At 34.4% G+C, this 72,089-nt stretch overlaps 1 protein-coding gene across 1 annotated transcript; it reads right to left on the reverse strand.

Annotated features, from left to right (window-relative positions):
• Positions 1-8,838: 8,838 nt before the first annotated feature.
• LOC145259948 (uncharacterized) lies at positions 8,839-52,313 on the reverse strand. Its single transcript, XM_080117923.1, has 11 exons — positions 52,052-52,313; positions 45,357-45,455; positions 43,271-43,356; positions 41,598-41,686; positions 35,935-36,503; positions 30,003-30,135; positions 22,997-23,093; positions 21,175-21,279; positions 20,916-21,011; positions 15,750-15,930; positions 8,839-9,425 (listed from the first exon to the last, which is right to left on the reverse strand). Exons 1-11 carry the CDS (start codon positions 52,114-52,116, stop codon positions 9,344-9,346), a joined length of 1,602 nt encoding a protein of 533 aa, XP_079974049.1. The 5' UTR covers positions 52,117-52,313; the 3' UTR covers positions 8,839-9,343.
• Between the last annotated feature and the right edge of the window lie 19,776 nt (positions 52,314-72,089).

The raw sequence follows: 72,089 nt of genomic DNA on the forward strand, positions 1-72,089 counted from the left end.
CTCCTTGAAACAAATAACAACAAAAGGAGTTTATTGCAGAAGAAAGACGAGATTGTTTCTTGAACTGAAAAGAAAGAAAGGGCAAAGGAATCTGCCTGGCTGGGTGTCGTCTGCTGATGGTCGGGTAGGTTAGCGACGGATGGTAGTAGCCAGTGAGTAGCGCCGTGGCGGTGTTAGGAGTGCTGCGAGAGAGATCTGTTCTGGTCGCTGGCTAGTGTCTCTCTCTGCCCGAATCAGCTGAGTTTCCAAAGGGGGACAGCTAAAATCAATGCGCTCTGCCAACCAATTGGTTAGTCTTTCCGAATCACGTTGGTAAAGGGCACTGATCTGCATATATAAAATAGTTCGTTAACTGCTACATCGGAGTTATCTTCCATGGCGCCCCCTCCCCCTGTCCGTAGAAATAGCCAAGATGGCGCTGATACGATCGATCTCATTAAAATGTGATTATTCCTCTTAAAAAAAAAAAAATACTTGATGAATTTAAGCGATTTTTTTTTTATATAAAAAATTTATTCCATACTGGTACGTACAATATAGTTCTTTTTCAATATCTTTGTTTTTTGATACAAGCACTAATAATAATTATAGCACTTGAGATGACGATAAATAATAGGTGGGAATTCTGTTGAAACATGCTGGTCCCGAGTGTCTGAATGGAACTATGGACATCATTTTCAGAATTGGTACTGATGGATATTAGGAAGCGGATTTCTATAAATGTTTGCTCAGATTTGCCTGGCACCTGGCATAAATTACTGGAATATGCCAAGCTATGCCGAGCAAATCACAACATTAATCATAAATTGTGATAACTAGGAATGGGGAGTCTTGGAGAGGAAGTAAATAACTCTCCTATCTTTGGATGCCACTAGACTATTTTTCTGTTACCTGAAACCAGGTGCCCGGATTTGTTGCATTATTTAGACACTGTCGTCTCGTCAAATCTCGCTGAACGAGAAGTTGGGTGTATAAGATGTGCGGCACTGTTTCTCTATGGTGGTTTTCTTTTTTTTAGGCAGAAGACACGTGTATTAAATTCGTCTACATTACCGGCTTGTTATTGTTACAAGAAAAGATTGTTTGTAAACAATGACGCCATTTCATTGCATACCTTAAACGTCTCCCTCCCCCCTTACTCGTCAGTAAGGTAATTCCAATACTACTCCTAGACAGAGGAGTGAGCACTGACCAGACCTCCACTGCATAAGTGCGAAGAGAACTGGGACCTTGGGGAGGCTTATTGCCACTCAAATTCTAGTAAAGACCAATGACCACTGCCAACGAGAAATCAATGGCAAGCAGCTATTGCGATAATGCAAATTTGCAAATTTTATCGAAAGAGGTGGAAAGTCTAGGGAGACTTGTTGTCACTCAGCTTCCAGGGAACACCACAGGCTGTATTAAATGAGATCTTTGATGACCTGTGTGAAAGCTCCTTCTGAGCCAATAATAATAATAAAAAATACAGAGGTTTGTATTACTGTACACATCGATTCGAAAAAGTTGTCAAAAAACAAATATATAACAAATAAATGTTATCAAAGGCAAGATAAGTTACTTTTCTACCAAACTGGATATAATTTTCGTGTTTTTATTCAATGTAACATGTTTATTCAGCTCGAAAACCATACAGTGTTTAGCGATGTATTGGAAAATTCAAAATGGCGGCCGATTCTCTCTTTAACACGGTAAGTTTGGAAAAAGGTGTAATAAATAATAAACTAGACAAAATACTGTTAGAAATTCGCTCAATATATGTTACAGTGACATACAAACCCAAAAAAACAATGGAAAAGCAATAAAATATAACAACCTACCGTACAGTTTTATGAATAGTTTTATTTTTTGTGTAAATAAGTAAAATATATATATATTAAGGCTCCTTCAGTCTTTGACAGACTATGAATAGCCACGAAAGAGGTGTCTGCACGTGAATTTTTTGCGGCAGAAGGTGCGTAATCATCCAACCACACCTCTCATGAGTCGACATTGTTAAATACCAGTGGCGAGTAAAGTGTATGTACAAGGCGACTGGAAAACAAATGCCGAGATAAGCGGAGAGCACATACAGCGCCTAGAATTCCCAAATGGTCATCCATCTGGTACTAACCAGGCTCAACATTGCTTAACTTCGGTGATCTGACGAGAACCAGTGTGTCAACGCAATTATGGCATATATATGCCATAAATAAGTAGAAACGTCCTATATACAAAATACATGCCCTATATATAAAATTTCAAGTCTGTAGATAAAAAATTTGAGTATATTGGTTAATTGTCCTCACACACACACAAACACATTCTCACTTTTATAGATATATAGATAGATTTATTAAACTGTTAGGTGAAAGTACATAATGGTCAACATCTCCATCCACTGCATCATGGGCCCTGAAATAACAACTAAAAGACGAGGATAATAGTCTGCAATAAATAAATGAAGGTCAAAGCTATTAGTATTGTTTATCAAATTAAAAGAACAGATAAAATATTTTCTGAAAGAAAAATTCAAGCAAAGTATGTTTTTTTTATTGCAAAGAACAAAATACAATAATAATAAATAATAATTAGCTAGGTAGAAACAAATATCGATATGCAAGATGTATTACTTTTTTAATCTAACTTGTACAATCTGACTAAATCAATTTTATATTTTAGATACTTTATTTACTAGTAACAGCTTATATTTGTTGACAATAAAAAGATGGCATCCACACTAACTCAAATTTCCTGTCAACTATAAAGATATAAAAGACTAAAGAGAAAAGTTTTTCCAAACATAGAAAAAAAGAAAACTGATTCACTGGATGTTATTATCATCCAAAATGGGGATTTTTATCTTCAAAAGAAATTTCAGTTCTTGCAGGAGAAAAAAAAAAAAAAATAGAAATAGCTACTAGTGAATGAAATGTTAATATTTGATTTTATTTACACATATAAACACTAGCTTTTAATTTGAGTATGTTCGTAAAAACATTGTATTTTTAATCAACTTTTTTTAGATTACATATTTAATCATTTAATCTTATCACTATTTTATTTTCGATTAGTGATATTTAAACATAGAAGGGGAATGTTGTTAAAGAAAATTTATGAATAGCACCACTCATTGGAGAAGTTGCAATAAATTTAATAACAGGTTTTTTGCAATTCATTATTAGTTATCAACGGATTTACTGTAAGTTATCATTATCCAAGACGAACTGCCAGTAGTAATAAGAGCAAATCTTGTCAGTAAGATATTCTAATCTTCTAATATATAAAGTAAAGCCAGTCTTCCTCTATTTTCTTTTGTGATTTATAAATTAGCAAATACAGTGTCGATATTTAATTGTTTTGACATAAACATCTGATTTTAATTTAAGTATGTTCTTTAAGAAATATTTTTTATTTTCAGTCAACTTGGAACAAATTTAGTAACAGACATTTTTCATGGTTTACCAGTAGTTATTATTGTTGATTTACCAGAAGTTAATGTCACACAGAAAAAACGACCAATAGTAGTAATATCAAATTCTACCAGAAATATGTCCTAATTTATATATATAAAAGGCAAAACGCGCGCGAGAGTTTTTGTATGTCCAAAAAAGGTTTTTTCCACCGGGGTTCCCGGGGGGGGGGGTCTATCGTTTAGAAGTGTTTATATACACCCTAGATAATAATATCTATGATTTGCGAACGCGTGGCGCATCTAGATTTATTTACATTGAATTTTACACAATTCTTGCTATTTCGGCCGATCTCGTGTTGATTCAGCTTTTTCGTATAAAAGCGGAACTGATGTGAAACTAATGAGCAGTTCTCGGCCGATGGTCAACATCGGTTTTCACCGTCATATCAGACAATTGCTTTAATTTGGACACACTCTCCTAATAAAGGGGGAGCTGGTTTTCCCCAACACGTTGGGGAAACAAAACCAGACAAAGTTGGGTAAAAAAAAACAAAAACAAAAAGAACTATCGCACAGTTAAAATTAAGGCGGAATTAAATTCGGCATTCACCTGCCTCATTCCCTGTGGTGCCATGTTTGACCTCATTAAACATGCACCTGTCACATCACTTTTTAATGATTTTATTTCACACATTCTCACTTCTCTGCCATCGTAGCATGGCAGGAAGTCGTCAGCCTATTAACCTCAAGGGGTTCAGGTTCGAGTCTAACTACCTACCAAAACTTTTTTTTTCTTTTACACCTCCAAACACCTGGGCAACGCTGGGTACCCCCGCTAGTCTATAATATAAATCTCACCCGTCTATTTAAATGTATGCATGTATGTATGTATATCTTGCAAAAAATTTTGACAGAGGCGACGGATCCTGACAAGATCAGTATCATTTTGAAGCTCGATGTCTCAGATGACAAATATTGAAAAATTGGCCAAAAACATTAATTCCTTCACCCTAAACTCGGTCGTTTTGTACAAGGAGAGGATTGTTTTTTTTCGCCGACATTTTAGCAAGTCATCATCACCGATGGATTGACTTTGGTTAATTTCAACGCTTTTAACTTCCGGTCGTGTCATGGAGACATCAGATAAGACGTTAGATTTTCTTTCACTTTCTTTTCCGCCTTGGCGGCATGGGTTTGAGCCTGCCTGCCTGCCTACTACCACTTTTTTTTAACACCTCTCTTAACCCTGGCTGCCTACTGTTGTTTGGATTTCCTCTCCACGCTACTACCATGTTTTTTTTTTAACACCTCTCTCTACATTCATGGGTTCGAGCCTGCCTGCCTACTACCACTTTTTTTCTTTTTTGGGGGGGGGCTCAACACACACCTCCAAACACCCGGGCACCCAGGTTAGTTTAATATAAGAAGAAAAATGAAACTGAATTCCATTTCTTTCAGCAGTTTCATGGCCAAAGATTTCCTCAACTGTTATTTTTTTAACCTGGTTAAGGAACGTAAGAAAATTATTATTATGGATGATTAACTTGTGTGGATGTGAAAAGAATTTTTATGATTATTTATGCATCCCAGAGAAACATGGCAGAGATAACTAGAATGCTGGTGTAATTTATCTTGGTAGAGTTTATCCAAAGAGAAAAAAAAATGGAGAATTGATTTGTTGGAAGTTGTCATTATACAAGATGAACTGCCAGTAGTAAGAATATAAATTCTTGCCAATAAGATATTTCATTCTTCTAATATATAAAGTAAAGCCAGTCTTTGTCTATTTTCTTTTGTGATTTATAAAATAGCAAATACAATGTCAATATTTGTTTTGACAAGTATCTGATTTTAACATGAGTATGTTCTTAAAACATTTTATTTCGTATTGAGTTTATCAGTAACATATTTAATATACTTTTGATTAGAAATATTTAATTGAGGGAGGAGGAGCATTTTTTTTTTCAAAAAAAATGTGCTAATACCACCACTGACTGAAGAACCTGGAACAAATTAATAAGACATTTTTCAAAAGTCACCATAAACATTTGCTTTTAATTCAAGTATGTTCTTAAAAAAAATAATATTTTTAATTGATTATTTTAAATTACATATTTAATCCTATCAGTAGTTTATTTTTTATTAGTAATATTTAAACAAGGAAGGAGGATTCGTATTATTTTGATTCATCGGACTACGGTTCTCATCTTGAGTGTGATTTTCACAACGTTTCGGTTGATATAACCTCCGACCTTCTTCAGGTGTATCTTGTCGAACTCGGGAATGTTTTCTGTCGAACTATGACTAAGAACTGTGTATATGAAATCCCATGTAAACGTGGAAAACTATACAGAGGTGAAACGTATCGTCTGTTGAAAGTATGGTTAGAAGAATATTGAAAGCCGTAGTACGTGGAGAAACTGAAAAGTCAGGTATAGCTAACCATATCTGGAAAGAAAAGGGAAACCATCTACCATTATGGGACGAAGTAAAAATTATAGACAGAGAGGAACGGTGGAGAGTAAGACGATTGAAAGAAGCAGCACATATGCTGAGGAATAACCAATTGCTAAGCAGACCTAGTATAGAATTCAATGAGAGCCAGTAATTATAAACAATACATAATATATACAAGTAATAAGTAAAAACATTAATATATACAAGTAATAAGTATAGAGATAGATATGCATTAATATATAGTAATAATTAATAATAAATGGTGATATTTACAACTAGAAATAAAAAGTAGGTTTAAAGCTCCTAAAATTCATACTAGAATTGTCTGCAAGCATCCGTGGCGCAGTGGTTAGAGTAGTGAGAAAAATCAATTGTAAAAGTGATATTTTTTGAAGGTTGAAGGTTCAATCCTCATTGTGGGCGACCGAAACCTACATTTGCGAATTACTTTACGTGAAGTAAATAAAGGGTTCTGCTCGAAATTCCGTCAAAATTCCCGAGTTCAACAGAAACATTCCAGAGTTCGACAAGATACACCTGAAGAAGGTCGGAGGTTATATCGACCGAAACATGAAAATCACTCAAGATGAGTGTAGTCCAATGAATTAAAATAATATGAATAACCAATCCTCATCTCAAAAATTCAGAAACGTCAAGGAAGGAGAAGAAAATTTACATATTGGAGGAGCTGGAACAAATTTAGTTAAGATACATTTTTCACGATTCACCATTAGTTATTAGCACAGATTCAAAATGGAAGACAGTTCCACAGGTGTACTCTTCTAAGAAAGAAGCTTTGTTCATGGAATCTATGTTTAGGTTTAGGAACAGATAAAGAATGGGGGAAATTATTGATAGTGTTTTCAGCTAGACGAGTGTTTCTTGTGAAAGTTTGGCTAGGGGGGGGGGGGGCATAGATTGGAGCTCAGTCAAGCACCTGCCATGAAAATAACGATAAATCAGAGACAAACTCGCAATATATCTTTTGTGAGGTAAAATATTGATAGTGGTTTCAGCTAGACGAGTGTTTTTCATGAAAGTTTGGCGAGGTTGGAGCTCAGATGAGCACTTGCCATGAAAATAACAATAAAACGGACACAGGTTTGCAACATCTCTTCCGTGGGAAAGAGGTTGCAGGGAAGAGAAAAGGGCATCCCGTATTAGGCTACAAAGTCTATTTTGAACTCTATCAAGGCAGGACAAGTCCTTTCTAGCAGCTCCTGCTCAGATGTGCAAACAGTACTCCATCCTTGGACGTACCTGGCTTTTATATAGATAGAGAATTGCATCAAAAAACGAGTCGTTCTCCATTTTCTTTTGTGATTTATAAACTAGCAAATACAATGTTAATATTTGTGAAGGGAGTTGCGTTTGAATTCATCAGAAACACAGTGGACACAAGTTAGCATATAAAAGAATAATGACAATATTAGGAGTTTTAAATAATTTTTAATTATATTACGTTTATTTACCAACATAATGTATCGTACAAGATGGTAAGTGTTGATGTTTCTAATTTTCAAGAGTAGTATCTCAACTTCAGGGGAGAAAAGAAAAAAGAAACATATACAACTTTTCGACAAGATTTTCCTTTGTCTGTTTTATTCTATTTATTTCCGGAAGTTATTTGGCTGTCAAATCAATTTCTAGGATACGAAGTGTGATGGATATTAGTATTGTTAGGAATTATTGTAGCTTTTTTTTTTAATGTATACAAATGATTAATTTTTGTATGTTACGCTTAAAGTGTGTACTTAGGAATGTTAATGACTGCTGTATTACTGTCTTGAGTAATAAGAATTGCCTAAGGGAGGGAACTCTACCTGTGCTTAGATTGGTTCCCCTGCTAAAGTGTACACGTCAATATGTATATGCATACGTACACGTGCATGCACAGATGTACATACACACACGCACATATATATATATATATTTGTTCTATTTTAATAATTTAATCTATTTTATTACATTTTTAATTATTTGTTTATTTTCGATATATCAATTTCTTTATTAATATGTATATATGCATGTGCATTGGCCTAACTGTGCTACCAATGTAGAACTCTCCGTATACCATACATTGTATTTAATATACTGAATGTGTGCGTTTACATAATTCTATATTATTGATGGGGCAATTTCATTGAGTGTAGGGATCATTGTCTCTTAGTTTTCTATTTCTTGATAAGTATTGTTTCAGTGTTGGCCTGGAGTGTGTTAATTGGATGTCTAATTTTTCCCTGTGAATGATTTTGTGGATGGCTGGCTGATATTATTTTGTCACTGAAATGTGATAGTTCTAAGAAGCAGGTGTTGGAGAGTGTGTATTGTTGTTTTCTAGGTGTTTTGGGCTGGTATTTGGTGTGTGCAGGGTATTCGCTCTGTCTGAGTTTTTGCTGAAAACGCCTAATGGAGGTGGCCTTGTCTATATCATTAGTGCATTTACTAAGGATGCGGTCAGCTTTGTTCATAACATATTCTATTTTAGCTTTGGTGCGGAGGGCAGATTTGTAATTTATGAAGACGTCCCTCCAGACGCTATTCCTATAGAATTTTGTATGCATGTGTCAATATTTAATTGTTTTGGACATAAACATCTGTTTTTAATTTATGTTCTTAAAAACATTTTTTTTCTATTTCCCATTGGTTTTATACATAACATATTTAGTATTTTATTTTATTAAGTAATATTTTATTGAGGGAGGAGGAAGAAAATGTATTAATACCACTACTGATTGAAGAACCAAGAACAAATTTACATACAAGATGGACAGCCAATAATAATTGTAATTTCAACTTCTGCCAGAAAGATATTCTGATTTGATGCAAGAAGAAAAACAAACTGAATTCCATTTCTTTCCGCGGTTTCACTACCAACAATTTCCTCAAGTCAAGAATCAATTAAAGTTGGAAAGTTTTTCACTGGTTACCTAAAACATTCGCTTTTAATTTGAATATCTCCTTAAAACTATTGTAATTTTAATTGATTTTTTTTTTAGTTACATATTTAATCTTATCACTATTTTATTTTTTATTAATCTTACTTAAACATGGAAAGAGGATTTTTTTCTTGAAGAAAATTCACGAAGATCACCACTCATTGGAGAAGTTGCAACAAATTTAGTAACATACGTTTTTCGCACTTCACCATTAGTTATTATCACGGATTTACTGGAAGTTATCCTCATACAAGATGAACTGCCAGTAGCAGTAATAATACCAATTCTTGCCTTTTAATCTTCTAAAAAAGGACTTTCTCCCCAAAGAAAACATTCTAATACACTTGGAACCAAATGTACTAATGACACCTGAAACAAATTTAGTAACAGACACTTTTCACAAGTCACCAGAAGTTATTATCATACAAGACGGACAGCCAATAATAATTGTAATTTCAACTTCTGACAGAAAGATATTCTGATTCGATGTAAGAAGAAAAACAAACTGAATTCCATTTCTTTCCGCAGTTTCACAACCAAAGATTTCCTCAACTCAAGAATCGATTAAAGTTGGAAAGTTTTTGCCATTGTGATGAAGAAATCCTACAAGAGTTCGGTAAATGATAAGCCTCTCTCTGAAACAAAAAGAGGGGGAAAAATTGTTTTTAATTTTTTATTCAAATTTAAAAAAAAAATGTTGTACTCAATCAAAACTAATAAAATAACTAAAAAAAAAAAAATAGCTACAGAAAGAAATTGAAACAATTAGGATTAACTACTTTACTAATTAGAAGAAAAAAATTATTTAATTGAAACCTTTAAAAATAATTAAAGATATTTTTAACTGAGGTGAAGATTTAAAAAAAAAATATTTGGATGTGGGGATTTATTATAAATGCAAATTTAAAAAATTATATCTATTAACCAATTTATTTTTTTTTCTAAGATTAATATGTTTTCAGAACAGGCTGTCAGATTAGAATGAGAACAGCAACAGCGTACATTTTAAGATAATTTATTATTTTCAAAAGTTATCGCAACTAAGCATAATAATAGTGAACCTTTCTTTTTATATTTTTCATTGATTTTAGATTTTGAAAACTAGCTCTATTTACTAATTATGTTTTTTGTTTTTTTTTGTAATAGACTAAAATTTTTTTGAAACCCATAACCAAATCAGATTACGAGCAACAATATCATAGATTATTTTAAGATGGAATTATTTTTTTTATTTGGAATTATAAATAATTGAAACTTTCAAAAATAATGCCATTTTAAATTTGATGAACATCTTAAATATTTCTACCGAAATTTATTATCAAAGCAAATTTATTATCAAATTTATTATCAAAGCAGATTTCAAAAACGAAAATAATTCACCAAATTGAATTTTTTTTGCTAATAGAGTAATATATTTTATAAAATAATATATATGAGGATTATTCCAAAACTAAGGCCTCTTGTATTTTAACATAAAAATTAAAGCATTGAAGAGCTACAAAAACGAGGTGTTACAATTAAAACGAGCAACCTTCTATGCTCCAGAATTTTTTTTCTTTTCATAATCGCCACCATCCTCAATGTACTTTTGCCGGCGATGAACGATGACTTGGTCCAAAGCGCATTCTGTAATCACATCTGTTGCCACTTTGAAATTAACAATCCTGTCTCCTAACTGTGGTGACATCAACTGCATATTTTAAGATGGAATTATTTTTTTTAAATAGTTGATTTTCAAATGCTAATATTACAAACATGCTTCTTCTCTGCATATAGAAGAGTACCTAAACTAATATGATACTATTCAGCACCATGCCCAAATAAAGTGTTAGGAATTTTTCAAAGGAAAGGGGAAAAAATAATAACAAGAAAAGAAATAAGTTTATCAGTAGAAGAAAATTATACAAAGTTGTTCACCAAGACACACAAAGGTATCTTAAATAGGATTATTCATCAAGGTGTGTTTATATTTTGCATTGATCTGAGAATTTATTTTCAAGGTAGATCTTAAAAAACTAGATCTATTCACCAATTATGTTTTTGTTTTTTTTTGCTAATAGACTAAAATATTTTTTGAAACTAATAACCAAATCAGATTAAGAACAACAAAAACATAGAATATTTTAAGATGGAATTATTTTTTTATGGAATTATATTTAATTGAAAGTTTCAAAAATAATTAATGGCATTTTAAATTTGATGAACATTTTCTTAAATATTATAAATAATTTGGATATTTATTACCAAGGCAGATTTAAAAAATGACATTAATTAGTCAATTGATATATTTTGCTAATCTATATATATAAAAGCGAAAATGTGTGTTAGTGTGTGTGTGCATTTGTGTATGTCTGCCAAAGGCTTTTTTCGCCAGGCTTCTCGGTCGGCTCACTCCTTAAAACTTTTTATATGCTGTCTAAATCATAATATCTACAACTTAAGAACAGGAGTCATGGCTATGTTTAATTTGCCTGACTTTTACGCATTATGTTCGAGATATTTTTCGTTCGCCGTGTCTGCGTTATGCTTTTCAGTATAAAAAAAGCGAATGATGGGGCGGGGGAAACAGAAACTGGCTTGCAGCGCAAAACTAGGTCAAACATCACGCGACTTGACTTTCTTTCACCTGTCAATTTCACTTTATAAACGTTAACTTAACACACTTATCATTTCCTCTCCCCTCATGGCGGAGATGGTTAAATCTCAGGGTTTTTTCATTTCGTTTCCACCTTTGCGGCGTCAAGGCTTTGGGGTCCAAGCCTACCTTCCTACTAAAACTTTTTTTTTTTTTTTTTACACCTCCAAACACCCAGCCAACATTGTTTTTTTAAACAGGGTTGTTTTGATCTACCCCCACCCCCCAACACACACACACATGTTTGAATTCACAATACCTGCTTTTTACGTCATACAACAGGGCATCACTACCATACATTTCTTTCATTTCATCAAAAATCTGTGGTGTGCGTCCTTTCAAATACAAAAATTGTATCACTGTGTGATACTCAACAGGCTCTATTTCATACCTGATTCAGTTCAAACACCTGTGAATTACAAACCTCAATTAGTTTAAAGTTGTAAATTGCCACATAGATATAAATCACTGCAAAAATTTCAGCTAGATCAGACAAGTGGAAATGGGTTAAGGGCATTACTTATTGAACAACCCTCATATATCATCTTATGTTTCTTGCATACAAACTGGCTTCCATCGTTATTATGACATATAATATCCAGATGCAAAAGGCATTAAATACTCCAGCAATCATAAAGAATAATCCATCAGCTGGTTCAACAGTACAGAATCAAACTCACTTACCCTGGTCTCAATTATACAGAATCAAATATTACAACTGCTAGAAGATTTCTTTCTGAAATATTATGATAACATACAGTGTGGAACAATAAAATTGTTGCCCTACATGATTCCATTTCCATTTGATGAAAAGTAGTTGGCCAGTTATGTACAAATCCCAAGAGCAATAAGAGCCTTCTATCATGCCTGAAAGTGACATAATGTTCAACAAGTGAGATCGGAGATGTGACGCTGTACTAATCTAAGTTATGGTCTTTAGTATGGCTTCAAGTGAGAGCCACATCATACAACCTTACATCTTCAAAGTTGGCTTGAAAGTCAACACCAAATGGTACCTGGATGTAATGAAGAATGTGGTGATCTCCTGATGCAATCAGGTGGCTGCTGGCAGACTCCAGGTGTGGTAGCAGAACTCGGCACTGGCCCACAAATCCAAAGAGACGCAGGCTTGGCTTCAGAAGGAGTGCTACAACTTTGTACCCTTCTTTGATTGCCCCCTCACTTGACCTGAAACTGCTGGACTACTTCGTTTGGTCATACGTCAAAAACATCAACATGACCTCTCACAACACCAAAGCCAGCCTAATCGCCGCCATCCACCGAATATTCGTCAAGCACCTGCCAGCGCTTGTGTAAAAGGCATGCTCCCAGTTCCAGACCTATACCAAGGCAGTGATTGAGGTTAAAGTCGGCTCCATTGAATAGGTATCAGCTCTATTACATAATCAAGTTACCTGAATTGATTTTTTTCAATAAAAATTTTAAACTAAAGCTGTAGTGTTGTTTTCTTTAGGGCCACAACTTTATCGTTCCACCCTGTATAATATGAATATGCAACAATTATTAAATATGCTAGTAATTATGCTATGTATTTGAGACCCTAGACCAGTCAGTAGCGATAAGCTTTACTAGTATGAATTTTGGCTAGGAGCAAATTAGTATATGTCAGAATAACCTGCCGGCAAGCAGAGTGTACCCAGAGGCAGGAGATGTGATTTGAAACAGATTAAAAGGTCAAACTCCTTAGACAAAACATTGTCAAAAATATTATGTTAGCATTACATCTGTCTATTAGAGATTTGACTATTTAATCCACTGAATCTAATTCCGTCAGATGAATTGCGTAATAGCAAAAACACAAAAAAGACTACATTCTCTTCCAGAGCATCTCTTTCTCATCAGGGCTTATAACTGACCATTGCACTCTAATTAGAAGTGAAAAGTACAAGTCCCATATAAAAGTTCCTGACCAATAAAAATTTACTGCAAGTCAACCAAAAGAAAATATATAGCGGCAAGAGAAAACCTTATTTGTCAGCAAAATTACTGAAGTTAGGGTTCCTGAAAAGATCACCGAAATAATATACTTGATAGCAAGAATACTCGTGGATGTCGATGACATACACCGATTTAGCAACAGTACTTGTGGAGGATTCCTGAACGGGGAATAAACTCTAAATAAATGTACCCTGGTCACTCTTTAAAAATGATTTTATCAAACGCTACTTCTATCTGCCTAAAATTGAATTCCTTTATATTTACTATATTCTATTCATGAGGATATGACATGAGTCACGCTTTTGAGTGATGGAAACAATAGCTTTTCAAATCAGTCTCTTTTGGGAAGTGATACGGATGAGATGATCCAATAATGTAATGATCTAAGCTGATGAGATAATGCAACATTATCTGTATTATTCAGACTATTTTGCAAGGACCCATGGCACAATGGATAAAAGTGCTAAGTTATAATCAGTTTTAATTGACAGTCTTCTGAAGGTTAAAGGTTTAATCCTCAATATGGGTGATACTAAAAATATAATTACAAATTTCTTCAGACTTCTATCCGGTTATGACTGACTGAATGAGAGTAAATAAACCCCATAGAAGAAAAAAGGGTTCTGTTATAAATTCTGGACAAATGTTCTAATTCATGTTGCCTGCAAATGTTAGATCGAGTAGTTGAATGATGAACTCTCAGGTAGTTTTTTTTTATTTTTTAAAGTCATGTTCACCCCCTAACAAAGCATATCACCACTTAGACGTAGGGGCTAATATTTGGGACTATGCTTAGGAAAGATTAACAAGATGTTTGTTTATATTATATTTAAACTTCTGCATATCAGTACAGTCTGGGAAGAAGGTAGCAGGAAGGGAATTCCAAAATCTAGCTGTTTGAGGGAAGATACTATTAGAGTAGAAAGCTTTCTGGCATTTAGAGACCTCAACAGTGAAGGGGGTGAGATTTTGTTGCTAAGTAGGTTTGTCGAGGATACGTATGTTGAGGGGGCACAAGTGCAACGAGTTCGTCAGAGCAAATGCCACTAAAATGTCTGTAAAACAGGCAGAGATGCAACACTGCAGCAGTGAGACAGGAACTGGAGCTTAGTTGACAAAGTGAGACCTATTAGATTGAAAACTCTTTTTTGAACCATATCCAAAAGGGAGAAGCAATTAACCTAGTTAGTTCTAGAGAACAGAATTGAACTCACCTACCCTGGTCTCAATTATGCAGAATCAAATATTACAACTGCTAGATGATTTCTTTGTGGATCATTTTGATAACACATGATATAAATATGCAGAAAATATTAGATATGACAGTAATTAGAAAGACAGAATGTCTAAGTAATGCCTATGCATCTTTTAATTCCCAAATTGGAAAAATGAAGTTAAGGAATACATTTTAGCTGGGTAGTCTTTCTTCATAAGTAAATTCTCTCTCCAGAAAACTCTGCAAAGTCTCCTTGTGTTTTCATGCATGAATAGTTTCTTTTGCTTAAGTTAAAAACACAAGATAATCAACATTTTTTAATCAATAGTTTTTCTTTTTTTTTTAATTATTGAAAGCACTTTTTTCATAAGTAAATTCTCTCTCCAACATCATGACGTGTTTCCAATTGTTCTTTTTTTTTATTTATTTAATAATCACTGAAAAGTTTTTCTGGTCTTATTTTAATTAAGAATTATTGAAATTAGTTTTTTTTTTTTAAATTATTGACAGCACTTTTTGCGCGCTTTCTTTTTATTTTTTTTAATTATTGAATACAATTTTTGCGCTCTTTCTTTTTTATTTTAAATTATTGAAAACACTTTAGAAAAATCATTTTAAACTATTTTGAGAATATACATTGTATACGTTTTTTTTTATGATGTTTGAAATTTTGTTTCTTTGATTTCAATAATTTCATTTGTTATTTTGATTTTATTTTCATAAACATATATTTATTATATAAATTAAAATAAAAAAAACTTATTTTCAAATTTAAAAAAGAAAACATTTTTATAATTTCATAAGCATAATTCTTATAAAATTTCAAATAAAATAAAAACATTTTTTAATTTTGTTATTAAAAGTGCAAATAAAGATTAATTGTGTTATTTTTATCTTTTTATAATTTTGTTAATTTTTATTGTATATTTTTCAATAGTCCCCTTTTGTTTCACAATAGAAATACGAGAGAATAATAAAAGTGAAGGAACTGATTTGTCTTGTTACTGCTTTTGGTAGCAACCACACCGGACGTTAGGAAGTACATTAGCTGACTATAACCCAATCTTTCGTTAATGAAAATATGACAATTAAAATTAGACGGAAAATGAAAGTAATTCTATCAAAAGGTAGAATAAGCAAAAAACTTACCTTTGTTGTAAATTTTTTGATTTTAAAAGCGGCAAAAGACATTCAAAAATAATTTTTAATAAATGCTGAGAAAGAAGAGATTCTTGGAGTTTGTGTTGCTCGTTCCAAAAGTCATTTACTTCTTCAAGACTGGAATAATGAAGTCTCGCAGAAGATTCTTTTAAATCATGATGACAACGGCCTAAAAAGACAAAAAGAAAATCTTTAATTTTTTTTTCTTTCTGTTTTTATGGACAATGACCATGACCTCAATAAAAGATTGCATGAAAGACAAAAAGAAATAAGTGCACAATCTCATTTAAATATTAATAACATAAAATGTTTTATATTTCAGAATTTTTGAGATGAGGATAATTTGTATAATTTGAATTATTCAAACAAATGTTCTAATCTTGTGTTTTATTTGCACAACGTTTCGGCTCATATCACCCATATAACCTCCGATCTTCTTCGGGTATATCTTGCCAAACTCGGGAATTGTTCTGTCGAACTCGTGAATCTGCACAAAATTTCAAATGGAACTCCTTAAGTAATTCATGAGGGTAGCATGCTTTTGTTCTGTCAGCCATGACCAGATAGAAGTCTTTAAGTAATTTGCAATTATATTCTAAGTATCGCCCGCACTAAGGATTGAACCTTCAACTTCCAGAAAAATGTCACTTACAACTGAATTTTATTTAATACTTTATCCGTTATGCCAGGGATCCTTGCAGATAATTCTCGTATGAATTTTGGGAGCCTTAAATCTATCCCTGTTTTTAGATGTACAGTCTTATTATAGATCACTACATATTATCATAATATATATGTATATTTTTTTCACTATGCATATTTTTTATAATTAAGTTCCCATATTGTATTAAATTTTATACTAGGTCTGCTTAGTAGGCGTTCGTCATCCAGCATATGCACTGCTTCTTTGAGTCATCTTACTCTCCACCGTTCTTCTCTATCAATAATTTTTACTTCATCCCTTAAGGGTAGGTGGTTTCCCTTTTACCTCCATATGCGATCGACTATACCCGACTTTTCAATATTTATATATATTATGGCTTTTCGATATTCTTTCAAACTCAGTTTTAGTAGGCGACACGTCTCCCCTTTGTATAGTTTTCAACGTGTTTATGGTGTGCCAAATGCACTACATGCAGAACAAGACCTCTTAAATGGACAGAATCGACAACAAACCCTGGACATGTAACTACGGCAGCAGAGAACCACAGATAATCAAAATATGACGGATTTGTGTTTCGACTGATCGCCATGGAGACGAGTGGAGTAATAGGCCCAACCATGCACAACTTTCTCAACAGCCTGGGACTCTTAATAATATGCCATACCAGGGACCAACGTGAATTAACTTGGCTTTATTGTATTTATTTGCTTCCCCACCAAAGCAAATTAGGCACAAGGCCGTTTTTAATGTGGGGTAAAAACCAGCTCTCCTAAAAGTAGGCAAAAAGGGGGCACTCTGGTTACCAAAAATAATAAGTTTCCCAGTATAGAGGGTTTCCCCTCCATTGACTGGTACAAATTATCTTAAGTGCAGCATCTGCAGAACAGATGGTATTTATTTGCTCCCCCACCGAGCAAATTAGGCACAAGGCCGATTTTTAATGTGAGGAGTGAAGGGGAAATGGGGACCAACTCCCTGGGGAGTAGGGGAGTTGGATAGTGACAATTGGTATGAAGGGTTGCCCCCACATTGACCAAGGTCTTATATGTGAGGTTGCCCACACATATGGTCTTTGCTTGCAGTATCTGCCAGAACAGATACTACACTTTGATCCCGGCCCGAAGGCCGACAACAACAAAAAAAAAAGGCAAGGTATTTATTTGATCCCCCACTGAGCAAATTAGGCACAAGGCCGATTTTTTATGTGAGGAGTGAAGGGGAAATGGGGACCAACTCCCCGGAGAGTAGGGGAGCTGGATAGTGACAATTGGTATGAAGGGTTGCCCCTACATTGACCAAGGTCTTATATGTGGGGTTGCCCCCACATATGGTCTTTGCTTGCAGTATCTGCCGGAACAGATAGTACACTTTGATCTTGGCCCGAAGGCCAAGAACAGAAAAAAGGCAAGCCTCTTTGGCCTTATGAGTAATTTTGAATGACCACTATTCAAGAAAACACTGAACCTTCTCTCGGCCTGTCCAACCACTCGGAGATCCGATAAAACTTCCTGGTACTTGCATGATTGGGTTTAAAGTCAACTTATCCCTTAGGTCACTGCACTTTTTTGTGAATCCACAATAGTCATGAGTTACATTGAATCGCATTGCATCCAACATCCTTCGGACACAGAAAACAAAGATACAAATCAGGATCATAATGCAGAGAGCCACACACCATTTTGGTTTTAGTTAATTTCATCTTCAACCATTTTTCCATATTTTCAGTTCATCTATTAACTCTTCCCAAGATTCAGCAATAATAACCAAATGAATCAGTGTACAGTAACTCCCACGGACAGTTCAATGGAAACAATTGATAGTACCTCAAAGACTATGATGAAAAGTAAATGAGTAAAGACAGATCCCAGGTGAAATCCAACCTTGACATTTCATCTTCCTGAACTCTACTACTAGCATTAATATATGATGCCAACTTTCTGTCTAATAAGACAACGGCATTCTGCATCTAGTTTGGTGTACTGTAGGCTATAGAGTTCGAAGCTGGAATTGACTCTTCAGATACAGGCCTGGGCAGGTGATAAGGAGACTTAAATTTGCCCAGTAGCGTTGCAGACAAAGTGCAACGGAAAAGCAAGCCAATATTCTTAAAGCCAGCGCAGCTGCAGGAAAGGTATTGCAGTGCTTCACCATCCATCTATCCAGACTACAAACCAGAGCCTTTGCCAAGGCATCCTTAATTTGCCTATAGCTGGTGAAAATTTGAAAATATTTCCAATTTTGATGAAAATAATGGATATCCTCACTGTAGTTATGTAGTGTTATGGTTTTCATTTTGATACAAATGTTCATATATACACACTATAGAAAACAGAAGCCACCACCCCCATCTTTCATATTGTCCATTATCGCACATATCAGGGGACTCTATCGAAAGCTTTTTTTCAGGTCCATAAATGCCATATAGAGTCTCATGTCTGCACATAATTATCTTTCTTGTAGTTGGCGTCCAATGAATATTGCATCAATTGTGTTCCTGTCAAAGTCAAACTGCATCTGATTTATAACAAACTTGTCTGACGATGTCTGCTACATCTTTAATTATTTTCATAACTGTTTCTACAAGCTTCAAGCCTCTAGAATTGTAATAGAAGATACTACTCACACAAGTAGCAATGTATCTGTTTGGCTTGTCAGGTGCAGGAACCGGAGAAAGAAAGAGAAGTAAAGAATTTAAGTTTGTAGTCGGATTCTTTTTATATGTAGCATTAATTTGCATATGAGGGGAATAGCTGCTTTAAGAAGGACAAATCGGGGATGACAGACAGTTGAATGTTTGACAATTGAAAGAAAGCATTGAAGTTGAGATTTGTTTGTTAATGTGAATTATGGAGGTTAAGTGAAGAGTTGTTCCATCACTTTTCCTTTGGAGATTTACAATGATGCAAATGCAGACTGTACCAAACTGAATGCAAAACACACGTTAAACTGATGATAATGATGACGGATGGATGGATTTAATTTTAATCATTGCATTATTTTACTTTTTATCTTCATGGTATGAATATTTATTTTTTTTTTTATAACAAAAAAGAGTCCCGACTATGTTTGACCTGTTAGAGACGGGAATTTGGGGGGGGGGGGGGGTTGAAAAGACGAGATGTAAACAGTAAAAGTAAAAGAATTTACGTTTGTAGCTGAATTCTTTTTATATGTGACATTAATTTGCATATGAGGAGAATAGCTGCTTTAAGAAGGACAAATCGGGGAGGACAGACAGTTGAGTGTTTGATAGTTGAAAGAAAGCATTGAAGTTGAGAGTTAGTGGTGTGAAGGTTGGTCATGTAGGAGAATCATAAGGGTAGAGTCACCTCTTAATTTCCATTACTCCCCATGTAAACATGCACCAGGTTGCATGTTTTAGTGATGCATATGAATGGCACATGTTGCAGATGATAGATTAATATTAAGAGAAAAAAGATGGGGGCACAGAGAAAGATGTCTTCTTTGTTTGAAATTAAATAAGTACCTTATTAAATGAGGAATCATGCTGAGACTAACCTATTCGAGAAAAACAATTTTCTTAGATCGGCTCTGGACAAACCCTGTTTGAAACAGGGTTTGTCTAGGGCCCATCTAAGAACACTGTCTGGCCATTATCCCCAGTAAATATCTCAAATAGTGAATTTCTGGGTGGTCAAATGGTGACTACTAACAAAAGCCAGAATCTAGTCAGGGTTGAAAAGATTTATGGAGATGGAATATTAAGTTTTATATAGAAAATTTCTTTTAAAAAAAAGTATGCCTACAAAACAAATTAATCTATAAAAATATTAAAACTTGAAGCATAAAAACATTTTACCAAAATGATTGGTTTTAGCATTAAATAACAGCAAATGGTACTTCTGAAGTTTACGGATCATGCTGAAATAATAGTGCTATTATTTAGAAACCTATTCTTAACATTCTGTGTTAACTATTCTGTAATTTTATCTGACAATTTAATAAAGAAAAGACACTGCAAAAATTTAATTTAATTTTAAAATCTTATCTTGAAAGTAGCATGGTCCATAAACTGCAGAAATACTCTGTAAGATATAACTTGTCATGGCCACAACTTCATTGAATACCATAATGCAAAGCATTCACTCTCTAGTACGCTCTAGGGTTTCACTTTAAGAGGTTTAAGAACACTGCCATTGTCTATCCCGGTAAATTTTACATAAGATTCAATTTTATATAGATTTTCTAACCATTTTTCCTATAAGGAATACACAAACATTACACACAAATACATACACACAAACATTTGCACAAATACTGAGTTTTATATATAAGATTAAAAAAAATATCTGATTGCAAAACAAATTAATCTATAAATATTTGATGAGATTTAAAACTTAAAGCATTAAATGTTTTTACCAAAAATGATTGATTCCAGAATGAAATAACCTGCAAAGCATTGATATGCCATAAAACAAATAATTACGTAAATTTAACAAACAATAGAAAAAAATAGAAACAATACTTACTGTTGAGAAGATGAGGAGGCAGCCATATTTCTTTGGGAACAATTGTGGGAGTCTGTTTAGTTTGAGGAATCACAGCCGAGGTTGAATTTTTTTTTGCTGTAAAGGAAGAATTTAATATCTTGAAATTGGTGGATAAGGAGTATCACTTAGATAAGTTAATATGACGATGACATTTGGATTAATGAGTAATTGCAACAATTGTTTGTCGGAGAAAAAAAAACAAAAAAAAAAACAGGAATGAGTTGCAATATTAGAATACCTTTCCTCAAAAGAGTTTCTGTTTGTTGATTTAAATCATACATTGAAGTTAGAATGTATTCCATGGAAATTTTAGTCGCAAGAATTTCTTCAGGAGATGAGGAATCTGAAAGATAAAAAAAATTTTTTTTAATGTTTCTATTTTTTAAATAACAGTTTTATGAAAAAAAAAAAAAAAAAGGGAAAGAAAGGGGTACATACTACATAATCATGTTGAAACACCATTTCCCCACTGGATCACTGAAGTTAAGCAACATTGAACCTGGTCAGTATTAAATGGGTAACCATTTGAGACTTCCAGATGCTGTATATGCTCTCCTCTTATCTCGGCATTATTTCCAGTCATCCTGGACTTCTCCTTGCCACTGGACTCAAGCTGTGTCAATTCAGGAGAGGTGTGGTTGGTGATTGCGCAAACCTTGCCTCACAATAACACGCGTAGATACCCCTACAAGGGGTATCCTTTGTCTTTCGAGACTGAATGGAGGTACTGATACATTGATATAAAAAGGGGTAACATTTAGATCATGTTTAAAAAAAAAAAAAAAAAAATAACTGGTTTTAATGAGGGAAAGGACAAACTTAGATCTGATAACCTCAGAGGAGGATTAAATCTGGACAGTAAAGGGAGATGTGTGCAAAACAGGAGACTTTGTTGGTTTGGTCATACTGAAAGAATGGATGAAAGTGCTTGGGAAAACATGGAAGGAAGTGATAAATGTGAAAGAAAGAGGAATAAACACCTGGCCAAAGTTATGCTAGTTTATAAAACACATGCCAGCAAGTTAAAACAAATTTTACATGAAATATGATTATGATGATGATAGTAGATTAAAAAAGTAATATCTTTGTTTTAACTTGCCTCAAAATTTAAATTATACTGTCCACCAATGTTACTATTGACAAATAAAAACAGTCCTTATGAACTAAAAAAAGTCCTGTAGTTATCTCCCTTTTATGGCTGAGAGCATACAAAACAGGGTACTTGCACAGTTTAATCAAGACATTAAAAAAATGAAAATATCGAGAAAAAAAAAGAAAAAAAAAAAAAGAAAGTTATATCATACGCATCCGTTATGGAATGAAATTCTCTGAAAAAAATTTCACTTAATTTGATCAAGAAGTTTTTTTGCTTTTTTTTTTTTTTCAGCAAAAAAACAATTTGTTAGGATACCAATCAAAAGGGAGCCATGTTTTGATTTTTAGGAAGAAAAGCTAATATTTAACATGGAGAGAGGGGTGTCGGCGCCTTAGACTGATCAAATTAAGGGAAATTTTTTTGGAGAACTTCAGTCCAAAACAGATACGTACAATATAACATTTTTTTTTATATTTTCATTTTTTAATGTCTTGATTAAACTGTACAAGTACCTAAAACTGTATATTTAACTAGCATTGCTTTCTGGTATCAAAAAAATGCCCCCTAGAAAAAACACTGAATTATTTTATTTTGTTTTTACTTTAAAAGATGGACCATAATCTTAAAAATATTTTTTTTTTTTTTTTTTACAAGGTGGTCACCACTTATGAAGGCCCGTGTGTGACTTTATTTGTCAGTTTTGAGTAAACATGCGTCAGGCTGCATGTTTTAGTGATGTGTTCAAGTATTTTTTAATTTTCAGAGTTAGGAGTCAAAGTCAGACCTTATACCGTCCAATTATGCAACTTTGTAATATAAAAGACTATTTTTTTTTTTCAATAATTTGCACTTTACTAATATTTTTCCAGAATAATTATCATCATCTTTACTTCATAAAATTGTCAGAAAAGAAATTTTTTTTCATGGCTTTTTGATTTCATAGCAAAATAAGAATTAGTTCTACCTGATAAAGAAGGAAGGTCCAAACTTTGCAACAATTTGTAAAGGTTTTCATATTTTTGTGTAAACATTGTCGCTTTGATATTTGGCATCTTCTCCATCTGAAAAATATGTCAAAGGTTTATTTGAATAATAAATATTTTCATCAGAAATGCTAACGTTAGTGTAGCATCCTATTCTTCTGAAAGAGCACCAAAATAATTATTTAATATTTAACTTTGTATCCATTGCTTTGTTCCATGAGTGATGTTTCTTACAAAGGAGAAATAATCTTCTGGATTTCAATCTATCAAACTAAAACGTATCATTAGCCAGTTTTATCCTTAAAGTAATATTTTCTTTTTAGCTTTTTACATACAGTAGTTTCTTACCTCTAGCAATTTCTGGAAAAAATTATCATCCACATACGTAAAAGTTTCATCCTCACGGAATCTCCAGTGTAGAGATATCTGTTCAAACAGATCATATAATTTGAATCGTGAACTCTATTCCAAGCGTTCTAATAGGTGAGGCCAATTCTAACTTATGAAACAAATAGAGAAATATATTCTATTGTGTCCAATTAAGCAGACAACATAGTCAACCATTTTCTGGGCTTACTATTTCGGTACTGGCTCATGACAAATTGAAAGTGGGTGTTTGTGTTGGTGATACCATCACTAGAAAATTGCCATACAAGGTTAACGGTCTCCTCCTATCCCAGTTTTTTTTTTTTTTTTAACAGACCCCCACCCCGAGTTGCTTCCTAGATATATTAGCGTCACTATAGCTGAGGAACTTCATCTACCCTCTGCATTATGATAACCTTCCAGAATATGAGAGAGAGGTGCTACACCTTTCCTATAGATGACCTGGAACTGTACAAGGCAGAGGCGTTCATCTCCCTGGGCTACCCGTATACAAAAAGCGTTCAAGTCAAGTATTTTTTAATTTTTGGAGTTAGGAATCAAAGTCAGACCTTATACCGTCCAATTATGCAACTGTGTAATATACAAGACTATTTTTTTTTTTTTAATGATTTGCACTCTAGAAGGTAAGGGTAGTTGTGCATTATAATTAAATATAAAACAAAGTATGTACTTACCTGTTATGTCGAAATTTTTAAAAATTGCAAAAATTTATGAAAAAGATGATCAAGTAGAAGCATAATTTATCGAATAATGCAGTTTTATGTTTCTTCTATTATGATCAATTCCGTATGACAAACTGACTTATCTCCCTTGTTTTCATTTAAATTCTATTTCAAATGAGAAAATGGTGAATCGATAATGACAATATTTTTTTTTGTAAAGAATAGTTCTAGCAGATCTACCTGATCGTTATTTGTAAATTTTATTGATTTCAACATGACATTACACCGGAGTAGAAGAGAAGAGAAATGTATGTGCTGTTCTGGTATTTTATCATTATATACGACAGTTTTCAAATTTCTCATTTAAATTTTATTTAAAAATTAGTGTCTTCAAAAAGTGTGTGACCATCTTTTACTTTAAATTCCCGTCCACAACTGGAGCACAATACACATAGACCCATGGGAACAGCACATAAATTTCTCTTCTACTCCGAGGCACTGCCTCCACCATAACACCAAAATGAGGAAAAGGAAAAAAAAATAAATAAATAATCACGGGTGGACTTCCTATCCTGAAGAGGCTATTTATTAGCGAAATATTGGACTTGCAACACAAAAAAAAAAAAAAAGTGTGACCATCTTTCAACTTAAATTTTGCTATTTTAAATAAGAAAATAGCGAATTGATATTTTTTTTTTTTTTTTTTTTTTTAAATAAATAAAATAGTTCTAGCAGATCTAATTGACCATTTTTTGTAATTTTTACTGATTTAAACAGGAAACATAATTAGCTAATAGTGTTTTTACTTTAAAAGAATTTTTTTTTTTTTTTTTTTTTAGATATCCAAGAACAAGCATTGTAGACAGTCCTAATCACAAAGGGTGAAATTTGAAGTGAAGTTCTTTCCAAAAAATATGACTGTCGGATGATGAGGAAATTATCTCTAGTCCAATAATGATGGTTGATATAGAAATATTACATCTTTTCTGCTCTTCTCCAAATTCTCAAGAACTAGGCCACTGCTCAGCAACTCTGGATTTAACAGATTAGGCATAAGAGTTTTTCGTTTCCTAAAACCCATTTTCAATAGTTGACAACTGCACATTCAGGAGTATAGCATAACTAACTTTCTGTTAGCCATGGTATACTCCTGAAATTTTAGAGAGTAAAAAACTCTTGATACCAGCAATTAACAACTCTGGCATATTGAAGGTGGAGCCAAACACATTCTTTCTTAGAATACAGATTATGGAGACTGAGGAATAAACAGCTATGATTTGCATGTGTCCGCTGCAAGGAAACAGTGGCTGCACATGGGCACGAATCTTGAATAGTGTGATTATGAGACAAGGGTGATTATGCAAAGCAGGTGCTTTTGTCCAAAATGGCTGAATAGATGGATATTTTTTGCTCGGGACGTTGCTACACGAAGGAGTGAGAGAGAGCGCCAGAAAAAAAATGTGTATATATATATATATATATATATATATATATACACATACACACACGAGCAAAAAACACTTTGAAATGAGTTAAAAACATATTTAATCTGAACAGGAAACACTAGATAAGTGGATAGTCCTTAATCCGTGGAGATTCGAAGAAATACTTTCCTTCTCCTCAGAAGATGGGAATTAGCAAAATGCAGGTTCGGATTTTGCATGCTAAAGTATTTGATGAAACAACAAATAAGTCAAAGATCTTACTTGATAACAAAAAAGTGAAGCAGAGGGAATATTATTTTATATATATATATGTTTTCACAAGTGATGGCATGGTCCTTAACAAATTCGTCCACGCAATTTCGAACACCACCACTGAATCGACACACCACGCCATAAACAAATACTGTTGAATCAACACACGTTCCCAAGCAGGACCAAACAATCTCGCCGAATTGACACGCCACGATACGAAAATTCAATAACGTGAGACATGTTATCAAAGTATTTCAAAATCCGCAAATCACTTATCGGCTCGTTCTTTTTATAGCCGTTGGGCGAAACTAAATCGTCACTTTGGGGTAAGATGGGTGTGGTTCATTAGTGGACTTGATTTGTAATCGAAAGGTCCCTGGTTCACTTTTCACTGCAGGTAGGCCCGACTTATACGCTTCCGCGCATGCTCAGCACGCGGGGGGGTCAGTTTTATTTGCATGCATTTTGCCAGCAATTGTTTATTTCTCATGTTGTGGCTGAAATGACAAAACAAACTATTGCTATTAATTATGCTGAGAGTGACTGTCTCATGTTGTTAATGGAGAGAAGAAGCAAAGACTACATGTTCAGAATAGAGCATGGTATCATCAGCAAATGTACCCATCACAGATGCAATTGCATGAAGGAAGTTGTTTTTGAAAATCAAGAATAAGAAATATCCAATGATTGATCCCTGAGGACCTCTAGCATTGACATATTGTTTAGATCTACAGTTTGAGAAAGCCCATTGGAGATAAGTGCAGAGTCCCTTTTCGTGCACGACACGGCACTACAATTATCCTGATTTATACAACTGTTGATAGAGCTGTCATTTCTTAGCATTACCTAAGAGTTAGGACTCCTGTACTACCAATCGGAAACAACAGCTAGACAAGCTGTCAAACCTGTACCCTCAACCTGTCAGATGAGAGCAGCCCAGACTAATCGTGTGAAACTAAATCACAAGCAAGTGTCCAATAGTTGCCCAGGTAGAAAGAAAGAGAATATGGAACAGCATTCATTGTTCTAGTGAAGAAATAAGGTCAAGCACTGGGAGTCTTTATGGTGTTCCTATGATAATACCTCTATGCCTGGCAATGTAAAATCCAGGTGATAGTGCCTATTTATACTTTAAGCAATTTTAAGTTTGCAAACAAGGAAGATTATCAACCAGAACTAAGGAGGCTTTACTCCCCCAGGAATTCAGTGTTAAGACTTTGAAAATCGGTACAGAGGTTTTATATTAATTTTCCTTCTCCAAAATGTATGATCTGATAAGATCTATGACTCCATTTTACTGAGAGGATGTAATCCTGTGCTTGGATTTTATGTCAAATATATCTTTGTCTCTGCTGGGGAAGGTATATGTTGCAATATTTTTTGATCGATAATGGGGTATGATCCCGCACAGTCGGGAGATTCTATTTATAAACGATGCTGCTAGGAACTGACGAATCAAATTAATTCATGTTCTGCTACCAACCAATCAGAAACCAGAATTGCTCCATAAATATTAAACCTTTTCTGTAGCAACTTTGCATATGTTTTCTTCGTGTCAACACGTGAAGAATCTTTTATTCTGGCTACTGAGAACCAGTCACCTCCAGGACTTGTGTAGAACAACTAACCATCAGAAACTGTGCCGAAACTAAACATGGCTTACAACACTAGAGTATACGAGATGCCTTCAATAAGTTTCCAGACTTTTTTTGTACAGACATTTAAAATTGTCGTAAACTCTTGAAAATTCAGTATATTATTGCTATACGAGAGGACTAACTAAATTTTATGATTTTAGGTTCAAATGAACAGCTACAGCAGGACTTGGAATACAATCTGCTAAAGCCTGATTGTCACAGCTGGTGAATTTCAAAAATGCAATCTGGGTCTGTGGACATTCTAGAAGAACGATATGCAATAAAATTCTGTTTTAAACTTAGAAAAAATGTCACAGAAATGTCACAAACTGCTTCTGGACCATCTTGCATGAATTGAGCATTATTTTTTGAATGGCATAACGGATTCAGGGAAGGCAGGGAGTCTGTGAGTGATGTTGAGAGGTGTGAGAGGAGTTAGGAAGTCAGAACACTGGAGTTGATTGGCCAAATAAAGAATTTCATGGATAAGGACAATCGTGTGTCTATAGAGACAATAAGTGCACAGTTTGATGTCAGTGTGGGAACTGTACGCACAATTATTCACGAGGAACTGAAGATGTGGAAGATTTGTATGAAATTTGCCCCGATGTACCAGTTCACAACTCCATCTTTGTCACAGACCATATATCCAAGATGGGCATCAAGACAGTTCCTCATCCTCCCTATAGTTCAGACCTTGCTCCCTGTGACTTTTGGTTATTCCCTAAGCTCAAGGTTGGTTAGTTGTTGGTTGGTTGTTTTTGTTTTACGGCATATCAACCCTTTTCGGGTTATTTAATGCCAAATCCAAAGATTTTGAAGAAAAAATTCTTTTAATAGAATATATTTGTTGTTTTCACGTCGGTTTCTATTTAGCCCATAGTTGGGACCCTAACAGGTACTACCACTCCAGGTCAGAGTGGACCTGGGAGCAATGGTAATTAAAGGGTGGCTCCACACTCTACAAAGCCCACAAGCTGGGGCCCCACCACTGGATATAGTTTAAGGTCATATCCAGGACCCCCATTGAGGGACTTTTACCCTTTTAGGGGGGGGGGCAGTCGGCGTATTCTAATGCTCCACCGACAGGGCCCCTAAGCTCAAGGAAAACCTTAAACGCTATCATTGAGAGACAAGTGAGGAGATGAAAGAGGTTGTGACGAGGGTCATTAACAGCCTTACACAAGAGGACTTTCATGGGGCCTTCCAGAAATTGCTGGAAAAGTGCATTGCAGCTGGAGAAGATTTCTTCGAAGAGGACTAGAGTTCCATGCGTGTACTATCAATAAAGGCACCTTGTATACATTAAGTATTTACTTTAATGCTTTTGTACATCATTTCTTAAAATTTGGAGAGAAGTTCCTCTACCAATGTAGATGCTGAATGGTTTAAGTAGAAACTTATAAAATACTGATAAGAAATACCAAAAAGGACAATTTGCAGACAAAGCTGTAAGAGAAATTTAAAAGAGCAATTCATAGTCTGCTAAGTGCAACTTTTATTACTGAAAATCTAGTCACAAAATCACTATATTATCTCATAGCTAAGAGGGAGAAGGGTTTCATAACTTTTCCACTCGGATTAGTATATAATATTCAACCATTATCAGCATGGTTAGACTTTCTTTGGCAAGGACTGAACTCATAACTATGCCAATGATGGTTGGTAACCATAGATAACTTATGTGCATGAAAATATTCTTAAAAAATAAATTAAAAAATATGTCCCAAAAAAGCAAAACAGAAAGGGAGATAACCCCTCAATGCAAAATTAAATACAAAAAAAAAAAAAAAAAAAAAAAAAAACCAGCATTTCAAAATTGTTAAAATTGCACCTAAAAAAATAACAGATTTTATATATATATTAGAAGAGATTAATCCTAGCGTTTAATATATTTAAAATCAATTAACCAATGGTAATGTACATACATCAATAAGAATTTAAGCCATGTGAATTGACTCAAATATTAAGCAACATGATTAACATTTCTGTAATCGAGCATTTATATATATATATATATATATATATATATATATATATATATATATAAAATCTGTTATTAATATAATAATTAAATGAATGATTTTGTGCTATGAAACATTTACTGTCAAAACTGTAAGTGTCAACGGAATTTAAAAAAATAAATTACAAGATGGTCAACATCATGAAATTTGGAATATAAACTTTTTTCATTCATGTTATATGCTCTGTAATCACATTGAACTTCTTAAATTAAGGATTTGTATATATAAAAAGTGAAATATATTTCCATATATATATATATATATAAATAAATAAATAGTCTAACATAAGTCACTATTTTATTCATAGATGGGGAGATGAGGATAGGTTCATAACTTTCCTCACAGGCATTAATGTAGAACAGAAGACATTAGATTTGAAAGGATGTGAATTCAGCAGAACCAAATCCATAACCCGTCACAGTATCCATTAGGCCAATCACAACAGCCGCCCTTGACACTACCACTTTCTTAATGTCAGACAATCAGAATGAAATTCTTTAGATTAAAAAAGAGGTCTTCTTTATCTGATTCTTTGAAAGACTAGGAGATAATAAGCAACAAACACAGGCACCAGACTAACCTTTGTTTCCCAAAGACGTAGAAAGGATTCACCATTTTTAGGCGGTACTTTCGTCTTTCCAACTGTTTTCCTTAAACGATGGTTTTCTTGGCACAGATGTTTTATTGATGAAGGAATCACATACAAAGTGTCGCTGGAATTAATAATATACAAACCATTAGCATATGGGAGTAGGGATTTGTAGTGGGACGATTAATCTGAATCAGAATCATTAATCGTAAGAATCGTGTATTTTGAGAGGAATCGGAATCGTATCGTTAAAAAATACCTTAGATTTACGATTCTAAGTGAGATTAATTATTTAAACAATAAAAGGTTTAATAGAACAATGCGGTAAGTGAATTTCATTTTTTTTTCTTTTAGAAATTTACATTTCATTAAAATATTCTGCAAATGAAGCAATTAAACATTTCTTTTGGAACTTCTTTGCACAACAAAAACAAAAAAAAAAAAACCCGTCAGAAACAGCATTAAGTTGGTGGCGATTTCGAAAGTTCAATAAATGACTTTTATTTAACAATACAAATAAATAATTCCCAAAAATTTACGTTTTCATATAGAAATAAAAAGGTAAATTAAGACATTAAATAAGAATAAACATTAAAGGACAATATGTATATAAAAGCGAAAATGTATGTATGTATGTATGAGTGTATGTTTGTGTGTCTGCTAAAAACTTTCGACAGACACGACGAAAATTCACAAACTTGGTATCATATCGAAGCTCCATCCTTCACTTGAAAAATATCAAAAAATTGACCAAAAACTTCATTTTCACTCCGAAATCGACAATTTTCGATGGGGGGGGGGTCAACAAAAACGGTCTTCTCGTGACGACGGCCGGTTCTACGCATGCACCAGATGACATCATGACATGATTTACTTTAAATAGTTGAAAACCTGAACAAATTTCATGTACGTCATGTTAGGTCAGTCGATTAGTGCGTTTGTTCATTATCTAAACGTTTTGGGTTCGAATCGTGGTGTGAGTGAGATATCTTTTTTTTTTTTTTTCGATTTTTTAAATTTAAATATTGAACCAGTGTTATTTAAGCCATTTTTCACGTAACGTTCGTTTTCTGCTTTTTTTTTTTACTTCGCTTATCCACCCCTGACCACACACCATAAAACACCCGGGTACCCACCGATTTTTTAAATTTTAATGTTGAAACAGGCTTATTTAAGCCATTTTTCACATGTTCGTTTTTCTGTTTTCATCGTTCGTTTGCCTTACATTAGTTTTTTGTGTTTTTTTTCGCGCTTAAGTTTTAATGCTGTTTTCTTTTTTTACTTCGCTTATAACAAACAAACCTGGTCATTGACGTCGTCATTGTAACGCTCGACGACTTCTGGGCGCGCACCTGTCAATTTGGTTCTAACTTAAATAGATTCAAACATCTTTCACTAACTCATTCTGGCTGGCCGATTTTATTTTCAAACTTCGCCTCAGGGCTTCGGGTTCGATCCTACCCCCCCCCCACCAGTTTCTTTTTTATTTAACACCACACACACACCTACAAACACCCGGGCAACGCCGGGTACCCCCCGCTAGTTATATAATAAAAATAAATATAGAAATACATGAATGGTAAATGTTACCTTACACTACAACAGAACACTGACCATTCTAATTTGATTTTTGGGGGGTATTCGAGGGGCAGAGTTGCCGTTTAGTTGCCTTCAACCTGGTTATAAAAAAGATACCCGTCACCGGTATATACCCAGAAGTTTGTTTACGTATAATTTATTTTAGATTAACTACATCGTTTAACAAATAAAAGGATTAAATGTATTTTATTTTATAATTTAAAATTTAAAATATTAAACAATACAAATAATACGTTGTTTAACAAATAAAAAAAAGAAATGAAAAATAAAGTTTTGAAATGATTAAATGTGTTTTATTTTATAATTTAAAATTTTTATTTTATAATTTAAAATTTAAAACATTGAATACAAATAAGATTTTGGTTTGATTTAACATTTCTATCGGATGCATATGATGATGCGTCTCCACAAGAATTCAATATTTAACTTCATCTTTCATTATTTCTTTTCGAGAACAAAACCAACATTTTATTTATATTGTTCAATGTTTTTATTTTAAAATTATAAAAATAAAACACATTTAATCATTTTAAAACTTCATCTTGCATTTTTTTCCTTTTTTATTTGTTAAACAACATGGTTAATTTTTATTTAAATTTTAATCACAGGATTACATTTTCATTAATCACGTAAATACAAACAAATTTCTGTTTACGATATATATATACCGGTGTTGACCCAACGTGTCCCTTTTTTTATAACGGGGTCGGAGGCTATTTGTACAACTAAATGGCAAATCTGCTGACCTTGGGACTATTTTGTGCCATTTCACCGCCTTCGACTGTGTTTTTCTTACATGATACATTTGCGTGCGATTGGGCATAATGGCGTGTCTTATATCGCGTAGGAATCTTTAAGTGGTCATTTCAAATCAAGTTTAAAAAAAAGATGTGGTTTATTTTTTTCTTACATAGTTTTAATGCTTTTTAATTGATCTAAAAATAGTTTTAATGCTTTTTAATTGATCTAAAAATAGTTTTCACAAGTGGTTTACAAAAACATAACCATCAAACATATTTTTATGTTTTTCGTTCTTTTTTGGGGGTTGAGGGTATTCAATTATAGGACTTGTGTAGTTTAACAGGTGCTTCTGCAGTTTAATTAACTGTTTTTCTGTAAGTAACGCGTCAACATTTACCATTTCACAAAAATTCTGGTTACATTAGGGAGGGGGGGCGGTGGTAGTGCTTGGGGGTTAATTAAACTGCAGAAGCACCTGTTAATGGAATACCCCCACCCAAAAAAAGAACGAAAAACATAAAAATGTGTTTGCTGCTTATGTTTTTGCAAACCGCTCATGAAAACTTTATTTTTTGATCAATTAAAAAAGCATTAAAAACTACGCAAGACAAAAAAAAAAAGAAAATGAACCACATTTTTTTTTTTTTTTTTTGGTAAATCTTACCTTACGCTACAACAGAACACCGACCACTCTAATTTGGCTTTTTTTTAGGGATATTCGAGGTCGCTGACAATGAATCTGATAATCAAACCCGCTGCAAACTTACCGTTTGCATGGTATGAACCCCTAGATCTTGGGACTATTTTGTGCCATTTCACCACCTTCAGTATTGCTTTTCTTACATGATACGTTCGCGTACGAACGGGCGTAGTGGGGTGTCTTATCACATCCTGTAGGAATCTCGCCATGCCGGAATCTTTAAGCGGTCATTTCAAATAAAGTTTTAACAAAAAAAAAAAAAAAAAAAAAAAAAAAATGTAATTTATTTATGTATTTTTTTCTTTTACGTAGTTTTAATGCTTTTTAATTGATCTGAAAATTTTTCACCACCGGTTTACAAAAACATAACCCTTGCCCCTTCCCCAGTGTAAACAGAATTTTTGTGAAATGGTAAATGTTGGCACGTTACTTACCGAAAAACGGTTAATAAACTGGAGAAGCACCCCAAAAGAACGAAAAACATAAAAATGTGTTTGGTGCTTGTTTTTGCAAACCGTGTGAAAACTTTATTTTTTGATCAATTAAAAAAGCATTAAAAACTACATAAGACGAAAAAAAAAAATAAACCACATTTTTTTTTTTTTTTTTTTTTTAACTTTCGAAAGATTCCTATGCCCATTCGCACACAAACGTATCATGTAAGAAAAACACTACCGAAGGCGGTGAAATGGCACAAAATAGTCCCTAGGTCTAGGGGTTCCTACCATGCAAATAGTAAATTTGCAGTAATATTTGTTTTGACTTATCTTCAATGAAAGAAATTTTATGAAAAAAAAAAAAATCAAACCATTTTCGAAATTCCCTTAATTGTATTTCCACTTTTTTGCTGTACCAAATTTTTTTGCTACACAAAAACTTTCGATATAATGGTATATTTCAAAACAACAATTTCACAGGAATTGGAATCGTACTTGGTATCGGAATCATTAACCAACATTTTTCCTGGAATCAGAATCGGAAAAAATTTAGGAATCGTCCCAACACTAGTAGGGATTAAGATATATGTCAGGTTCTGACTGACAATCAATCGATTTGATTGAAAAATGGGCAAATTCACTGATTTCAATGACAATATCAAAAATCGACTGATTGCCTGCTTTAGTTGGGGACCAATCGCAGTGCACCAGGAGGAAGCTCACATGTCTTTTAGTTCACAATAGATTGAAGTTTACAGTGATCATCATTCAATCCCGGGCAACGTCAGGTCACCCTGCTAGTATATTATGTGATAAAATAAAATACTTCTACTACCAATAACAATAAAATCACTATAATTATAATCCATACAAACAAACCAGAGTTTCAGACAATATCCAAAAATAGTATTAGCTTAATTTATATATAAATATATATTTAATGTTTTTTTTTTATACATGGCTTTTTTACCACTTGTTATTTATAATATTTAGGACAGCTTTGAATGTAATTTTGTAGAAGCATTTAATAGATTTAAAAATAAAAGTATTTGCAAAAATCAGTGAAATAAATGCAAAACAAAAATATCAATACACCCAGGCAATTTCAGGTTAGGACAGCTAGTATTCTAAAAATACACAATGGTACTTTATTTTATATATAATTGTAATGTAAAGAGTAAAACTGTTAATCAAGGAGTATAAATGTTTAATAAGGAGTATGATATTAATAAATGTATATAAGGAGTATGATATTAATATAAAAGTATCAATATAATAATATGAACATATCAGAACCCTCGAATAAAAAAAAAATACTAATGCATACAAAAAATTAGTAAATGCAATGATAGTTCATGAGTGACAGGAAGAGTAGTATGAGTGAGGCTCCTCTCCCTCCCACTATATATTATACTATTTCAAAATAAAATATCAACAGGATTAAATATTAAAATCAATTGTAAAAATTTTTTTTTTTTTTAAACATACTCAAGTGAAAACCATATATTTACATGGAAACAGAATTAAATATGTATCTTGTATAAAAACAAAACTATTATAATCATGCTGATCCAAGAAACAAACTGAATTTACTTAATATATTACATATAGAAATTGTGTATGATAATGTTAAGAAACATACTGTTTAATCAAAGAGTATAAATGATATTAATATAATTTTACTTCATATATTGTAAGACTTATTCATATAAAGACTAAAACTGTTAATGAAATGATATTAATATGAGTCAATAATTCTTATTCTATTTGTAAGATAGAAATCTCTATATATATACATATAAACTGTGTGTGTGTCTCTGTGGAAAAAAGGTTAGAAAATCTACATAAAAACTAAAATTGTAATTTGTGTTTTAAATAAAGGCAAAACAAAGATAAAAGTATCAATACTCCTAGGCAATAGCAAGTCAGAACAACTAATATTAGATAAACACAGAATGGTACTTTTTACTGTTGGGACGATTTATCAGAATTGGAATCAGGAATTGGAAAAATCAAAACTTTTGGTGGAATCGGAAAAATGTGTGCCTATTTTCCAATGCCAAAAACGATTTATTTATTTATCTTTTTTTTATTTAAATTTTATTTGAAACAAAATCTTCCACTGCTGGTAGAAATTATAAAATAATAAATATTTATTAATTTTAAGCTACCAGTAAAGCTAAAAGCTATAAATCACACCCACAAGTGTGTTTCTAACGTTTCGAGAAAAAAATATGCACATTTAACATGTGTTTTTACTGTAATCCTGACAAAATAACAACTTTATAGTTAAACATTTAGAGATTTATAAAGAATCGGAATCGGGAAATATATTGGAATCATCCCATCACTAGTATTTTTATGAAAACCCTAATACTTTTAATCAATTAATATACTTTTACTTCATTTTTGAGGTAAAAATGAAAAAGAAAAACAATAATCTTACCAATCAATGTTTGAGTTTAATTTCAAACCAATTTCTTTCTGATGTTCTTCTGATTCTGCTATTTCAAATTCATTTTGAGTATTTTTCATTTGAGAAGACCTTGAAGATTTGTCTTTGTCCAAATATGTCATTTTTAAATGAGTTTCACTCTCTTTGGAAAGATTTGAATTTGTGCCCAAAGATTTCAAAGACGAATGAGATTTACCATCTTTCGGACGAGTCAAATTCCTCACGGTGGAATCATTTGTGTGACGACTTTGCTGGAACGAAGGTTTTGTTTGCATTTTATTTGTCTGAGAAGAAAGCGACGTTTTCTTCTGTTCATGTGCAAACGTTTTGTCGGGTGCTTTTTTGTAAGCAGATTTCATTTGTGAGACCCGAACATTTGATAAGGCTCGAGTTAATTCCTTTTCCGAGATGATGCCTATTTTGGCATCAGAAGTAACAACATCGTTAGCGCTTGTAAATTCTTCACAATCAGATCCTCTTTTGGATTTACTTTGATCTTTTACAGAATCATAACTTACTTCTTTACAATTGGAAACATCTTCACTCATAGAATGTTGATGCTAAAAATAAATTAGAAAAATTTACTTATATACATTTTTTTTCTCATCACAGGACCATAATCTGAAACAGAATATATCATTTTCAATTATCATCAATCATTTCTATATAATACAGTAAAGCCAGTTTTTTTTTCTACTTTTGCCAATAACTTTTGTTGTGTAATACCAATATTTTTTTCTGACTAGTCATTCTTTTGTTTTTATAATTTCATGATGTTCTTTACAAAAAGTGTATTTTGGGATAGTTTCTTTAAAAAAATACTTATTCTGGCTAAGAAAATTGCTAAAAGGCAGATTTTTTTTTCTTTAATAGATTACTTTTCTTTTACTGCATTTCTTATGAAGTGATATTTAATATCTATATGTTTAGACCTTTGATGAATTACTGTGTTCTGTGCTAAGACTATGCTGGCTTGATTATCACAATTAATTAGTACGAGAGTTTCAGTTAATTCTGGTTTTTAAAGTCTTTAGAATAGTTTTTAGGTATAGCACTTCCTGTGCAGAATGTGAAAGCACGATAGACTCCATCTCACAAGTAGAGAGATACAATCTACTAGTTTTTAGATTTCCAAGAACTAATAGGCCCATTTTTTGATAGTCGAAAACAATATCCAGTTATACTTTTTTGATCTCCATTGTTTCCTCAATCTGAATCTGAAAACCCCTCTAATTTTAGGGTACTTGTTGATTTTCTAAATACTAAATGCTGTTTCTTTTAAATAACAAGGGACTTGTTTAGCGCTGTTTAAATCCTTCATTGTTGGTCTTAATAACTTTTATGATAGTTTTGTTACTGTGTAACATATGTCAGGCCTTGTAGCAGTCATTAAGTATATAAGGCATCCTATTATTTCTTGGTATCATCAATTATTTCAGATTCTGTGTTTGTATTTTTATTGATATCATTTTTTGACTGGTGTAGTGCATTTCTCGCAGTCTTGCATTTCAAACTTTAATAGGATTTTATCAATATACCTTGACCGAGTTATATTAATAATTCCTTTTTCATGAGTAAATTGCATACCCAGAAACCATGATATCTGGCCAAGATCAGTCATTTTGAATTTTTTATTGAATCTGTTCTTACCACTGGTTATCATTATGTCACAATTTGATGCGATTGAAATGTCATCGACCCATAAATCTAAAATCAGTAATTTATTGTCTTTGCTTTGGGTATACAAACAGGGGTCCGCTGGGTATTGTTTGAATTGTTGTTCAATCATATAATAATGAAATACTTTATTACAAATTCTTCCGGTTTGTCTCAGACCATACAGTGATTTGTAAAGCCTCCACACGCAATTTTTATTTTTCATTATAAATCCACTCAGGAGGTGAAAAATTTTCAATGGGTAATTGTTTTGTACAAGTCTTGGACTTTATAATTTTGCAGGCAAAGAGCAAAAGATGCTTCTCTTGTTGTCACGAAAAAATTATGCGCTGGCATATGTTCATAGATTCAATATTTTTATGATTTTTGATTGGTTGCTAGCAGAATGTGGCTAAATTTATCAGTTCCTATCAGCAGTGTCTATAAATAGAATCTTCCAACTTTCAGTGATCATACCCTCAATATATATAAAAAAATATTGCAACACAGTGTTTCATGGTAAACAACTGATGATCCCTGGTACTATTGTTTGTTCATGTAAGTAAAATGATTCAGCAATGCATGAAATTAATTGATTTGCTGACAAAATAATTTTCCAACGAAGGACATTTTTAAAAAAAAAATAGTTTTAAAGAAACTTCCAAAACTATATATATATATATATATATATATATATATATATATAAGAACAAGTAGTTAATAAAACATGTTAAAAAACACTTTGAAAAAGAGTTAAAAACATATTTAATTTTAAAAAGGAAGCACAAAATAAGTGGATAGTCCTTAATCCGTGGAGTTTCGAAGAAATACTTTCCTTATTATAAGCTCTATTTCCTATTTGGTTTTATCAAGATTTTACATCTGGTTGAGATTACTTTATAAATATTAATTCTTCAATATTTATAATATACTTTAGTTTTATCATCTTGGATTATTTTGGTAAAATTAACTGTAATTCTTATTTCATTTTATATATATATATATATATATATATATATATATATATATATAATGGACTCTAATGGACTCTCCCATCGTGTTCGACACATGAGGACCAAAAATTCGCTCTGTTTCACTCTGCATTCAATGCTTGTGCTGCATGTGTGACACGAGACCAGCTCTGCTCCCACAAACCAAGCCGCACGACTCACAGGATACAGGCTGGGAAGGTGCTGTTCCTACTCTTGCTCTACGAAAATTTGTTTGATTCGATAGCCGTGTGTCAATGTATGTGTTAATAAACATTTTTCCCTCCACCATTTTCTATCCGCAGCATCTTCTTCAAAAGTTTTTGGGTTAAGGTCTGCATGCTTAAGATTGTCTTTTAGCTTATCCCTGTACCTCAGAAATGGACGACCCACATTTCGATTACCCTCTTTCAGTTGACTGTATGCTAGTTGCTTAGGAAGACGGTTTTCATCCATGCGGTGACCAGCCCACAGAAGCTGAGACTTTATCAGGAAGACCTCAATACTTAAAATGTCGCCCCTAGCAAACAATCCCGAGTTAGGGGCCTTGTCTTTCCATGTTAATCCACATATACTGCGAAGGCAACGCTTATGGAATGTATCCAGTTGCTCAATCTGCCTATGGTATGGAGTCCAGGCTTCCGATCCATACAGGAGTATTGAAAGATCCATACAGGAGTATTGAAACAATAACTCCCCGATAAACTGAGATTTTGGTCTTTAGAGTCAAACCTCTTTCATTCCATACTCTTGACCGCAGTGTGCCGAAGGCATCAGTCGCCTTTGAAATTCTGCTCAATATCTCATAAAGTGATGCTGACGAATTCACCTTACTTCCGAGATATGCAAAGGATTTAACATACTTTAGAGGCTGTCTATTCACTAAGATTTTCTGAGCCGGCTCCACATATTCTGGTCTCGGAATATTCACACCACCTTGCTGCAACAAGGTGGGCTTTGGTTGATAGATAACTTCCATTTTTTTAATACTAATCGTCAAACCAAATGCTTTTGCGGCATTGGAAAACTTGTCAACTAATTCTTGTGCTTCTTCAAATGAAGTAGCCACGAGTGCAGCATCGTCTGCAAAAAGAAAATCACAAACCATTTTGCTTCTTGTTAGTGTTTTAGCTTTGAATCTTTGATGATTAAAAAGACCCTCAGTAGTTCTAAACTCAAAATGGACACCTTGCGTGTAATCTTTAAAAGCATGCTCGAGCATGATTGAAAAGAAGATGGCAAAGAGCACAGGTGTCATAACACAACCCTGTTTCGTACCTTTCTTACCTTGAATGACTCAGAGAACTTTCCGTCTGCTCTTACACGTGCCTCCATATTCTCATGAAAGGATATTATTACATTTAACATTTTTTCAGGGATTCCAACTTTATTCAAAACCTTCCATAGTGCGACTCTGTTGACAGTCAAATGCCTTGGTTAGGTTGGTAAAAACGACAAACAGATCCTGATTTTTCTCACGTGCCTTCTCTGCAACTTCGCGTAAACAGTAGATCATGTCGATGGTTCCCCTTCCAGATCTAAAACCACACTGCGTCTCAGAATAAATTTTGTCTACTAGATGAATGATTATCCTGTTCAAAATGACCCCGGCTAGTACTTTTCCAGCCACAGAGAGCAGTGATATTCCACGATAGTTATCACAATCAATGCGCTTTCCTTTATTATTGAAAAGATGGATTATTGACGAGTTCCTGAAATCCTGAGGTACAGAACCGCTTTCCCAGATCCTGATGAATAACTCCAAAAGTTTTTTCAAAAGTGTGTTCCCCCCAAACTTGAATATTTCAGCCGGTATACCATCATCACCTGCACACTTTCTCAGTAGCATTTGTTTTACAGCTGCAAGAACTTCAGAAAAATTAGGAATCACATTTAGTTCTGATATTTGGATTTTTGCAGGCAAAGAACTCAAAACATCATTGTCAACATCAGAAGACAAATTCAGCACTTCTTCAAAATATATATATATATATATATAAAACAGTGTGTGTGTGCGTGTGTGTGTAAATATTTAAACTACTGATCACATAACACTGAAATTAACAGGAATAATAATCATACACCAAGGATGGTTTATAATGCTTAAAATCTTTGTTTGGGTTGATGAATATAACATACGGAAATATGTCAGCAAGTTAAAATGCGAAATGTTCTTTTCTACTGGCCGACATGTTTATACTTCTTTCTGTGCATGCGCACATAAAATCAATTTCTTCAAGTGTGTTAATATTTAGATTTTATTATTTTTGTCTAGATACCACAATCGGCTGGAACGCAGAATGTTTTGGTTTTGATTCAAGCTTATAGTAGTAAATCATTTTTTAAAACTTTTTCCATCATGTCTCTGTGTTAATGAATGCGAATATCGGCATGATTTTAAATATATTTAAACATATTTTACGACAGGTGGAATCAAAATATTTATTTACAAGCTTGGAAAATAAAACTTTTCTTTTTTTAATTTCTTACAGATATTTTTTGACAATTATTTTTTTGCCGGAAATCAGGTACTTATGTATGAGGACAGAATATTCAAATATATCAAATACAACCTGGCAATGCCAGGTACTTCAGCTAGTATATATATATATTCAGTATATATTACCAATTCTGTTCTATATTCTTGGTTTCAATATAATTACCAATTCTGATTTTAAAATCGCCTAAAAAGTAGAATTTCATTTTGGGTGATTCAACAGAGTCCTCATCTACTTTAAAATCTAAAAATAATTTTAATCTGACAAATTTCTTAATGTTTTCTCTTGATGTACTGTATCGAAGACTTTGATTAACTTGTGAGATTTTCATCCGTATTTTTCGTTTGTGCTAATAAGAAAAATAATATTTTAACAAACAAAATTTTCTTTTAAAAAATAAGTAGAAGAATCGTTTATAGAATCAGAAATTAGGTTAAAAATTTTCAGATTCTGATACCAATATCGATTCCAATCATTCCAACACTACTAAGAAGTCAAATCTTTTACAAACCTTTTGCCAAGTTTTCTGCGCTTTCTCAAGAGCCTTATTGATCAAACTTAATTCAGACAGTTCATTTTCAGATGGGGTCTCACGTACACCTGTAAAACATGAACATTACACAGGACGTATCAATAATAACATTATCCGCGTCGTTTCTTTTCATATCAATGATATCATTTATTGGTCATGACAATTGCACCATATAGTGTAAAGATTACTGCATATATTGCATCAACTGCAACATGTTACATAGGTCACATCAATGGCACATCATGTCTCACTGCATGTCACATCAGCAGCATCATGTCACACTGCATGTCACTATCTCATCACACGTATTACCTGTCACATCACATTTTATTTAATTTTACTTCAATCAAAATTCTCAAAAATCAAGGTCTCTTTCTTGAGGTTAACACCCAATCTCTATATGAGATACATCTACATTCGCATGTTCCACTCAATTCTCCTTTACTTTTCAAGTGTTGAGTTAGTAAAGAAATTAAGAACATTAACTTTGCTATATAGGCTAACCTCGACCTTGATTGCCCTTTGGGGCCCGTGGCATAGTGGATAGAGATGCAGGAATATCCAAGATTCCAAGTGAGCATTGTCTGGAGGTAGCAGTTTCAATCCCACCCAAAGTCGGACATAGGATTAGTTGACCAAACCGTGGTGAGATAACAATAACTATGGAAAGCAGTAATTGCTGTAGATGTAGTTGGAGGATTCGAATTTCCTATCCCATCACGGTTAACCTGACGAAGGTCAGAGGAATACCTGGCGGAAACGTTGTGAAAACAACAACTAGAAGACGAGGATAATAGTCCAAATAATTAAATAAAATAAATTAATTTTGCTATTCCTAATTGAACAGTTAACTGTGTAGTGTATCTTCTTTTTGGGGTTTTTTGATCATGTTGGATTCCAGGACAAACTTTCATCTAGTCTGGTGGAGTAGCCAGCTTAGTGTTGTTAGTTACTATAGACGACATCACTTGGAAAAAGTGCACTATTTCTTGTATAAGCAAGTGTGGATTAACTAAATCTTATTTGGGTTGTGAATAATATGCTATTTGGAATATTTAGTCAGTGTCATTATCCTATGTTACAAGACATAGCAACTATGTCGCATGTCACAAGTCATGTCAACCACGTTGCATGTTACTAGTCATGTCAACCATGTAACAAGTCATGTCAACTACGTCGCACGTCACAAGTCATGTCAACTACGTCGCACGTCAACAGTCATGTCAACTACGTCGCATGTCAACAGTCATGTCAACTACGTCGCATGTCAACAGTCATGTCAACTACGTCGCATGTCACAAGTCATGTCAACCATGTCACAAGTCATATCAACTATGTCACACGTCACAAGTCATGTCAACTACGTTGCACGTCACAAGTCATGTCAACTACGTCGCATGTCACGAGTCATGTCAACTACGTCGCATGTCACGAGTCATGTCAACTACGTCGCATGTCACGAGTCATGTCAACTACGTCGAATGTCACAAGTCATGTCAACTACGTCGAATGTCACAAGTCATGTCAACTACGTCGAATGTCACAAGTCATGTCAACTGCATCACAGTTTTGGTTAATTTTTATTTAATTTGTAAATTACAGAATGTTTCATAAAATATTTAATATGATAATTCATTAGTTATAATACTTACGTGGATCACATTTTTTCTCTTCTTTCTTTTCCAATGTGATTTCATTCATTTGAGATTCGTGTTTTGAACGATCAAGCCATTTTGGTCTACAGATAAAAATTGAACACGAATAAATATTTGCAACTCATTAAGATTTACTTCATTTTTGTTATAGACGACTGTTTTTCAAGGGACACCCACCCCGACCTAGGGTTGGATTCATTATTAAATAAAATAAGCACAAGTTTAGGCAATTAAAAAGAAAAGGAGATGCTACTGATTATACAAATAGGACTGAACGCATTATCTCTCTGGTTATATTCAATGCTTTTGGGAAAAAGAGAACATGGTTTGGGCATGTTTCCTGCCTACCAGACTCCAGCTATGTAAAATTGTTAATCAGGGTGTAGCAGTAACTAGGACAAAAAATCAGATATAAAGGTCAATATATTTAAAGATAATTTGCAGACAGTTTTAGGAGTGTCAGTGACGGACAGTCTTGAGTTTGTGACAGTTGAAGACAGTTTCCAGTGGGAGAGAATTGAAGGTAGGTTGTAGCTGGGAGCAGATGGAAGTGTGAATTGATCAACTAACTGAAGAAAGTGGCCTTGACAGATGATTAAGATGTAGACATCAGTGCTTAGGGAACTATTTTCCTCTATGATACATGACACATGCACCCAAAGTCCAACTGATATATACAAAATGTGTTAGAGATTTTTTTTGTTTCTCTCGCATTGTTTATTCTTATACTTGTGAACCCGTACTCGCCTCCTCTACAGTTGCCAATGTGAGAGACAATGACATGGCCAGAAGGTTGGTTGGTTGTTTTTGTTTTATGGCATATCAACCCTTTTCGGGTTATTTAATGCCGAATCCAAAGATTTTGAAAAAAAATTTTTTTTAATAGAATATATTTATTGTTTTCACGTCGGTTTCTATTTAACCCATAGTTGGGGCCCTAACAGGTACTACCACTCCGGGTCAGAGTGGACCTGGGAGCAATGGTAATTAAAGGGTGGCTCCACACTCCCCAAAGCCCACAAGCTGAGGCCTCACCACTGGATATAGTTTAAGGTCATATCCAGGACCATGGCCAGAAGGAGAATGGAAGCTGAAAGAGAAGATCATGAAAACAGCATTGGAGATCGGCAATTAATGTTGAGCAGACAAGGGAGTATGTAGTTGCACACCATCATATTCAGAGTTATCTCACCTCGACCGAGAAGTATGTTCATAGATTAATGCTGGTATTCCAATCAAAATGGCTCAAAAACTGGCGATCAGCACATACTAATCCAAACGATTTTTTAGAAAACTCTTTATAAGTGGAATCTGATTAGTATTGTATCCTATGGTTTAGAAAATATTTCTTGTTGAAAAGTAAAGCTATTTCCAATTTTTTTTTTTTTTTTTCATTTTCTGAATTCCCCATTCCGCAATATAACAATTTTATAGCATATCTTTTAACTTTATGAATATCTGAATTGCCATGAAATACTAATCAAAGAGTCAATGTAAGACGTTAACAATTTTTCACAGAATTAGAAAATATTGGCATTAGTTTTGACCAATTTCTTGTTGAATTTTGCTTTCAAACCTAAATGTAGATTCCATGAACAAAGCTTCTTTCTTAGAATTGCACACCTATAGAACTCTCTTCTGTTTCCCTACTTTCCAACTGACTATGATATGGTTGTCTTAAAGTCCAACATAAACAAATTCTTGATGAGCCGTCCCCTTAAGTAATCCAATTTACCAAATTTCTACTACTTACGATTTTGTCCCATTGATTACTGTACACTCATTAACCCTTACCATTGAGTGGCCTCTGGGCCTTGATAAGTGATAGCTCTTCGTAAAAGAAAAAAAGAAAAAAAGTCTAAAATTTATTGAATGATATATCCAGTAATTCAAACTTTCACTGAAACATCAGGAAAAAGTCCCCCCAAAAATTGAATTTTGTAAAATATACCTTTCTAGTAAGTATCAAAACTGAAAAGTCCTCCAAAGCGATCCTCGATTGGGAGATTAAGAGATATGTAGCACTGGCTGCTCTGCTAGTAATATTAAAGAAATAACACTAATATTTCATAAATCCACTTACAATGGCTTTAAGAGTTTCCGAGTTTCTTGGCAAAGAATTTCCATCTCATCTTTCTTAGATTCAACATGATTCAAGATTTCTTCCAATGTCACCACAAGCCTGAAAAACAACAACAACAAAAAATCTTTTTTTAAATATACTAATGAATCACCACTTATCCAGGCCAAAAGGGATAATCATGAAGAATATTATGGGAGGATTGAAAATAATTGATGGAATAAACAAAATTCGATTTCTTATGAAGATAGTTTATGACAACTATGTATTGGGATTAGTTTTAAAGACGACCATGTTGTAATCTATAAGGAATCAATCTCTGGGTAATGTGTTTCACGGATGTGGAAAGAAACTCTGTTCATGGAAATTTCTTCTAATGCTAGGTACATGGAAGAAGAGAGAAAAGTTCTTTTCATCTGTAGTTGTAAGACGAGTTCATGGTGTATAATGACTTACAAGAGATTGGAACTCAGTTGAGCATCTTCCACGGAAATAACGATAAAGTAGAGAAAGTCTTTAAAATAAATTGCAATAAGCATCAAGTATGTATGAGTTTACATGAACCGACACATATGATATGTCTAGTGAACATAGTGTCAAAAACCACCTTCGAAATCTAGTAGGTGATGCCCTTTTCTCTTCTCTGCAACCTCTTTCCCAGACGTTGCAAGCCTGTCTCTGCTCTATCATTATTTTCATGGCAAGTGTTCATCTGAGCTCCAATTTATGCCCCCCCCCCCTCGCCAAACTTTCACAAAAAACACTCAACTAGCTACAATCACTATCAGCAATTTTCCCCACTTTCTATCTGTGCCTAATTCAAAACGCAGATTTCATGAACAAAGCTTCTTTTCTAGAACTGCCCACATGTTGAACACTGTTCCGTTGGCCTGCCTCCCAGCCGATTACAATATGATAGCCTTCAAATCCAATGTAAACAAGTTCTTGTTGAGCTGTCCCCTTAAAGAATCCAAATTCTTACCAATTTACACCATTAACGATTCTAAACTACCTCCTTACATTCATTAATCCTTATCCTCGAGTGACCTTCGGACCTTGATATGTGGTGACTACCTTGTAAAAAAAAAAGAAAAGAAAATGGTTGAAATGCGCCTAGTTAAGAGTAGGATAGATAGTGGATAACCTCCAACCCCATTCACAACACTTTTGATGGCCTTGTGCACAATTTGTAAATGGGATTTAACTTTATTTGCAAATAAATAAGTCAAAGTGTAGTCACTGTCCTCAACATTTCACACATTGAATCTTGTCGCTTATTTTTATTTTATTTATTTGTTGCTTATGCAGATTACAAACATTGCTGAAATATTAACATTATTTAGAAAGCCATTCTTAATAAGAAGGGAGGGCTTTTTAATTATTAAATTAGTCTTAAGCATTTTTTTGCTTTTTTTTACAAGGTAGTCACCACTTATCAAGGCCGGGAAGTCACTTGGGGATAAGGGTTATTGTGTGTACAGTACGTTAGTGTTGGAGATTTGATAAAGTGTCTTACTTAAGGAGGCTGTTCAGGAATTTGTTTACATTGGACTTGAAGACATCCAGGTTGTAGTCAGGTGGGAAACAGGCAACCGGAACAGAGTTCCACAGGTGTGCATTTCTAAGAAAGAAGCTTTGTTCATGGAATCTACGTTTTGATTTTGACACAGATAAGGAGTGGGAAAAATTTTTGACAGTGGTTTCAGCTAGGCGGGTGTTTATCATGAAAGATTGGCAAGGGGGTACCAGTGATTGGAGTTCAGACGAGCACCTGCCATGGTAGTAACGATAAAACAAAGACAAGCTCGCAACGTCTCTCCTGTGGGAGAGAGGTTGCAGGGAAGAGAAAAGGGTATCACCCACTAGGCCACGAAGTCTATTTTGCACTCTGTCAAGGCAGGACAGGCTGTTTTTAGTAGCTCCTGCCCAGATGTGGTAGCAGTACTCCATCCTTGGACATACTTGGCTTTTATACAGATAGAGAATTGCATCAGCAGTGAGATATCTTCTGGAGCGGTAGAAGGATCCAACCATTTTTCCAGCGACCTTGGCAACAGACTTGTACGTATTCCATTTCAGGTCAGGGGTAAAGGTCAAGCCTAGAAGCTTATCAAAACATGGAGCTTCCCCTAGACGAGAGCCACCCATTTCAATTGATGCCAGATCGGGATCAGAGCGTTGATGATGTAAAGATAGGAGCTTGGTTTTAGATGCATTAAAAGTAACACCCCACCTCCTCCCCCACTGTACCACACGCTCAAGATCAGAAGAGAGAGAATCAGAGAGAACTTTGTCATTTACGGCCTTTGATGTGTTGCCATAGATGGTTGTGTCATCAGCATAGATGTCAACGAATGATTTAAGTATGTGTTTTGGGAGATCATTGATGTATATCAGGAAGAGAGTTGGGCCTAGGATGGACCCCTGAAGGACTCCAGCATTAATATTGAGGGCCTCTGATTTCTACCCATCAACCACTACACTTATGAGCCTATCGGAGAGAAATGATTTTATGATCGAGAAAACATTTCCAGTTATACCGTAGCTGGAAATCTTGTGAAGTAGGCCCTTATGCCATACCTTATTGAAGGCCTTTGATATGTCAAGAGCAATTGCCCTAGAGAGGAAACCTTTGTCAAGAAATTCGCTAATCCTATCAGATATAACAGTGGTGGTTGACTACTTCTCTATTTAATATGGATTCCAGCAGCTTACTCATGACACACAGGAGACTTATTGGTCTGTACTGAGAGGGAGAGGACTTATCACCTGAATTCTTAAATACAGGGCATACTGATGAGGTTTTCCAGGGTGTTAGGAAGCACTTCTCTTTAAGGCAACGCTTAAAGAGTTTTGTAAGTATGGAGCAAAGTTCTAGTTGAAGCTTTTTCAGCACAATGATTGGAATGCCGTCAAGGCCAGTTGCTTTACTGGAATCAAGGTTCTTGATTAGCTTGGCGACATCACACACAGATATTTGTATGTTGCAGAGCGTGTTGTCCGTTATAAGAGGAAATATGGGGAGTTGATGGCCTTCGTCGCATAGGGTAGAATTAGCTGCAAAGTTCTTGGCAAATAGTTTGGCCTTATCTGATGCTGACGAGATGACCTCAGGTCCATTGATGATGGTTGGGATAGAACGCACACTTCTGTTCAGGATCCTGTTTGCTATTTGCCAAAACTGGTGGGAACCAAGCCGCTGCTAAGCTACTTTGGATTTAACGGACTGAGCATATAGCTCTCTTGCATTTTTTATTACTCTTTTGCAGTGGTTGCTGGCAGTCCTGAAGGAAGCTTTAGTCTCAGTGCATCTATTATGTTGGTAGCAATGGAAAAAGTGATTTCTGTGCACGATGGCAACAGCACATTCTGGGGAGAACCATGGCTGGCTGTTAGGTTTTTGTTGGAATTGTTTGGATGGTATGAATTGGTCTATGCCTACAATTAGCCATTCAGTCAGGTCTGATACTATGGAGGACACATCCTTTTTAAACATGGAATGCAGTGGTAGATTGGATATAAGTGTACAAAAGCTATCCCAGTCAGCAGTAGAGTATCGATATACAGTATGGTGGAGAGGTACATCTCCAGACTTATTGCATTTCGTTTTTATCTTAACTGATACAACCGCATGGTCGGAAGATCCCAGAGGAGACAGAATGGAACTTGAACAAAGCTCAGGGGAAGTTGTGAGAAAAAGGTCTAGAAGGCTAGCATACTGACCAGAAGTATCAGGCACTCGGGTGGGTTCGTGGACAATCTGGGTGAGGTCATAGGCAATGGCAAAATCATGACAGAACCTCCCCTCATCATCTGTCTTGTTAGAGTGGGTCAGCCATTCCGCATTGTGGACATTGAAGTCACCACAATTGTGGATGTTAGCTGAAGTGTGAGCAGACAGGATGTGGTCAATTTTTTCAGATATACTCTTAAAGACAGTAACTCCACTGTTTTGGGGGCGATAGAGGGCAAATATAAATGCGGCGGTGTAAGCAAGTTCAAAAACAACATTATTTACTTAATTATCATGTCGAAAATAGTAATATATCCAACAATTACGAAAATTCATTAAGTAGAACGCTTTTGAGTTTATATATATACAGTATGTATATATAAAAAAAAAATCTATTGCTATGGTCTGAAACCCGTCAGCCATTAAAATGGCAAAAAGGGAGATATGTATGTCCCCTGTATTTGCAATCTTTCCAAAGAAACAAAACAACTGCCAGATTATACCAATCGAACGGAAGTCAATACAGAAAAAAAAAAAAAAAAAAACAACTGGCGATATATAAATTTACGAATTTATAACGTTTTTTTTTTTTTTTTTTTTTTTCTGTATTGACTTCCGTTCGATTGGTATAATCTGGCAGTTGTTGTCGTCTGCTGCAGAGTGGGACTCATGGAAAAACGGGAATTAAACTGGAGAAATACCGGTAAGTAGTTGAAAAAAATCATTTATAAATTTTTATATTAGTTTCACCTCCACAATTTTCTTCAAAATGACGACTTTAAAGGTTTTCAACTATGTTGTATAAGAGAATCTCATTTAAATTTTGTCAGAGACAAGTAGTTTTCAAGATATAAAGACCTGCATTATGCATTGTAACTCACTGGCCTCCATGTTTGTACACACGTATGCAAATCTACTTCTCTGCGACCGACACTACTTCTCCCCAATTTTTTTTTATTTTTAGCTTTTACATAAAGTCCAACTCACCATTCACATTCGATAGCCATTCTTAACATGGGAAGGTTGGGGGTGTCTATTCCGAAAGCGGTTCTTAACATGGAGAGGTTGCGGCGGACGGAGGGGGGGGTATTCCAAAAGCCATTCTTAACATTAAATTACTCAAAGAAGTGAAAAAAAGTCGTCATTGGTTTTTCTTGTTTTTTTTTTTTTTTACACGCACGTGCATTATTAATTCTTTGGTTGTGAAAAAAAATGGCTGTTAGGAATTATATTGGCTTTTACGTTGGATTTATATCTCGAAAACTACTCGTCTCTGCAGAATTTAAATAAGATTTTTGGCAAATGTGTATTTCAGCGGCGTAAATTATTTGACAGACAAAAATTTATAAATGGTCCATGCAAGAGCGTAAAAAGGTCAATCTGGCAAGCCTTAGAAAGTTCAAATTTTCAAAACAAGATGGCCGCCTCGATTATCGTACATTTAGTCTAATAAAAAAAAATGTTGAAAAAAAATAATAAAAATTAAATTTTTTCTGGATTTATTTCAGCCTTAGTAGCTAATTTATTTTATATAAAAATAAATAATTTTTATAAATGTTTGTCTGGCAAATAATTTACGCCGCTGAAATACACATTTGCCAGATTTTTTTATTAATCAGTCGAACGAAAACCTTTAAAAGTCATAATTTTAAAGAAAATCGGGGTTTGTATTATTACTGTACACAGATTCGAAAAAGTTGTCAAAAAACAAATATATTAGAAATAAATGTTATCAAAAGCAAGATAAGTTACTTTTCTACAAACTGGATATATTTTTCGTGTTTTTATTCAATGTAACATGTTTATTCAGCTCGAAAACCATACAGTGTTTACCGATGTATTGGAACATTCAAGATGGCGTCTGATTCTCTCTTTAACACGGTAAGTTTGGGAAAAGGTGTTATAAATAAAAAAACTGAATAAAATACTGTTAAAAACTCGCTCAATATATGTTACTGTGACATATGTTGACATATATTCGGCGGGTTTTTAATAGTATTTTGTATAGTTTTTTATTTATAACACCTTTTCCCAAACTTACGGTGTTAAAGAGGGTGTGAGACGCCATCTTGAATTTTCCAATACATCGGTAAACACTGTATGTTTTTCGAGCTGAATAAATGTTACATTGCACAAAAACACAAAAAAATATATCCAGTTTGGCAGAAAAGTAACTTATCTTGCCTTTGATAACATTTATTTGTTATATATTTGTTTTTTGACAACTTTTTCGAATCTATGTGTACAGTAATACAAACCCAGAGTTATAATATCATCGCATTTTATTTCTTGTTGTTAATAATGTTATAAAACTTTGTTACATTAAATAAAGTAGTTGGAAAAAAAAAAAAACATTTCTCTAACAATTCTTAGTAAAGTGTAGTATCTGTTATTCAGATGCTGCACTTCAGTTTCTTGTTCTCTGTCAGTGGAGGAGAAATCCTTCACGACCGAGACAATTTTTATTTTTGTTCCTTTTCTCCACGTTAAAAAACGACCCTGATGTCTAACTCTGTCCCGTGGGGAGGCATTGTAAATAGGAACACATCTTAGTAAAATAGAGTTACCCCCCTTAGACAAGTTAAAGATTCCAACTTACTGCAAAAAGTTCATGATATAAACTTTTGTTAAAATCTCCTGACAGCTTTAAATTTGCGCTACTTTTATTACTTTATTTTGGTTATATCATTTTTTTTTCAAGGCATGGTAGCTTTATTTCTTTATCCACGTTTTTCTCTGACACTGGACGTTTGTTTTTATTTTTTTATTTTTTTTTTGGATTCGTCGCTAAGTTTTTTGTTTTGGTTACAAAGATTTTTCGTTTCATTTTGTCGTATAAAACATAAGTAAAAACGAGTATCACCGCGAAAGTTTTTGAAATAGCAACTTACAAATTTAAAATTAAAACGAAACCATTTATGAAAAGATAAAAGAAAATTCCAAAAAATTAAAATGAAATACGTACTTCATTAATTTGTCATAAGAGGCGTGGAGCTGGAGCTGTAGATTGTCACCACTTGATAAGGCCATTATTTCACAAAAAAGTAAAGTAATATCATGGAATAAAAACAGAAATGTCTTCTTATTTGTATAAATTGAACATTAATTTAAGCCAGATTAATTTTTTTTCTGTTTGATCAAAGGAGTTTACTGAAGAGAATAAATATTGGTTAGGTGTGCGTTAAGAAGTGTGAGATTTGGCGCCATGTTTTTTGTTTTCGCCCTCTAGCGGTCGGCAACTTAACTAAATGCAATCTTACATTTGCAGTGTCGCACAAATCGACAATACAAATCCATAATCTCATCCCAATCCCATGAAAAAACAAAAGGCATATTTTTTTTAGATTAGGCCCACTTCCACAATTTTCTTTTAAATGACAACTTATAACGGTTTTCGACTATGCTGAATACGAAAATCGCATTGAAATTTTGCAGAAATAAGTAGTTATCGAGATATAAAAGTTGTATTATGTATTGTATTCTTTGGCGACCATCTTTTTTACGCGCGTGCAGGGTCAGTCGTTGATGAGTAGGTTTGTTTATGGCGCGCACGCGCGTAAAAAAGATGGCTGCTAAAGAATACAATGCATAATATAACTTTTTATATCTCGATAACTACTTATTTCTGCAAAATTTCAATGCAATTTTCGTATTCAGTATAGTCGAAAACCTCTAAAAGACGTCATTTAAAAGAAAATTGTGGAGGTGAACCTAATCTGAAATTTTACCAAACTTCCAAAAATAAAGAAAAATCTTCATGGTGTATGAATTTAGGTAAAAATGGCACCGGAAAAATGGCATCGGTAAAAATGGTACTGATGAAACTGGAAAAATTTAATAACTAGGTAAAAATGGCACTAAGGCATATTCCTTCAAACATTTCTGTAAAGGTTCAGCTTCTTTCTACCCTCAAAAAATTCTTTAAAATGACCACTAGTTCAGGTTTTTGGAGGTGCTGAAAATGGAAATAACGTTTAAAATTCCAGGAAACAAGTAGTTTCCAAGATGCGAAGAAATTATAGTTTAAAAAATTGGGGATCACTTTTCTATATTAATTTAACGTAAAATGAACACCAACTTTATGGACACCTTTTTGTTGGAATGGGTTGGTCAACGTAAAATGAACACAATTTAACATAAAATGGGTAATTGTGGCCTACCTTAAAATATTTGTTTTGTTGGGGTTTTCGGGTGTGCTGCAAACGAATGTCGCATTTAAAATAGGGTCCAGCAACTAGTTTTCACAATACTGAAACGATACTTTTCTGATGGTTTCATGTAATAAAAAAATATATCAGTGCGTACAGCAATGTCCACCACTTATAACATAAAATATTGCATTTAAATTTTCCACAAATAAGTTTTTCAGATATTAAGGAATTTCTTTGTTATTGTTGTACATGCAAGCGTGCATATTTTTCTAACCCCCATCCGAACAAATAAGATGGTCATAAAGTTAAGAACCCTCCCCTCTTCAGATTCTGCAGATTTTTAAAAAGCCATCCTTAACTTAGAGGCTCAATTATAGCTTAAAAATAAAAATAAAACAAAATACGGGAAGAAACCCACCCATTAAACGTAATCATCACATTTATTGGGTGAATTTCTACCAGTAATTTGTTTTATTTTTATTTTAAGTTATTATCAAGACTCCAAAGATATAACCGTATTGTGTTGGTCATTTTTTCTTGTTCTAATGTAACGCTTGACACTTGTAATTTGTAAACAAATTTTGCCAATTTTCTGTAGTATAATACTTTCTTTTAAGTAAAAGTCTTTTTGATGCAAGAAAATTAAAATCAGTGGCCACCAGCGATCAAATCATTGAAGTAAGTTTCCATTTTCAAGACTTAATAAATTAAATTGAATTAAGGTAACTATGGCAATCTAAAATAGGGAAATTTCTCAAACGGTCCTAATTTTTTGTTTTCAATTTGCAATTTTTATCTAGTTTTGCCATTTTTATGTTATCATTTTTGCCATTTTCACCAGTGCCATTTTTCCCAAGCACCAAAATAAATATATGGTTTTGGTTTTCGTGTCTTGACTCCGTGACTCTGTTCTGTTCTATAATCAATCGTATCCACTGCAGGTAGCTTGACATTTCTGAGCACTGATCTTAGACATTAGCATAAATAAGAAAATGTGATGCCTAGAAATATAAAAATCATAATTAACTGTAAATAAAAAGCAAAATATTTTTTGGCAGGAGAGAGGATATATGTTGAAAATCTATCTTAGAGTCATTTTTATTTTTTTTATTTTTACTTTAAAATTGCTAAATTATTAAGAAAAAAGTAGTCAATTAAGAGGAATGAGAGCTTAGCCGGCACTTCTCGAACGGCCCTACTTTTCCCTTGTCAAAGTGACATTTTTACCAATTGATTCACTTTTGCCATTTTTACCATACCATTTTTTCCGGTACCATTTTTACCAAGTACCATTCATACTCACGGCGGAAAAAAAATAGCCTACACCACAAATCATGTAAATTGATCAAAAGAAAAAGAAAATCAAAGTATATGGCAAAATGAGGAGTGACGATCTATTGACATCATTATGCAGGACAAGGGAGATTAATTCCAAATAAGTCAAACTTTTGTGAGATTTTAGAAAACCATTCTTAAGAGGGAGTAGCACTAGAAAAATTTAAATATGCTTAAAACTGATTTTCTTTTCAAAAATAAAAATACTTCTTTTTTTTTTTAGTTTGGATGTATGATGTGCTTTTTCTGTTATCGTTTGCCCGTCTATAATATAAATCTCACCTGTCTGTTTAAATGTATGTATGTATGTATGTATGTATGTATGTATGTATACACGGTGCTAGTTGTATATTTGTTGTATACACGGTGCTAGTTGTATATTTGTTGTATATTTTCTTATTCTGTCACATACATAGGCGCTGTCTGTTTGTTTTGAAACTTCGAGGCCCATGATTAGTTATCTGTTTGCACTGCTGCGAAACTTGAGGGGCTAGCACCGTGTATACTTGTGTGTGTGTATATGTGTATTGGGGTGGAGAGGGCTCCCGTAATCCATGGTGAAGGCAACCTTTCTAGAAGAATCAAATCTCTGCTTTAAAAAACCATAAAGCGGGAGACCAGTACCCGCATTAAGCTGGTCTGCAGTTTAATTTGTTGCTGGCTATCTTGCTCTTGCTTGTTGCTGGATCTCAACATTTTGAACCGAGAGAGAGACTTAGCTGTCGTACAAAGCTAAGACTCTGTAACATCATCTTTGTATAGATACTCCCTCAGGCATTTGGGCTCATGGATTTTAAATGTCTGAGGGAGTGGCACTCGTCTGACAAGGCGTTGCAATCATCATGTATGTATGTATGTATGTATGTATGTATGTATGTATGTATAAAACTTTCGACAGAGGTGACGAATTTTCACGAGATCAGTATTGCTTTGAAGCTTGACCCTTCGGACGACAAATATAAAAAAATTGGCTAAAAAGATTAATTCCTTGTCCCTCAACTGGGTACTTTTCTACAAAGAGGGGGTCGCTTTTTTGCCGATATTTTCGAAAGTCATCCCCCTCTGTTCGATTGTCTATCCTTTATTAAAACCTTCCCCACTTCTGGTTTATTGATGGACACAATGGCAAAGACATCATGTTTTTTTTCTTTTTTCACTGTATGGGTTCGAGCCTGCCTGCCTGCTGCAACTTTTTTTTCCTTTGCTCAACACACACTTCCAAACACCCAGGCAACGCCGGGCACCCAGGTTAGTCATATAGATTTTTCTTTATGTTTGTTTTTTTCTTGAGGAGAGAGTTATGGACTAACATCAAATGGACTTGGTGCAGAGTCAATTGCTGAATGCTAGTCAGCCATACAACTAAGAAAGTAGATGCAATGCAGCAAGGTAACGGCAAAAGTAAAGAGATAATAAATGCAGATGAACAGTTAAAAACGATCAATATCGTATTATTTACAAAAAAAAATGAGATAGTATTAGGACATGGGATTGTGTATCTTGATATCGTCACTGGTGTAAGGTAGGACAAGAACCATCATCACTTGTATAGGACAGAACAGGAACGTTATCACTGGTATTGAGATTGAACAGGAACGTTGTCGCTAGGTTGAGGCAGGACAGAAACATTGTTACTAGGATGAGGCTGGACAGGAACGTTGTTGCTAGGTTAAGACAGGACAGGAACGTTGTTGCTAGGTTGAGATAGGACAGGAATGTTGTCGCAATTATGAGGCAAGATAGGAATGTTGTCACAATTATGAGGCAGGATAGGGACGTTGTCACAGGTATAAGGCAAGACGTATCATGGTGATAAAATTCAGACGTACATATAGACGGAACTTGGCACTGGAATAAGGAGCTGGATGTTAATGAGCACTGGAAAAGGGAGCTGAGACACTGACAGATACAAGAACAGGGAGCTGAATGTTGTTGGCCATTGGAAAAAGGAGTTGAGATGTCGATTGAACTTGAACAGAGAGCCAGAGGCTACAGGCATGAACCACTCGAACAGGAATTGCAGAAAATAGCTGAAGCAGGAACCACTGGTAGAAGCAGAAGCTGGAAGGAGCAGAGGCTGGAAGTTGCTGGAGCAGGAGTCGGAACAGGAACTGGAGTGGTAGGCTGAGAGAAGTCCCTAATGTCAAACAGCAGTGAAGAGTGAAGGTTATATCACATTAAATATAGTTTTCCTGTCCTGAAAAGGGCAATTTGAATGGCATATAATAGTTTGTGTGTTGTCCTAAAAAGGACAGTATGATTGCTGCTGCTGCTGCTTTTTCTTTCAGCTTCTGATCTCGACAACTAGACAAGAGTGCATCTAAGTGGGGTTTGGGAGTCTCTTGAACTCCCCAGCCAAGCTGATATTTACTTCCATCCCACTGCAGGAAGATGCAACACAAGGTCAGGAAAATGGGAAAAGTCAAGCCACTACCACTAAAGGAGGAGCACTCTGACCTAGTAAAAATTGCCTGGGCAGTCTCATCAGCATTTTCCAATAGAGGCGCCTCAGACAGTAAATAATAAACTTACTCCTCCCGAAAGCCAGGAGGCAATATCTGGGAGGTGGATCCCGTAGGACTACATAGGACTTAGCGACATTAATCTCAGTCAACAAGGAAAAGGTTATTTAACAAATGGCCCATACTCTGTTGACTTTGGAATGTTAGTGCAAGGTCAAGCCTTTTATTTTTCACAAAAAGTTTCTGAATTTTGGAGATGAGGATTGGTTATTCATATTTGGATTCATCGGACGACTGTTCTCATCTTCAGTGTGATTTTCACAAATTTCAGTCGATGTAAGCTCTAACCTTTTTCAGGTGTATCTTGTCGAACTTGGGAATGTTTATGTCGAACTCAGGAATTTGGACGGAATTTCGAACGGAACCCTTGATTTATCTCAAAGATGTAGCATGTGCTCTTGTTCCATTAGTCATGATTGGATAGAGGTCCTAAGTAGTGGTGGGAGAATTAATTGGAATCGGAATTGTTCATCGTAAGAATCATGTATTTTGGGGAGAATCTGAATCAGAATCGCATTGTTAAAAAATACCTTAGATTTACGATTCTTTCATTACGGTTCTCTTATATTTTTAAGTTTAACTGTTTGTTTGAAGTGAGATTAATGCTGTAAAAAATTTATGATAAAAACGTCATAGAACTTTTCATAACATATTTAATATGATATACAAGAATTTTATTAACTACTTTAAAGATAATCTTTATTTATCTTAATGAGTTTTCTTATTCCGTCACCGGGACAAGATCAAAGTGTAGTATCTGTTCTTCAGATGCTGCACTTCTATTTCTTGTTCTCTTTCGGTGGAGGAGAAATCCTTCACGACTGAGACAATTTTTATTTTTGTACCTTTTCTCCATGTTAAAAAACGACCCTGGTGTCTAACTCTGTCCCATGGGGAGGCATAGTAAATAGGTACATAAGCGCTGTCTGTCTGTTTTGAAACTTTGAGGCCCATGATTAGTTATCTGTTTGCACTGTTGCGAAACTTTAGGGGCCGCGAGGTAACATTGTTTTCATTTGTGAGCAAAGTTTATTTACTACATCAAGTCCATGAAAAAGTTGATGAATACTAAACCCTTAGAGAAAAAAGAGTTTACAGTGCTCTTATTATGAGTAAATCATGTTAAAAATCAGTGGTTTCTCCAACGGGTGACTAAAAAAAAAAGAGGGGGGCACTTATCTTTTGGCAAGTTTTTTTTTTCTACCAACACTCTTCCATTAGCAAATGAATGAAAAATCTCAGTAGTAAATGAAAAATGTTGTGTCAACCTTTATATTTTAAAAAAGAAAACAAGCAATGTTAAATTATTTAAACAATAAAAGGTTTAATAGAACAATGCGGTAAGTGAATTTAATTTTTTTTTTCTTTTAGAAATTTACATTTCATGAAAATATTCTGCGAATGAAGCAGTTAAACATTTCTTTTGGAACTTCTTTGCACAATAAAAACAAAAAAAAATGTGAAAAATTTATTAAAAAAGGAAAAAAATGTAACTTTTTTTTTTTTTTTTAATCCTTTGAACCCTAACTTAGCAAACTAATCACTCAGAGCCATTCAACTAAAGGACTGTAGGGGCTTGGCCAACATTCACCGATGCCTCGTATCACAGCCCTGATGTGAGCATAGGTAAATATTTCCTAACCCTCACCAGAAAATAAGAATAAAAAGGTTGTAAAAAACAGCATTAACGCGGAGGCGATTTTGAAAGTTCAATAAATGACTTTTATTTAACGATAGAAATAAATAATTACCAAAAATTTACTCTTTTATAGATAAGAATAAAGATGTAAATTCAGACATTAAATAAGAACAAACATTAAAGGACGATAAGTATAAAATTACATAATAAAAATAAATATAGAAATAAACGAATGGTAAATGTTACCTTACGCTACAACAGAACACTGACTATTCTAATTTGTTTTTGTAGGGGTATTTGAGGTTGTTGATAATCAAACCTGCTGCAAATTTACTGTTTGCATGGTATGAACCCCTAGACCTTGGGACTATTTTGTGCCATTTCACCACCTTCGGTAGTGTTTTTTTTACATGATACGTTCGTGTGCGAAAGGATGTAGGGGGGGGTGTCTTATCATATCATGTAGGAATCTTTAAGCAGTCATTTCAAATCAAGTTTTTAAAAAAATGTGATTTTTTTTTTTTTTTTTATGTAGTTTTTAATAACATGATTTTTAATTGATCTAAAAAAAGTTTTCACGAGCAGTTTACAAAAACATAACCAAACATTTTTATGTTTTTTGTTCTTTTTTGGGGGTGGGGGTATTCAATTATAGGACTTTTGTAGTTTAACAGGTGCTTCTGCAATTCAATTAACCATTTTTCCATAGGTAACGCACCAACATTTCCGATGTCACTGATTGCTTTTGGCGTGTTTGCCCGTTTCATGGTGAACAGACCAGCTCCCAGCGAAGGCTGCTGAAAAAATCTTGTGGAATTTGCTTTCCTCGCAATCCGATTGGATGAAACACAATATCCCTGTGACATAAAGTGCCTTCAACCAGAGTAAGAAGAAAGCCTGTTAACTGAAAAATGTCTGCAGGCAATGTAGGTAAGATTTCTCAGACTGTCAGTACTATATGAGGATCATTTGAAAAAGAACAATAAAACATTTTTAAAAAGAAAAAGAAACACATTTCGATTAATACTGAAACTGAACTTTATTCAATATAAAATATAAATATTATCTATGTAAAATTAAGTAATTTTTTTTTTTTTTACATAGGCACCACCACTTATCAAGGCCCAGAGACTACTCGAGGATAAGGGTTAAGAGTGTACAGTAGTCAATTGGACAATATAGTAATCGTTAGTAATGGAAATTCAGTAAATTTGTTAACTTAAGTGGAATGGCTCATCAAGAACTTGTTTACGTTGGACTTGAAGGCAATTATATTGTAGGCAGCTGGAAAGCAGGAAAAGGGAAGACATAGGAGTGCAGTTCTAAGAAAGAAGCTTTGTTCATGGAATCTACATCTAGGTTTAGGCACAGATAAAGAGTGGGGGGAATTATTGATAGTGTTTTCAGCTAGACGAGTGTTTCTTGTGAAAGTTTGGCGGGGGGGGGGGCATAGATTAAAGCTCAGTCGAGCACTTTCCACGAAAATAATGATAAAGTAGAGACAAACTTGCAACATCTCTTCTGTGAGATAGAGGTTACAGGGAAGAGAAAAGGACATTTCCTACGAAACTCTATCAAGGCAGGACAAATCCTTTCTAGCAGCTTCTGCCCAGATGTGGCAACAGTACTGCATCCTTGGACGTACCTGGCTCTTATACAGATAGAAAATTGCATCAGCAGTGAGATATCTACTGGATCGATAGAAGGATCCCACCATTTTTCCAGCAGCCTTGGCAACAGATTTGATGTATGTGTTCCATTTAAGATCAGGAGTAAAGGTCAAGCCCAGAAGCTTGTCAAAACATGAAGCCTCCCCAAGACGAGATCCATTCATTTCAATTGATGCCAGATGGGGATCAGAACGTTGATGATGTAAAGATAGAAGCTTGGTTTTAGATGCATTAAAAGTAACCAGCCACTCCTTTTCCCATTGTACCATGTGCTCAAGATCAGAGGAGAGAGAATTGGAGAAAACTTGGTCGTTTACAGTCTTAGATGTGCTATCATAGATGGCAGTGTCATCAGCATAAATGTCTACAAATGATGTAAGGATGTGATTTGGAAGATCATTAATGTAGATCAGGAAAAGAATTGGGCCCAGGATGAACCTCTGAGGGACTCCAGTATTAATACTGTGAGCTTTTGATTTTTGCCCATCTACTACTCTTATGAGCCTATCAGAGAGAAATGATTTTATAATTGAGAAGACATTTCCAGCTATACCATAGCTGGAGATCTTGTGAAGTAAAAGGTTTTTGATATGTCAAAAGCAATTACCCTAGAAAGGTTGCCCCATCGAGAGATTCGCTAATCCTATGGGATATAACTGTAAGCACATCTGCTGTAGATCTAGCAGAACAAAAACCATATTGTGTGTTACTAAGAAGGTTATTTTTGCTGAGATGGTTGATTACTTCTGTATTTAACACAGATTCCAGCAACTTACTCATGACGCACAGGAGACTTATTTATTTGTGACGTTATTTGACCAAGAAGAAATTGGAGTTATCGGCCCCTAGCAATAGCCGCCGTTTGCATACTGCACAAGTGCCCCCGAAATGACTTTTAAACGATACCTTCCCCTCCACACGTTAAGAATGGCGGCAGATGTACAGGAGTGCCCTCCCTCTAGCGAAATACGCATCAGCTCTGATATTGTACGTTGTTCGACTTAGGGAGCCATTATTATTTTTACAAAGAAATAATTTTTGTGTGTGTGACATAGTTTTTTTTGTCAATTTATTTATTTGGCTTGAACTTTGCGCATTATTTTGTTATTATGATTTTATCTGTTTTTTTTGGGGGAGGGGGGAATGGATATTTTTTTTTTTTTTTATCGGAGTTTATCGTTATAAGTAATTATAAACAGGAAAATTGGTAAAAGTAAAAATTAGCACTTGTGACGAGAAACAAAAGTAAACAAAAAGCTTTAGCGTGTACGTACCTCTCATGGAATGTCGTCAATCAAAACACAGTGAAATGTTATTTGGTGCTTGTGCACTTATTGATCCGTGCTATTTTTAAATAATATTTTCAAGTTTAATTAAAGTTTGTGAGAAATTAATCTCACTCACTCCCTGGCTGAGGCAAAAATAATTCCACAATTACAAAAGCATACCTTTAAACTCAAATTTTATTCAGTTATAACATCAAAGAAAAGTTATTGGTCCGGGTGCAGTTTGTAAAACGGTGGGTCAGTTTGGCTTCCCAAATTGGGAGCCAGTAGTTAACTCCTTTTGTTGAAGTGGTAGCGTAGTTTTCCTTCGAAAATCTCTATGATAATTCATGGAGTTCTCGGCAAGAGTTCTGGTGACTTTAATTTGGCATAAATCGAGTCCCTTGGGACCCTAATTGAATTGAGAAAAGTTCAAGCATTTAGGTGATATAAACATGATGAAAATTTTTGGTGAGTCTCGCTCTTGCCGGAGGTTTTTGTAGACTGAAAAACAAATGGATGTTTACAAAAAAGGCGCCAAGTAATTATCTTAGCCCATACAAATTAACCAATCACAGGCTGCCTACAAGAAATGTGCGTAGGCGGCTTAAAACATGAAAATGACATTGTAACTGGAATTTCTCCCACACTGCCAAGGAGGGGAGGAAAAAGTAATGGATAATCATTACTTTTTCCCAACACAAATTAATTAATAATACGGTCGGATAAATGACAAGTAACAAGTTAATCCAATATAAATAACTCTTAACTCAGACAAATTTATCAATTTCAATATGTGTTAATTTGCTGACAATTCAAATTGAGATTCAATAATTATATAACTTTAATTCAAATAAAACTTCTTAATTTATATATGTGTGTGCCACTGTCTGCTGTCAATTGCAATTGAAATTTCAATAATTCTAATTCATCCAGATATTAGTTAATGACCACTATATGTGGAATGACCTGTGGAGCTTCATCCTTACAATTTGAACAAAGCCACCCCCCTAAGGTATCTTTCTGATTAACTCCTACACAGCTGAAATGGTACCGCAGAAATCACAGCACACCATAGGTGATGTTCCATCATTAGGAACTGAACAGGTTGGACAGAAGAAGGGACCTCCTTCCTCAATAAACTCGGTTGATACAATATCATCATTACCCTTAATTTCCAAGGGCACAAGATTTTTTAAAGAATGGACCTGTTTGCACTCGTCTTTAAGAACGACAGTGGAATGAACATTATTGTCACTTCCAGTAATTAATTTAATTATTTTACCAAGATTCCAAAATTGTCTGGGTTTGTTGGAAGACTTAATAAGCACTATTTCTCCAACAGATAATTTAGGGAACAACTGCTTAATGACAAGACATAATCATTGTACCAGATACGATTGAATTTTTCAACAAATTTATTCCTCATTTCGAGGGAATGTGACAAGGCAGTCCTATTTGGGGGGGGGGGCAGGACATAATTCAGAATCATAACTATTAATAAGCAAACGAGGTTGATAGCCTGTTTGTAAAAAATGATTTGAGTTAAAATAATAAAGTCTTTGTCGGCAGAAGCAATATAAGTGAGGGTTCTGTCATTTATTGCCTTTTGCACATCAGAAAGTGCAGTCAGAAATTCAAAATAATCCAACTTTCTTCTGCCCAATAGTTTCCTCGTAGATTGCTTGACAGTTTTGATTAACCTCTCCCATCTCCCTCTTGCCCAGGCAGAATAAAGAGGGATTGTTTGATGAATGATGTGAATAGATTTAAATTGTTCCTTCAGCTCGTCAGATTCGAGCATGTTCGATAACAGTATTCTGGATGCAACAAAATATTTTGCGTTATCGGAATATACATGCATAGGGATACCAAATAAATAGGTAAACCCAACAAAGGCTAGCATGAAAGAGCGGGTGCTCATGTCCGGCAATAATTCTAAGTGAATTGCCCACAAATTCATACATGTAAAGAGCAATACGTTCATTTTAACTTCTACCCCTCTAACCTTTATGGAAAATTGACCAGTAAAATCCACACCCACTTGTTTAAATGGCGAACAAAGTTCACCCTATTAGCAGGCAATAGAGACCCAGCAGGTGCCTTACAAGGCAGAGAATTTATTCTTTTACATGCAATGCAAGTACACAAAAAGGCTTTTACCGCTTGTCCCTACTGAGGGATCCAAACCCCAGACAGCCTTAACTTACTGAGGGTTGAATTAACCCCCATGTGACAACAGTTAAGATGAGCCCCCTTAATTGCCAGTTTTGTTAAATAATGATTTTTTCCTAACAAAAGGGGAAACTTGACCTTAAAGGGCAGAATATCAGAATTCTGTATCCGTCCTCTGGTTCTAATTAACCCATCTTTATCAAGGAATAACCTTAACGCAGATACTCTAGGGGGAGGCACCTTATCGGAAGGTTTTTTTCAAATAACCTAGTTCATGTGAGAAGGCCTCCATTTGCATATTAGCAAATAGGAATAATTTCGCCCTATCAAAATTGTCAGTACTACAGTGACGTAACAAATTATAAAATTTCAACACTTTTTCTAAGACGCTGATTGCCTTAGTTAAGCTGGAATACTTTGTAATATCCAACAGGAAGGTATTTTTAGAATGATGTGCCTCATAAGAGTATAAACATGATACAATTTTATTAGTTTGTAAGTTGATTTATTAGTTTCATTTAGACAAAGTAAGGGTGAGATTGGCCAATCAATACCATCTTTATTAAGTCATTCCGGACCATACATCCAGAAATTGAATAACTGAGAAAACTTAGAAATGTTGATGCCTCTAGTTAAAAGATCTGGCAGATTCTCTGATGAGGAAACATATTTTAATTTCAGTAGAATGCCAAATTTGATATTAATATCTTCTGAAAATTCCTTGATCTCTGCGATTCCATATTCAATGAATATATTTCTTTGATCACTTACTGTTCAGGACCCATGAGAGGGCTATTTGGGAATCAGACATTAGCAAAAAAATTATCAATGTTAAGGGTTCCTAAGGCACCCAAAATCTGAGGGGCTACCTTAAGGACTAACTACATAGCCATTAATTCCAAAGTGGGAAGTGACTTCCCTTTAATGGGAATTACCCTGGCCTTTGTGAACAACAGGGAACATTTAGTTCCCTGTTTCGCATACAGGGTGGATCCGTATGCGTTTTTCGATGCGTCACAGAAACAAATAAATTCGACAGAACGATTTTCAGACAACTTGGGAAATCGAAATTTCCCCAAATTATTTAGATCCTTGGCATGGTTTTGCCACGGGTTGATGAGCTCTTCAGGAATCCGCTCATCCCAAGACAACTTTTCCAGATCAAGCTGACAAGGATCTTCCTCTGTATTGTGACAGGGAGAAGCAATGATAAAGGGTTATATACTCCTGATATTTGCGAAAGAATACCCCGTTTGGTATTGACCCCAGGGTCCACTAAAGTGAGAGAGAGTTTGAATGTATCCTAAAGAGGATGATATTGGTATCCCAATACCTTCTCAAAGGCTGGGAAGGGAGATGAAATAGTTTCATCCTCCAACAATTTTATCTTGTACTTTAGAACAGTTAGAATTGCAGAATCGCAGATCGAATCCTGCCTCTAACAATCTGCTGCAAACATTGTTATAAATAGTAAGTAAGGATTATCCGTCACAACTGGTCGTGACAAGATCATCCACGTAAAATTGTTGGAAATAGCTTACGAAACCGAATCCTTTGCATATTTTTCCACATGGAATTTCAATATGAAGTTCAGTATAAAAGGGCTAGCATTGAACCCAAATATAATTGTTTTGTACGTGTATGTACATAATCTGTCACCTTTCTTAAGGAAAAAGCATAATCTGTTCTTATCGTCTTCCGATTTAAGGTAAATTTGTAAAAAGGCCTTCCTTATATCACCTAGAAGGACATATTCGTTTTTCCTGAAAACCAGCAATAAATCTAATAATTTAGCAGTTAAGTTTACATCCATATAGGCAGCGTCATTAATTGATGTCCCCTCTCGACGTTTCGGGGAGCAGTTAAACACATGATGAATTTTTGTCATCATTCCGGGTCCCTCCTTAATAACGGGTCTATGTGGAACCCAAATATAATCTTCATACTTCCCAGGTGGGACAAAAAACTGCTCCACTATTTCACATTCCTCATGAACCTCAAACACTTGGAGGTACTCATTATGCATTCCCTTCCTTTCTAAGGACTCTGACACTCTCTCCATTATCTTCAAGGAAGGCACAAAGTTACTTTTTACATGTGGGAGTTTATCTTGATACCACAGTAAATTTATATAGTATTTTCCTTCCCTTAAGACGATGGAGTCTTTAAACTCTACTATTTTCTCTTTGTCCACGGCAGATAATTTGATCTCTTTGTCGATACTGTAACATAATCCCCGATTGAGTAGTTGAATTATAGTTTAGGAGCATTAGAACTGCACTGAGGTAGCTTTGTATTCCCAGGTGGCGCCAGATAACCCAAGGATTTAAGATAGAGAAGATAAATATAGATATATTTTAATTCACTGTCGAAATGGATATATTTGTTTTTTTTTTGGTTGGAAGACCTGAGATATTTTGTTATTTGGGGAAAACTCAACAACAGGAAATGCAAGGATGTTAGACGGACATATTGTACTGGCTGAGTGATGGTTGGTGACCTCGAGGTTATGTGATTTTTAGTCTTGAATGGGGTCTCAGATCGTTGGGGCTTAGCGTGATTTGATTGGCTGGGGAGACTTGCACCCCATCACGTCGGGTCGATGCGTTCTAAAATTAAACAGATTGCTCATTGAATTCGGGGAGAACAGGTCGTATAAACCCGCCGTTCCCTGTAGAGATGTGACCCCTCCCCACCTCATCCATCCGTCGGTCACTGTCTGTGAAGAGATTTGAGACTTTGAAAAGAACTTACAAAATCTGAATGAGAATTGTAAAAACATTTGTACATAATTTTATGAGAATTAAGCTTTTGTAGATAGACTACAATCGTTGTCTTTCTTCCTGCCTGCCACTTTGATATTCGCTTTCAGCATACCAGACTATGTAACAACCTCCGAGGAGCCTAGATGATACGTGCCAGGAGGCGTTACATACCCAATGAGTCGAAAGTGAGCAACTTCTCTACCCTTCGCTCAACTGTAGATTCGGAGAAGAAAGGTTTTAATCCGTCCTCATAGGAGAGGGTCGGATTTAGAACAGAATTGATTAAATAACTGTTGCATTCAGGAAGGGATTTCACAACGCTATTAAAGGGAGGCGACTCTATCTTACTCAAATCCTTATTCAAAAAATGCTGGCTCTCGCCAAATGGAATTATGTAATCACCGTGTTTCCATGCGTTGCCGTTAAGATACCCAACCAATCTGAAATTATTTAATTTACCCAGAAGATCCAAACCAATTATCCCATTAATGGGAGTTCTGTTTAAATTCTTATAACCGGGACTGAGCCGGAATCCCTTTTGGGTTAAGTTATTAACAACTTTAGCAAAATTATCAACTTCGAATTTTAAATTCAAATTCCTGGATAATAACGCCTCAGATTTAAAAGGATTTTGGTCACCTAATTTTATAGATATATTGTGCTCCTGCAATCGCAAGGAGTCACTGCCAATTAACGTGTTCACAGCCATATCATTAGGTCTTATGTTTTTAGCAGAACACAATTTAAATAGAATTGCCTGGGCGAAAAACGATCGTTGACTCCCAGTATCAATCAAACAGAAAAAGTAAACAGGTTGACTATGAGCTTTCATCGATATTCTAAGGACAGGAAAAATACTGTCCTGTTGTCCAGAATAAGTTGTTCTGTCCACAAAGGACTTTTCCCTTTAGGTCACATTACACTAAAGTAGCGCTTTAATCCACAAACTGCACATGGGTAAAGAAACCCCTTACTTCCTCAACAAACTGCATCTGAGTGTTCACCCAGACACCAAGTACATAATTTGAATTACTTGGCACTTCGGCATTTAGCTTCGAAGGAAGGATATTTTTTACAGTTCTTAATCAAATATTCTGTAGTGTCACGCAGCTTGCATAATAAAATGGCCTTTACCTTATGTGAAGAAGACGCCATATTGGATTTTGTATTAGGTGAAGAAGGCGCCAATCTTGGCGCGCAATTTTCCTGCCGAAAATCAAGCAGAGTGACCATCAAATATTCCGTAATGTCGAACACGTGAGACATTATAGTATTTAGAGAAGGGAACCGTTCACCACTTCTACTCATTAATTCCCTCCTTATAGTATTAGGAAATTTTGCAAATAATACATGTACTATCAGTGGCCCCGAGGTTCTACTCTCAATAAAAAAAGTCAGTTCCAAAAGACTTATTGTTGTGTCTGTATCAATAACAACACGAACGCAGAAAGTAAAGGTAAAACAAATATATTAAGACGAAAATGAAATACATATTTACAAAGGTGCAGTTGTACTGCAGTTGGAAGATTGTCCGGCAGAGGGCGTGTTAAAGTCTTTCATGGAGCAACCGGCACATGCGTCTAGCCTATCCGGCATTCAAACACAGCTCCCCGGTCTTGCTGACTTGACACCTTTATCTATATCTTGTTCACCCACGTATGCTAATTAGTGGGCATCTCCAACCCCCCCCCAAGATTTGAAGTTGTGTAGATTTCAATATCTTTTCCTTTTAGGGTCCATTATCATTGAGTCTATAGCCTTTCTTTTCCTTCCCGATCACCTCGGTTCGGGCATGGTCTGTGGTGGTTCAATATGAAACGTTTTGTATACTATATCAATTGGATCTTCTTGTTCCTCAGGTTTGTCATGTTCGTTGTCCTTCCTATGACGTTTTCTCAATTGATTTTGGTGTCTTTTGTGTATCCCTTTTGGACCTTTTATCATGTAAACCAAGTCGCCGATACGTTTATCTACCCTACCTGACTCCCAATATGACATATTATTTTCAAAACATTTAAAATATACTTGATCACCAGGTTTAAACCTTTTACGCGATGTGTGTGTCGTTTTATATACGACTGTTTGCTTTGGTATTAATTTATCAAATGGTGATTTTATTTTTCTCACAAACATTAATTCTGCTGGCGATAATTTTGACAGTGTATTTGGGTTCTCAGTTATTCTGTATATTTGCAGGAACTGTCGTAATGCTTTATCCGTCGGTGTCCCTATCGATTTTCTAAGGGCACGCTTTATCGTATCTATTAACTTTTCCGCTAATCCATTTGATCTCGAATGGAATGGTGGTGTAGTTATATGGTTTACCTGAAACGATTCACAAAAATCCTTGAAAACACTTGAAGTAAATTGTGTTATGTTATCTGTGACTACAATGTCTGGTACCCCAAGATGTGCAAATATTTGATGCAGAAAACTTATTGTGTTATCTGTCGTTGGGTTTTTTACCCGCTTTACTTCCGGCCATCTGGAAAAACTATCTACTATGATTAGGTAGTATTGTCCCTCGATCGGTCCAGCAAAGTCTAGATGAATGCATGACCATGGATGGCCAGTTTTTTTCCAAGGTTTATGAACTATCACGGGTGCCTTAGCGGCTAATGCACACCCTTTACATTTGTTTACTGTTAATGCAATATCCACATCCATATTACGCCAGTAAACATAACTCCTCATAAGTGTCTTCATCCTATTCATACCCGGGTGTCCTGTATGAAAATCATGTAAGATTTTTTCTGCAAGGTTTTCGGTACAACAACTCTTTCACTATATAATAATACCTCATTGCATAAGGGAAATATGCTTTGCGTTTTTCCGTCATTTTCCCTTAATTTTTTCTTTATGTCTTTGATTACGTCGTCATTTTCAGCCTCCCTTTTTATATTTGTAAGCGTGACTGGTAATTCTCTTATTATATTCGCCACCATGTTTTTTTCCACATAAATGGAACATATAGCTGCAATTACTGACTCTTCAAGGGTTTCATCCCTTTTCGGTATAAGCCTTGACAATCCATCCGCATGACCTATTTTTCCCGAACGGAGATGTTTTATTTGAAAATCATAATTTAGCAAGATCGTACCCAAACGGAGTAACTGATTTGACGTATATACTGGTAAGCCCTTTTTTGAGCCGAAAATAGTCACTAGGGGCTTGTGGTCTGTTTTCAGTATAAAATGTCTCCCGTACAGATAACGGTGGAATTTTGTCACCGCGAAAATAATGCTTAATGCTTCCTTTTATATTTGGGAGTAAGCCTTTTCTGACGGAATTAGGGTCCTTGAAGCGTGCGCTATAGGTTTCTTCGTTCCATCTGGCATGATATGGTGTATACATGCTCCTATACCATACGAGCTTGCGTCAGTCGCAACAATTATTTGTAATTTTGCGTCGTAATAAGTTAAGGATAAATCTGACGTCAAAGTCTTTTTAATTTCCTCAAATGAGTCTTGACATTCTTTTGTCCATATCCATGGTGTTTCTTTCTTTAATAATTCGTTCAGTGGAGCTCTTAGGTTGTGCATGCCTTTGATAAATACTTGGTAGTAGTTCGCAAGGCCTAAGAAGCTCTGTAAAGTCGTCACGTTATGTGGTGCTGACATGTTCCTAATTGCTAACGCTCTTTCTGGATCAGGGCGCCGACCATCTTTACTTATTATTTGTCTTAAATACTTGATTTCGTCTAGACAAAACTCACATTTGATTTCTTTCACCTTGAATCCGTACTCGTTTATTCTTGTGAACACTTGTTTTAAATGCACTATATGTTCACTTATGGACGCGCTCCTTATGATTATGTCATCCAGGTCATCCAAAAAAATTAAATTGATTTTTCGAAGTTTTCGTTTTCTACCTAGCTTTGTAAGTTTTTGGTGTTTAAACTTATTTTAAAGAGTTTATTTAATTAAAAAGAAATAACAAGTAATGTCAGACTCGACATTACTTAGTAAATAATTTTTAACAAAAACTGTCCGAAAATTAAAGAAAATACGGTACTTGTACAGTTTAGTCCAGACATTAAAAAATGAAAATATCGAAAAAAGTTTAAATTGTACGTATTCGTTATGGAATGAAGTTTTCCGGAAAAAAAATTCACTTAATTTCATCAAGTAGTTTTATTTTTACAGCGAAAAAACAATTTGTTATGATACCGAGCAAAATGTTCGATTTTTAGGAAGAAAAGCTAGTATTAAAGATGAGAAGGGATGTCAGCGCTTTAACTGGAGTTATCTCCCTTTGGCATTTCTAAAATGCAAACAAAATTTTTTTTTAAAATCCAAAATGGCCGCCTTCAACGCGCTCTCATAAAAACGTGTTTTTCCGCTGTAAAAAAAAAAACCCTACTTGATGAAATTAAGTGAATTTTTTTTCTCGGAGAACTTCGTTCTATAACGATACATACAATTTAAACTTTTTTTTTTTTTTTTTTTCGGTATTTTCATTTTTTAATGTCTTGACTAAACTGTACAAGTACCGAAAATACAAGTGCCCCCGAAATGACTTTTAAACGATACCCTCCCCTCTCGATGTTAAGAATGGCTTTCGAAATAATAACGTTATTATTTCAGCGCGGTACCAAAATTACATAAGACCGTGTTTTCTTTTTAGTTGTTTTGTAATAACACAAGAATTATTTAAACTGAATTAATTCTTCTAAATAAAATAATTATTTTCTTTGATAATACGTGTTTTCTTTCTTCGTTTTTGTTTCATAATGACACAAAAAGTGTTTGGGTTCGTTTTTCGTATCTTGACTCCGTGGTCAAATTTATTTTTTTAAGCAAGAGTTAAAAATAAAATTTAAAAATATTATGGGGGTGCATAGTCTCATTTAAAAACAATATCTCCTTCAAGAACGGCAATAAAATGTGTTTTCAATCGATATTTATTCAATAAGGGATCAGTTTTCCTACCGAGTAAAAAGTATATATATATATATATATATATATTTTCTTGAAAAAGGATTTCGGCCTCAACAGAAAGATGTTCAACAAAATGTTTGACCATAAAATTTACCAAAAACTATTAATATTAAACTATAAAAAGAAAGATACTAGAATTTAAGCAAAAAATATTTTATTTCAACTCAATCAGATGTGCCTTATGCACTAATAAAAATGCAATTGGCATTTTGTTGAACTTTTTAAGATTTTAAATATTTATAAATTTTCTCATTATAAAAAACGATTATTATATTGATTATAATTTTTTGACAGAAGAAATAAAATGAATATAAAACATTAGAAGAACAATGCAAAATTATCCAATTATATCAATAAATATTAGTAAATTGTGTAAATAAATCTTGAAAAAAATGATTATTTAGTAAATTGATTTTAATTTATTGTTCATTTAAAAAAATATTCAAATATTTAAAATCACTTAATTGTCAGCACATTTTTTCATTATCAAAAAAGATTATTGGATTATTTTTAATTTGCAAAATAAAAACCGGCAATGAAA

This window comes from Euprymna scolopes, chromosome 35, assembly GCF_053919585.1.
Source record: "Euprymna scolopes isolate OS-2025 chromosome 35, ASM5391958v1, whole genome shotgun sequence".
NCBI classification, from domain to species: Eukaryota; Metazoa; Mollusca; class Cephalopoda; order Sepiida; family Sepiolidae; genus Euprymna; species Euprymna scolopes.

What these genes read in the sequence shown, in the direction of transcription:
- LOC145259948 (XM_080117923.1), bottom strand. Translation starts at nt 52,116, where the DNA reads ATGGCCTTATCAAGTGGTGACAATCTACAGCTCCAGCTCCACGCCTCT. An exon ending in AGAGAAAAAATGTGATCCAC is followed by an intron (nt 41,687 to 43,270) that starts GTAAGTATTATA and finishes CATGTTTTACAG; the next exon opens with GTGTACGTGAGACCCCATCT. An exon ending in AGAAACTCTTTTGAGGAAAG is followed by an intron (nt 21,012 to 21,174) that starts GTATTCTAATAT and finishes CTTCCTTTACAG; the next exon opens with CAAAAAAAAATTCAACCTCG.